This window comes from Cucumis melo, chromosome 7 (assembly GCF_025177605.1).
Source record: "Cucumis melo cultivar AY chromosome 7, USDA_Cmelo_AY_1.0, whole genome shotgun sequence".
In the NCBI taxonomy this organism is placed as follows: domain Eukaryota; kingdom Viridiplantae; phylum Streptophyta; class Magnoliopsida; order Cucurbitales; family Cucurbitaceae; genus Cucumis; species Cucumis melo.
The window spans coordinates 13872116-13944204 of NC_066863.1; the positions used below are offsets into that span (position 1 = coordinate 13872116).

Genomic DNA, 72089 nt, shown 5'->3' on the forward strand with positions numbered 1-72089 from the left:
TTCCTTCACCCATTCTCGAGTTAGTTTGTATCTCCATTTTGCATCCACTTAACCCCTCTTTACAGAATCTCTAGCGTATATAAGTAGTTATAGTTTAGCTTACATTTATTTATTTATTATTCATTATTCTTTTATACCGCCTAATTGATGAGTAAATCAAAGAATTAACATTTGGGGGCCATTTGGGGGAAGGAAAGGAATATGAGGAGAAATGAATAAGGAGAGGAGGATTATGCAAAGGAAAGGATTATTTATAATGAGGGATTGTTTATAATCCTTGTTTGGGGAAAGGATTAAGTAGAAGGATTATGAGGGATTATTTATAATCCTTGTTTGGGGGAAGGATTAAGTGGAATGATTATGGGGTATTATTTTTAATCTTTATCATTGTTTGGGAGAAGGATTATATGGGAAAGATTATGACCAATTTTTTTCCATTACTTTTGTTTATTCTTAAATGAATCAAAATTTCTAATTTCCATTTTTATTTACAAATTGAATTTATGTTTGTTCATCATGCGACGTGAAATTTTTTTTAAACGTGTAATTGTTAGCGTAATGCATGTGCAATTACCATAATTCGCTAACGCATCATTTTGAACCGTATATTGATATGCGTTATGCAACAATTCCATAAACAATGATTTACACACCATCGAAGAATGTTAAATAAAGTGAAATAAATCTGTAACGTGAATTACAACAAAGAAAATGGCAAAGGCAATAAATCTAAATCCATGGTTCGAGAAAAAAAATAAAGCATTATAAAAGTTCTCTACGAGAAAGATATCAGCATAGTCACAAGACACCGCTAAAGAGGATCCTGCAGTAAGTGGCCTTCATCGGATCAGACATCTTGATGAAGCTTCTCATGAGCGACACCTTCTGATTCACTAGCATGATGCACTTACTCATCTCTGCCATAGTAAGGCTCGAGATGGCCTCCATATGCTTAATCATTGTGCCGCCATCGCGTCCTCCTGGCTAATAGCTTTCTCTGGCCATTCTGCAATGGTTCTCAGCTGATCAGTCACAGCGTCCATACATTCGCGAATTAGGTCGTACGTCTCAAACTGCTGCATGGAGTGCTTCCTTTTCTATCCGCTAAAGCCCGTCCTAACATCGCTCGATCGGCCAAATCAACCGCCCATCATGTCCTCAGGCGACATGTTCATCCTCGGGCTCCACATAGTAGGGAATTTCATGTCCATGCCATCCTCTGGGACACTATCATTGTCAATCGGCATGTTCGAAGCGATGTTTGCAAAGGTCTCCGCACAGGCCTCCGTGGCTCGATCTTTCTTGAAAACGTAAAAAAAGCAACAAAGCAATTAGTATTCCATAAAAACCAGTTAGTCATATAATTATGTTCATACTCTTACCCAGACCCAAAGATCGAACACGTCCCTCTCGACGATGATGCACTGACGTCATCGTTCCAGCCGAAGCCACTATTTGTTGGGCCTCTCATCTCGATAATGGCCTGAAATGTCTTCTTCAACAACGTTATTCGGCTTTCGATGACGGTCATCATCAGACTGCAACTGACGATTCTTTCCCCTAACATCCTCACCAGCTGTGTTAAATAACCAGGGCTGAAGGTCCCATTATCCGACCTCCACCCCCTCCCCTTGTGTTAACCAAGTCCACGAGGCAGTCTACTTGGCACGCCTCCTCCACATGTGTCTAGGAATGCTTTGGGCTCCTAGAAGAACTTTCCATTCTTATACAAAAAAGGAATCACTACACGTACTGTACGATACATTCAATGAGTAAATATATTTGAACAACACAAGACACCAAATATGTTATCCAATTAACCAATAAGGTAATTAAACATATAGACATACATCTTTCTAAACCAAATATCAGTACATAAAATATTAGGACGACAAATTCAAATGAAGAGTTGCATGATACAAAATGGTATACGAACGAGATAATAACAGAAATTACACAGTACTACTAATTACGCAACTGCCATTCGGTGAACATTGACGAAGCAAGCGCATCACGTCATTTAGTCCATTCGTTTGAGGCCTCAAATGTATGTGATGTCGTCCCCACTAGTAGTTGCGTGTATCGAGTCATCATCGTCTTCGTCATCCAATTCCTTGACGTAAGTCATCTCCTATTTATTAATTTATGAAGGAGACAACAAGCCATGATAGTCCGATATTGGACTTGAATCGAGTAGTAGGACTTTCTAGTAGTATTGGTCAACGTCCCTTCAACAACCGAAGGCTCTTTCAATGACATTTCGTGTGCCAAAATGTTTCATGTTGAAGAACTCTTTCATTGTCTTATAAGCATTTTCGTGATAAAGATTAAACGAACAAGGTAGAAGAAAAAACTGAAATTCTATCCTAATTGAAATTAATTAACAAAAAACTTATGTTCGAAGCTCTGATTAATGCTTGAACCACCACTAGGGTGACCTACTATCCTCTGGACTCTGAACCGGGTTGTGGGACCTGTTGAATGAAGGAAATTGGGAGAGAGAAAAAAAAGATGGAAATTTGTTGGGTTTGATTTTTTAGAAAAAATAGCCCAATTTTGTTCTTTAGAAAATAAGCCAACCCTTTTTCTTAAGGCCCTAAAAGCCCAATTTATAGAGGCTTTTCATGCAAGGTTGCATGTGCATGCAAACACATGAGCCAACAACACATAACCCACTAACCATTAGTGAGCTTAATGTCTTTATAGTTTGCAAATACCTAGCCCACTATAGTTAGCAGGTTTTATCCAACAAAATGTTGGATTTTCCCACTAACTTTCGTCAAAGGGTAAAAATGTCATTTGGTCAAAGTCAAACTTTGACTTTTCAAACCAAAAAGTCAACATTTTTACTTTTTACAAATTTGTCCGTCTCGACTAATTTTGACCTTCCGAGCATGAATCCGTATTTATTTTCTCAAGATTCAAATCACATTTGAATATATTGCCGGTCAAAGTTTGACTTTTCAAAGTCAAAAGTCTACATTTTGACTTTTACAACTTTGACTATTTTCATCTTTTTCGAGCTTTCAGGTATGAATCCACATTCATATCTTTAATATTTTAATACCATTTAAGCATAAAGCTCTATTAGTAATCTAAAACTGACGGCTATATCACATATACTAGTCGGTTTCTCTCTCCTCTCCTAATTCAAACAAATCGACTCATTCCACCATACTGTTCTAAGTTTATTCCATATGAGCTAGCAAGGGAACCTAATGGACCTATAGATCATGGGCTCCAACGATCCGAGATTAACAGTCTAAATTCTTTTATATCGAGCTAATCAACATTCGTTAACTAACAGGTCATTCCACTAAAGTCCCGTAATTGCACTCCCCTTACTATAGATATATTTGTGTCCATTTGATATGACCATGATTAGTAAGTTAATCCTTCACAGGTTGTTCGTAAGCTTCGCTAGGTCGAAAAGTACTGTTTTACCCCTATGACTACACCTTTCTCCTTAAGTCACGTTGATCCACTATTGAATAATTGGTTTAAGGTCTAACCTATAAATCGAATCCCTCTCGGACCAATGAGAGGGTGGGGCCCCTTTGTTCAAGACTTGGATTCAGTCCTTAAGAGAACAACCTATCTACTAACCCTAAAACGGGTAGGAGTGAATTCCGTCGTGCACCTTATGTTCTCATCTATCCATCCGATCTTACCTCTGAAATGGGAGGCTTATTGGGCCAACACTAATGAGTTGCCCTCACCTATGCAGATCTAAGGATAATCTCATGAGAACAGGAGTTCACAGTTTGCTCAGAATTAAGATTAAGTTACCTAGGTCATCAATAATCGAGATAGTCAGTTTTGAACAGTAAACGGCGTTATGACGCAAAAGTGACTATTTCATGGTTTTGTCTTATGTAAACCTTTTACATAGGATGCCCCCACTTTCATTTCTCTACATGAACGATTCAGGATTACATCGTTTGTATTAACTACAAAGCGAGCTGCATCCATAGTATCTCTGAATAAGGCGCCCAACCTTTATTTATATACTATAGACTATTTAGGCTATTTACTTGAAGTTAATGCATATTTATGTCTCTATATAAAGTTCAAGTTTACTTAAAATAGCTTTAGGATCTTAGTTTATTGGATTTAAGATTATAGTATTCAATTTTTCAATAACGATTTTATTGAATAGAATATAATTTACAAACTACGAGTTTTAGGACATAAATTCCAACATTTTGGCACCACATCACTCCTGTAGATGGTAACGTTGGCCCCTGTAGGGCGATAGAAAACCCTCTGCTTTTGGGTAACTCGCGTTGCACAGGTAGTAATATACCCTGCGAGTATATTGTTCGATTTTGTTAGGGCGGTAAACGAATACATAAGAAACATATGACATACAATTTTACCTAGTTACAGTGGGAAAATATATCTCACCCTTTGGAACCTTTAGATCGTTAGATCGGGAAAGTGCATCTCTTAAAATACGTGAGTCAGCGACCGATCCATCCCAGTCGGCTAAAATGAAAACGAAGTTCCCCTTCGTATCGCATATGTCGAGGACATTTGTCGCCACTTTGCCCTTTCGTGTATGATACCTATCCACTGCTGACACGTTAACTTTGAAGTACGTGCTATCAAGTGCCCCAAGGCAATTCTGCAACAAATATGGAACACAGTTTCTTATTTTGCACAACTTTGAAATTGAAAAGTTAGTCAATGAAATGGTAAGTTCTTTACGCCTAACCTCGAAAGACTGTCACCTCATGTCTGTGCATCCGCTCATTATAGGTTGTGGTGTGGCCAATAAGTCATCATGCAGACGAAGAACGACCATCAACACCATGTTGAAATGTCGGGAGATTGTCTCTCCCGACCTAACAAACTCCCTTTAGATCTGTCGGTTCTTCACATCGTGCGTTAGCACATGAAGGAAGAGGACAACCATCTCCTCAACGTCCACGTGTTCAGTAGATTCTAAATTGGCCCTAGTTCATAGTAGATGGCACTGAATTGTGAAGCAGTGTCTGTCCATTTGTATACTTTTCCGACACACTAGGTCAGACGCGTGTATCATGCAAAAGTACGTTAGGTGCCTAATTCTATGTCTTGATCGATCGGGATGTGAGTTATGTGCTTATTATCATGCAACAATGCCTCCAATATCAGGAGCATCTGTCGTTGGGTTATTGTGAATGTAGATACAACAGTGACAATTTCGTGTTGGTCCATTTTTTACGTAAGTAATAGGAGAAACCTGCTAAGGGTAGAGGAAATTGTCAGAAATCGTGAACGAAAGCGACATGTGATAGTTTGTTCCACCTACTAGCGTTCGCCTTTTCTTAAATTGTAAATCATCTTATATACAATTCGTTCGTTAGCTTATTGTATTTAAAATGCATTTGTTGCAATTTAATGGTTTCTTTTCATATGTTAAAGAAAACTATCACTTAAAACGCATTTGTTTTGTATTTTTTTTTATTGAAAATAAGTGTTAATTCTTATTAATTGACCAATTAAATACTTTCTCATCATTTTTTTTAAGAACTCGCTTGCATCCACACTAATGTATGGATAACAATTCAAAAGTATAATTTTAAACTTAATTTCCTTTATTCATTTGAAAAATGTGATCAAACATATGTAAATCGGTTTTTTTTCATCTCATAATTTCAAATACATTGGCTATGTTACAAATATTTTTTATTTTTTGTGTATTGACTAAAAATTTGGTTATATTTTTACTTAGTTTTAGGTTAAAATATTACACAAGTTCACAATTACGTATTTTGTGAAACTTTGTTATCATCGTGCTTTGTGTTATGAAGTGGGCATTTACTATTGTTTACGAAGGTTTGTTGCTGTAAATAACAGAACGTGCCATGGAAGGTAAATTTTTGAAATTTGTGCAACATGCATTAACAGAAGCACATTCTTAAAACATCAATGAAAACCATAATGTAAATAAAAAAAAAAATATTTACTATCAAAGTCCCTTGTACATTACACAAGCATGACTACGTTTTATAATGTGTCGATGTACTTAAACATATGAAATAAAACAAAGAAACGACATAAATGCACGGTAACAACCTTTTTTATACGGGAGGCCGTAGGGACTGTAGAAAGTTAATTTCTGTCTCGTTACGTACTTCCACGCACTGCAATGAAAATAAGAAACATTCATAATAAATTGTTAATGCAGTTTATGTGTATGTGTGAAAATGTTAAAAGAATCAAAGGGAGGTCGCCGCATACCTTTGCTTGAAGACCTACCATCGCGTAACAATGAGAAATACGAATTTGCTATAATGTACATGCATGGAAAACTTATGTAGAAAAAATCGAAGAGAAACAGGGAAATTTATGTTTTTTTTTTTACCTCGAAGGAAAGAAGTTCGTTTCATATTAGGAAACTGAACTTCATACAGAATGTCATCAAATGTGGTGATATGAAAGGCATGACACACACAGAAATGAGGAAACCAATATACACAAACAACATAATAAACATATGGAACGACATACACAACAATCAGTAAACCAATACACAGAAAGAACATAATTTAATATGGAAGGACATACAAAATACTCAATAAGCAAAAGATATGGAATGACATAGAAAACAATCAGTAAACCAATACACACAAACAAGATAATAAACAAAGAATAAATATAAACATCCACAATAAACCGTGAGCCTGTGGATGAATGGAAGAAAATACCATCAAATTGGAAAAGTATAATAGAACATAGTACTAAAAAAATTTCACGAAACGGAATACCGATGCGTGCTACAACAACAAAATTATGCTCATAATGAAGTACAGAACCGAATCGAAGTACAAAAATAAGCAAAATAAATTTGTGTAAAACAGAGCACATGGGAAAACCGAAAGACATACAAAAATCGAAAACCCAATAGAAAACACATGGATATTGAGCTATGACAAATTTTTTTGCACATAATCATAAGGAAAATAAAATCAATTTCAACACGAACATGTAAACACAATAGACAGCTAACAACAACAAAGAAATATGTGAAAGATCGTACTCATCATCGACATTTAGAAAAAAGGGTCGGAATGTATACCTCAACCTTACCATTCTCGGATCAACTCAGACAACGATCGTGTAGCATCAACAACTCATCGAACGACCAAAATCGTAGCGTCAATAGCTAATTGAGCAGCAAAGTGTTACACAAACCCAAATCCCTTCAGATCCGAGTGGCAAATCGAAGAGAAAAGCCATGCTGGGATCGATTTAGTGAAGGAAAAGGGATAAATTAAAAAAAAAAGCAAAGAGTCGAAAACCATTCTCGGCCCAACAAATAGAATCGAATGAAAATAGGTTGATATGGGTGTTGACCAAATGGGAAAATGTGGAAAAGGAGTAGATCGGAACCTTACCGATTGAACTATGGAGAAGACGGACAAAAAGGAGTATGGATCGGTGAGATGAGGGGAGAATAAGGTGAATCGATAATGGAGGAAAAAGATGGAGAAAATGGCGGAAAGAGAAGGATTAAAGAGGGGAAAGAAAAGGATTAAAGGGAGAAAGAGAACGAATTAATTGAGAAATTAATGGGGAAAGAGAAGGAAAATTGGGTAAAATTGGGGAAATTTTTTTAACCCATCCCCCCCCCCCCTTTTTCACCAAACGGGGAAAGGATAAAATATTATCCTTTTCCCCCTTAGTCTTTCCTTGCCCCAAACGAGGCCTTGATATCAATTTGCTTTGTTAGACTCTGGATCATTCAGATAAACCTATTGTTTCACTTATATTTGAGCAAGCAGTAGGAAAACTTGTACACGATAAGGACTTAGATTTAATGTAAGGAATATAGACATTATGAGCATTTTGCACGTAAAGACCATGTTTGAGCACATAATGAAGAGATTCACAAAAAGCATTTTGTATGCAATGATCTTGAATCAATGACACATTATGAAGGATGAAATATAGTTTATCTCACTATGTTCGAAACCAACAAGCAAGTTTTTGGCGTCATTGTCAGAGAATTGGTTTTTCAAACTTAGGAATATGATTTTACTTTTATTTTGGACAAAAAGCTTAACTTTGGTGAATCATGTGTTCAACCGAAAAACGCGTGAAGAGTTAAGTGATTACAGTCCATTCGATTGTCTTTTCTCTTGAATAAACAAAGCTTGATGTCCGCATTTAGCTAAACAAAACATACAAAACACACATCCAGATTCTTCAATCTCAATAACACATTACATCATTCAGAAACTAATTAAATGTAGCAAAAATGAGTAGTAAAAGAGAAATTGAAGAGTGGTAAAAGAAATGCATTAATATTATAAATAGAACCTTAAGTCTTTTGGACATAGAGTTAATATTACAACTTAATACATAAGAAGTATAAAATGGAATACAAAGAATTGAATTGAGCCTCAGAATACGATTAATCATATTCTTTGTACCTGACTTTTTTTTGTTATAATAAGGGAAAATGACATTCCACGCCTCATTAATGTTTCTGACAAAGTTGCTTCGACATTCGCAGACGATCTTTTGTCATTTTCTGACATTTACGCCAACCAAATTTGTCTACTAGTGCTTTAGATAGCTTAGCTTGTTGTGATCGTTGCGTTATTGGTTACACACACTCCTCGCCTGATGTTCTATCGATGGGCTATATTTCTTTTTTGCCTAAAATTCTGCAATAAGACAAGTACAATGTGATAAAATAGTGATAAAGTTCTTTTGCAGTCTATGACACACAAGTTAATCAATTCTTCTACTTTTCCCCACATTTTCTTCCAATCTTATGCGATAAGGCTTTATTATTTTACATAAAAGCTATAATAACTTGTATTTCTTCAACTTATAAGTGATCAAGTTATCGTTGTTTTAACAAAAGTTAAAACAAAGTAAAAAATAAAGCAACTGTTTAAAAATTTATGTATTCTTTTATTCAATTGAAATAAGAACTCCAATGTTGCCACCTCTCACCAAAATAAGGAGCAAAACTTTAACAAAAATCTGAGAGTAAAAGTAAAAGTGGCGATAAAAGTTACAGTTGAGAAGAGGAACGGACCCACAGAGTGCTTATGATTTTTCACTCAACTCCAAATTCCGAATAAATAAACAAAAATCTCTTCGTAAAAAAGGAACCAAAATTCTTTGAAAATTTTAACCATTTCAAAAAATAAGATTTTCTGAGGAATGAACGAGGATATTTTGAGACTTAAGCTTGTCGTGTTTTGAACCTGAAAATATTTTCATAGTAGGGATTACGCGATGAGAATGAACCCTAATGGAAAATAAGGCTAACATGCATTATGAGAAGTTTAGTTGATGCGAAGAGGAAGGTAAGTCTTGGGTGTGGAATTGTACTTGAGGACAAGCATTGTTTTGCATTTTAGGGTGTGATAACTTGTATAAATACAAGTTATTATGACCTTTTAGGTAAAAAAAATGGAGTCAGAACGCATAATAAAGTGTCAAAAGGTGTAGCTTTGAATGCACATTTATAAAGATAAGAGAATACATCTGACATAAGTCTCCATGACTAATTTACTATACTTTTTAGTGTTTTTATCGTAGGATAATGAAGAAAAGAATAAATTTAGTGAATCTCACAAGTCAAACAGGTGCAAGGTCAAGTGATTAGAAGTTATCTGGCGATTAACATCACTAGGCAATATGCTACATCATCACGCGAAGGGATCCATTAGAAGAAAAGAATGGTAGTTGGAGTTGATGTGACTTGACAAGGCTGCTTTTGGTGCTGAAATGTGTAGAAGAATAGAAGTTTCTTGCCTAAAGTATCCTATATAGATCTCCACCATGAGAAAAAAAAAAGTCTGAATGACCAAAACCTAGAAAGCTCTAGGGAGGTTTGTCTTTCTAAGGGCTGACGGAAAGGAGTGACCTTTTCCCTTCTATAGAAGTTCTTTCTCTCTTCCACTCTTCTCCAGCCAACTTCTGAGTGAGAGCTTAGAGAGAGATTAGAGAGAGAAACCACCAACCATTCCCCTGACTTGTAAAAGAGCCAAGGAATGCTCATAAGGCCTCCTGTGGCTCGACTGCCTATTTTACTTTCCATTTTCATACTTTTAATGTAATGTTTTGACTTTTACATTTCCATGGTCAAAAGGCCTACGTCAATCAATACATTGCATCTTTTTATTATCGTCTTTTTGTCTCTTCTTCACTGTTTATCTTATTGAAGTGTTATAAGTAGTTTAAGTTCATGATAAGTTCTTGATAAGAAATCTTTACTTATAAGGTTTATCATGTTTAGTTGAGCTTGACTCCATCGCTTGGCCAACGTTTATTGCTAACTACTCGAGAGAGTAATTAGCAAGGACATGGCTAAACATGCACATAAAGGAGTTTGAAAACAAACTCCATTCTGACGATTGACCTCAATCATTTGTGTCCTGAAAGAAGAACAAGTGTGGTATCTTGACGCTGAGAGGTTGTCCACCTTAAAAGAGAAGTAATGTGACTCTTATAAATAAGAAAATCTAGATAGCTATCGCCTAATCTATCTTTATCATTTGTGTCCTGAATGGAGAACAAGTGTGACATTTAAGCATCGAGAGGTTTCTTACCTTAATTAAAAGATGGCTAAGTGATTCCTATCGCATCAAGGACTGCCACATGGCTTAATCACCTACAACGGGGAGATCTTCCTTCACATTTCTTTAATACAAGTCGGTTTCCTTTTCATCATCACATCATTCTATACCACTTTCTCAGAATCTCTAGTGTAAATAGTATATTTAATGCATACATACACATATACATACTTTATACTGTATAGATATTTATACGTCTAGAAAGAAGCAAAAATTGTAGCTAAGATTAATAGAAATTGCCTACGTTTGACCCTGACTTACTCAAAAAACCTACCACTTCGCTTACACTTGGGCAAGCGATAGGAAAGCTTGTACTTAACGCAAATTTAGTGGTTTCGAGTGGAAAGGATATGCACCTTTTGTTGCACGATGCTCGCCTGAAGAGACATAGAGAGCATATTGCCTTCGATGATCATGTCTTATCGCATACCATAGTCGCAGACATAGAACCTCAATTACACATTAACAAATTTATTATTAAGCCGATAGGAGGTGTGTAAACGATCGTGTACCTTATCATGTAGAATTACTCTAACGATCGTGTACCTTAGTGTGCATGATTATTCTTATCCCTTTGATTTTGCAAAGAGAGGTTTACGATAGAAATATTAAAATCTACATCTCTTGTTTATCATAAAACCCAAGACGAAATAATCTAACCAAGCAATATATAAGTGCATTTTAGGAATCTCACGGTGCGATCCAATGGAAGAGACCGTTGGATATGTTGTGTGAGGCCCTGATCCAAAAGGAAGTTTTGTTGAAGAAGAACTCCATCGAGATAAGCTATTTTGACTAAGTGTATAAAGAGGCATTCTATAAAGACGGATGCGATTGGAGAAAGGGTGATACAAAGAGAAGTATTTGAACCATTGCGTGAACTAGGTAACGCATTTAGATTGCTAGCAAAGAAAAAGTTTGCATTTAACGGTAAGAATTAGGTGATTAGGGATAACAATACGTGGAGAAGTACCATACCTAAGAGTATGGTTGAAGTGACTAGATGGTTCTCTAGGGAAAGTACATGTCTGTTACTTTTTGAGATGAAAGTCAGGTGATTTAAAGAAGTTTAGCTTTTCAAGGGGATAAGGTTGGCATCTTAAGTTTGGGTTGGTTGCATAGGTGTGACAAAACAGTAAGGTGACATATGTAAAGCGTGAAAGTAAGCCTTGGACGTAATAGGTCGTTATAAATAGGACCAAAAATCGAAAGAAAGACTGGAAAAATGCTAAAAGTTTTACTAAATTGTTGAGAGGAGATTTTGGAGTGTTGAGAAACCGGTTCAGGGAAACCACAAGGAAAGAAGAGGAAGTCGAAAGCCAAAGGGAGAAAGAGTTGAGGCTAAGTGTTGTTGTGAGTGTTCCTTAAAAATGAATGTTTATTCGTAAATGGTTTATCGAATGAATGATCTTTCTAAATGAATGCATGTTGTTTATCACAAAAATGTTGTAATTATGATCCTTACAAATAAAAGGAAATATCTTATGAATGTTAGCATGAAAAGCTTTCTTTTGAAATCCTTTTGTTGATGCTTGTTGTGTGATATCGGTATTATGTGTGATATGTTGAGCTAATGTCTTTCATTTGATGTTAGGTTTGTTTGTGTAACAAATAATGATGATTGATCTATCGCAAGACGCTGATGGAAATTCTAAGTTTAACGCAAGACACTTGTGGAAATGAATCCTAAGTCTAGGGGAGTAGAGGCTAGTAGAGTGAGTCCCTAGTCTGAGTGAGAATGAGTTGTGTTCTTGATATTAGATGTTGGTGAATGTGAATCCCAGGTCTAGGCGAGGAATAAAAATAAAAGATGCTGGTGAAGTGAATCCCAGGTATAGGCTATAAGACGCTGGTGAAAGCAAATACCTGGTCTAAGATGAGATTAAGATTGTTACGAGATGCTTGTAGAAATCTCGATTCAATCGTGAGATGGTGGAGAAATTGAATACCAAGTTAAGCGATAACTTGTAGAAATACAAGTTATTATAGCCTTTTGAATAGAATAATGAAGCCAAAACATGTAACTTCTGTTGTAAATTCATAAGTATTTGGAAATACCTTGTACATAAGACACCATATCTGTTTTACTATGTTTTTAGTGTCTTAACGCACGAATAGGAACAAAAGAAGGAACTAGTGAATCACAGAGAACCTTACACAAAAGCTGCGCAAGAAGAGCTCATCTGGTTAGTACAATTTCTAGGCGAGGATCTATGTCATCATGTGAGGAAGGTTCACTAGAAAACAAGAATGGTAGTTGGAGTTGATGTGACTTACAAAGCTGCAATCGGCGCTGACATGATCGAAAGAATAAAAGTTTTCCACTGAAAGCTGCCTACAAAAAGACTTTTTCCCTACCAAGTAAGGTGGTCGGTTTTGAGAGAAATCAGATGTCTGAATAGACCGACCATGGCTGGACTGAATGGGTCAAACATTAGAAAATGGTGGAAAGGAGTAACCTTTTTGTCGTTTACAAATGTTATTCTTCTTCTTCTCCAATCAATCTGTAAGTGAGAGCTTAGAGTTCGAGTAGAGATGATGTCATTTTCCATTTTTCGTAGCTTGTAATGTTCATTTCTATACATTCCATTTTTAAATTTCTTTGCAACGTATTCGTTCATATTATATAAAGGCTAAGGCCTACATTCTTTAATATATTGCATGCCTATACCTTTTCAATCCATCATTTCTTTACTGTTCATTTGTTGATGTGTTATCTTTAGTTTGATCTTGTGATAAGTTCTTGATAAGAAGTTTAGCTTATAAAGCTTATCGCGTTAGTTGAGCTGTCATCACTTGGCTAGTGTTTATCGCCAACTATCCGAGAGGGCAAGTAGCAAGGATATGGCTAACATGCCCAAAGAGGAGTTTGGAGACTAACTCCACCTTGGTGAGAAAACTTCCATAATTTGTATCCCAGAGAACAAGTGAGGGTATTTGGTACCGAGAGGTTGTCACCCTTAAAAGAGAAGCTCTATAAGTCTAGCTTGTAAGTGAAATCTTCTAGATATATCTTGCTTAACCAAGTTTAGTCTTTTGTATCCCGAGAGCAGAGTAAGTATGCATTTAAGACACCAAGAAGTGTTCGTCTTAATCATAAGCTAGTTGTTTAAGATACATCGCATCAAGGCTCCCGCATGGTTTAAACGCCTAGTAATGTGGAGACTTTGCATCACTCTTTCTTGCACAAGTTAGTTCACATTTTCAACTCGCCTCTATTCTTATTCTCCTTTTACACATTCTCTAGTGTAGATAATAGATATTGTTTAAACTTACACTTTTTCATACAGTATAGATGATTCTTTTATACCTCTTGAATGAAGAGTGAACCCTAGAACTAAGCTTTAATATCAATTCCATGTGTTCTACTTGTTTGTTTATGTGTTATATTTTTACAAGTATTATGCTCATAGATTTGTCATAAGGAGCTCTAATTGAGCGACTAATAGGCGACTAAATAGGGTTATGCGTTAAAAGGTGCACTCTTATTCATGCGTTGTTAATCGCTAGAGATATACGTTATCGTGCAAGTTTTCCTCTCTAATGTCCAAGTGTAAGCGAAAAGAGATTTTCTGGTAAGTTCTAGGTCAAACATAGGGAATTGAAGCTCCTATGTTATCCTATCGCACAGCTAAATCATGCGACATAAGCTATACAATATAAGTATGAACAATATACTAATTATCCTAACTATTTACATTATTGTGCTTGGCAGTGCAAGATGGGCATGGCGAGATGGATAAGTGGATATGAACTCATTATAGAAATGGCAAGGAAGGAAGAGTCTAATTATCTAAACGCAATAATTTGTGCTTTTACACTTTAAGGTGATATAAAACGTATATTAACTTAGAATTAGGGAGAGTAACCTCTCGATGCTTCTGCCATACTTGCTCACCTTTCAAGATGCAAATACATAAAGTTAAGCTATAATTTATACCTGATGATCTTAGTGTGCTAGTAGTAACTTATCCTCAATTAAGGCGAGCAACCGCTAGGTGCTATCACCACACACATTAGCCTCTCGATAATGTATGGAAAGGATGTGTTTGGTGATAAGACTGTATTGCTATAATCTTTATGCCACTCACTTAGCTATATGCTAGTTCTCACTTGTTAGGCGATTACAATCTATATCATTGTTCTTCTCTCAAATGTACAATGTTAAGATGTCTGCGTTTAACTCAACAAAGCTCATGTACATAGATTCTGATTCTCTAAGTATTAAAAACACAATCTCATTGCTAGCTATCTAATCAAACATATTAAACATGGAAAGATTAAGAAATATGGGAGAATGGAAGAAGAAATGCATTGCTTTAATAAAAATAACTTTTAGCCTCTCGACCATAGAGTACATCTTACAAAAAAAATACAATAAAAGTACAAACTAGAATACAAAAGAAGGTGTTATGCTGTAAAGTCTGATTTCTCATACTCTTTTGGCCATGATTTTTGCCTATTGATGAGGGGAAAGATGAAGGGGACAACTTTCTCTCTCTCTCTTATTCTAAGCTATCACTTAAAACTCAAGGAAAGGGAGAAGACGAACGAGTAAGAACTTGCTCTTTGGCCAAAATGTGCATATTTTGTTATGAAGTGAGACACTCTATTTATAGGTGAGACTTGATGTTGATAGGACATTCCATGCGTCGTTAATGTCTCTGGAAAGCTGCATCAGCACCGCGTTGACATCCTTTGTCTTTTTCTGACATTCTTGCCAACCAAATTTGTATGCTAGTGCATCGTGTCACCTAGCTTGTACTGTTTCTTGTCGCATAAGTTGAACGTCTCTTCTCGTGTAAATATTATATCGTCAAGCTTTACTTCTTTTTGCCTAAAATCCTACGTTTAAAGCACAAAAATATAGTAAAATAGGAATAATATTTTTTTGTATCATCCAATTCGCAAATTAATCAAATCACCTACTTTTTCCTCTGTTTTCTTCTATTTTCATGCGATAAGACTTCATTATTTTACCTAAAAGGCTATAATAACTTGTATGTCTACAAGTTATCATGTTCAATCCTGAATTACCTAGGAAACCTATTGTTTTGCTTATATTTGGGCAAGTAGTAGAAAAACTTGTAACCAACGAGGACTTAGCAATTACATGAGAACACGAGACATAGAGAGCATCTAGCATGCGATGACCATGCCTCATCATATAGAATAAGATTTAGTTTAGACACACACCACACACCACTAAACACTAAGTTCGAATTTCCACCAAGTTTTTGGCGCCGTTGTCGAGGAATTGATTTTTCAAACTTAGAAACATGATTTTACTTTGATTTTAGACGAAAAACTTGATTCTGATGAATCATTAGTTCAATCGAAGATTGCATGAAGAGGTCCATGGTACCAGAGCAATCTATGATTGAGTAGACTAGCCCTAGGGTTAAGTGCATCTTTTGGTAAGTGATAAAAGGAACATTTAATTGCAAATGAAGCTAAGAACCATAAAATACCTGAAATCTTGAATGTCCAATCTGTTTAAAATTTATTAAGGTGTCAAAAGAAGTGTCCATACAGTGAGTTAAGTAAGACCGTTTTCTTAGCTGACTACGTGATAAAGGGATTAAAAATGATCACTTGAGCATTATGATGAATAGTTGGGTGCAGAGACTAATTACGATGAACGATCATGATGCAAGGAGTCATACAACAAAGGATCAAAGTTCACGAGAAAACAATGTGAGTCGAACAGCTTTATGGAGCAATACGCGATGAGATCACAATATTCCTCACCTAGACCCTGAACACAAGGATGCTTTTGTAACGTATAAATTTTCCCCATCTCTTTTTCAATTTGCATCCAAAATTTTGTGTACAAAATTTTTTTATAGTATACTTGTAGTTATTTCGTGCTTGTAATTATTTCTTAGTTTTATACCTTTTTAGTTTAACAAGTTAGGAGACGCGATTTATATCGCCTAATCATTAGGCAAATCAAGTAGGATTTTGCATGATGAAACTACTTCGGAAGATAGAAGTCGTTGCAAAACGCATTAGGCGTTCTAGTCTTCTTGCAAAGTGTGATGAGCAAAGGGTTTTGTTAGTAATGATTAAAGGTTTTGAGGAATGTCGAACGTCACTTTTTGAATTTCAAATTTGAAAATAATGATTACACTAAGCATCGAGAACCCAAACGTCTTTGTCAGACCATCACTTTGCATTTTTCACGCATGACGTTAACCATGTGGGTAACCGAACCCTAACTGTAGTTAGGGTTGTCTTTAAAAACCCTTATAAAACCTTAAATCAAACTTTTTCACCATACGATTCTCTTGAGCTTACTTAGTTTTCGAAAGTGCTCTAAGCTTTCCGATTATCTACTCCGGTGAACTCAGTTAAGTTCTAACTTTCTCTTTTATCTTTACGTTTTATTTTATTTTCCTCCCCTTTTTATTCATATGTTTGGGAAACAAGCTCTCACTTCTAAGACAAGCCAGTTTGGTGAAGGGGCTAAGAAGATTCAATCTGGCGAACCTATATTGGAGCATAGAAAGGAAGAAAAGGCATCTAATACAATGGTCATCAACAGAGTCAAAATTCAGTGGTCTAAGGACAAGCTTGGTGATCTAATGGCAATGGTCTCTAAGGAGACTTCGAAAATGAAAAAGAACAAAAAGAACAAGAAGAAATAGAAAAGACAGAAAGAGAGCAAAAAGAGAGAGAGGAAGAGGAAAAGGTTAAAAGGGAAAGGTTGGAGCAAGAAGAGAAAGAAAAGAATAAGAAGTTGAGGAAGGAAGAAGAAGAGAATAAGAAAAGACAAGAAAAAAAAGAAAAGAAAAAGAAAGAAAGTGAGGATAAGTTGGAAAGAGAAAGATTAGAAAAGGATCAAGAAGAGAAAAAGAAAGAAGAAGAAAAGAAAAAAAGAGAAAAGGAAATTCGCAAGGAGGTGCGGGAGGAAAATATAAATGAATTAAGGGTGTCCTTGCTAATCATTGGATATGAGTTTGATAAAGTAGCGAAGAAAGCTCAAGAAAAGATAGTAAAGGTCAAAAGAGAGCTACTAAAGATTAAGGTTAAGGCACAAAGGATCAAGGCCTAAATCCTCAGCGAAGTTGATAAGATAGCTCTCTCTGCAAAAAGAGCAAAGGAAAAGAGAAGACCTTCGATGAATTTTACGAGGAGTTTTGTCACACCCCACCCCAAGAACGATACCAGCTGACCCTTAACTTAAACCCTTAAACAGTAAAAAAACAGCAGAAGCTAACCCATAAATTTTAAACAAAATTGGGGAAACTCTTTTCATTAAACAAACTTTATATAAATTTTACAGATAGAATGCAACTTTATTTAATAATCCAAAACCGTCCTTTAACAAAACCTAAAGTCTGATACCACTGAAGACCAACTGATCATAAGTACAAACATCAAAACACATATGATAATTAAGAAAATCCTTCAGTAGACGGATGACAGCAATTCATGCTTCGAGGACATAGTCTTCTACCTGGAAAGTGGGAAAAAATTTGAAGAGTGTGAGTTAAACAAGCTCACTGAGTGATAGTTTTTGTAAATAACTTTTCATAAACTTTTCAGAACAATGATTCATAAATCCTTTGAAACATTAAACGATAAACAATAACATGAAAGATTGAACTTTAAAGCATTTAGGAAACAGTAACATAAATCCTTATTTTTCCTACTCGAAACCCAAGTATCTACTCTTGGAAGGTAGAAATTTCTTGGTACCAACTCCAAACCTCAGAGATAGGCATCCCCAATCTCTGTTCCTGAGAGATACGCGTCCCTAGCTCCAATCCTGAAGATAAGTGTCCTTACCTCAATCCCTCGTCACCCTTAAATCCTACCCTGTTAAAGGATATTTTGAGACATATTGGTTTGAAGAAAACATTTATAAAACCATAATCTTAAACATCCTGAAAGAATCCTTTTTGCATAAAAAGCCTTTAAATGTCATAATACTTGATCAACATTTTTCAGTAAACTTTAAAGATTCCTCAATTAACAATATTTTGAATAAATACTTTAAACAATAGCATGCTTGAAAATCATTCATAAAATAACTTAGACGTTTAAGATAAATCATTCATGAACAATAGCTTAAGAACATGCTTGAAATCACTTTAATAAATCCATTTTTCACTTACTGAAACAAGCTCAAATCTTTGGTTTATAAATTTTTCTGATCTCTTCTTAACCTGAAATAATGGTAAAATAATCCATTTAACTTTCCTTAAACATGAAAAATAACAAAAGTGTACTTTGAAATTCCAAAAATGACCAAAAGTCTCCAAAAACATGTCTTGACACATGCTAGCGCAGGTGGTAGGTGGCAGGCCTTAACCGCGCATGCTGGATGTCACGAGCATGCTTCCCCAAGGAATTATTTGCTCATGGCCACATGCCCAAATACCCCCAAATTACTTTGTCTTGATGTCTTGTACGTAGTTTAATCTATTTCTTTTCTTTTTATGTTACCAAGCTAGGGTGCGACGTTTCAGCATTTTCATATGCAAGCTTGCCAAAGCTAAAAATGTTCAAAATGTACTATAGGGAAGTCATAGTAGTTCAATCCCCGACCAAGCCTTATCGCACTCTTTGCAAGCTTAGCTTTTCTTTGCAATTGATAGCTTTCAATGCTTTCATTTATGATGTTTTCAATGATTTCCTTTACGTTTTATAAAACAGTTTTTCCAAGAACGTGAAGGAAGGCTACATCATATCGTGAGTTTGTTTGTGACTTTTGGATTTTATGCGACTGACTTGTTGACGAAGAAAAATAAGTACCGCACAATCGAGTTTGAAAGGCTACGATTGTGACAAGTGGTATCAGAGCCCAATTGGATAATCAACCGTTAAGACAGAAACATGTCAATGACGAATCAATCGGACAAGGTCCAGAAAGACCGACTAGTAGAGTTGGAAGAACAGATGCTCTACCTAATGGAAGTTCCCGACTCCATCCACTTCTTGGAGTCTCGTCTCAAAGAAATTTCCAAGAAAGTTGATACTATCGATGCGGTGGCCGGCTGTATCAAAAGATTACCGATACAAGAGTTGTTGGCAAGAATCGACACTCTAAAAGTAAATGTTGGAATAACTGGTAACTACGAACGTGGGGATAGTTTTTCAGGATCTGTTACCCATATAGAAGAACGTGTCAATGAGCTAGATAGCTCTCAGAAGACACCCTTAGAGATGATAAATGGTATGTCGGAAGATTTTTAAGCTCGCTCGTTGTCGTTGAGAATGAAATCGCAGATGTGAATACAAGACTGAATCTTACAATACGAGCAAAGGCAAACAAGCTTCGGTCGAAGGGGCAATTCCCATTAGTAAAGTAAAGATTTTGGAACCCAAGTCCTTCTATGGGGAAAGAGATGTAAAGGCCTTAGAAAACTTCATATTTGATCTCGAGCAGTACTTTAAGGCCACAAACACAGTCATTCAGGAAGCTAAAGTGACATTGGCAACGATGCATCTGTTTGAGGATGCCAAATTGTGGTAGAGGTCTCGATACGTTGACATACAAGAAGGGTGTTGCACAATAGACACTTAGGACGCTTTAAAGAAAGAACTTCGCTCGTAATTCTTTCCCAAGAATGTGGAAATCCTGGCTCAGTGAAAACTGCATAAACTAAAATACATCAACAACATTCAAGAGTATATAAAACAGTTCACAGGACTGATTTTAGACATTCACAATATGTCGGAGAAAGACAAAGTTTTATATTTTGTTGAAGGGCTGAAACCGTGGGCAAAGACCAAATTATATGAACAAAGGATCCAAGACTTCACATCAGCGTATGCAGAAGCTGAATGGTTGTTTGATCTAACTAGTGACTCGGTTAGAGCTCCACCTACAAGCCACTCAACCTTTGGAGATCTTTCTGCTGTTAGTGCGGGAGGTGGAAGTACAATCGTAAGCTTGGGTCTGAGGAATAAGCACAATTATCCCTTCATTTCATGAGTTGGAGAGAAAATAGACCAATATAGGATCCCTGGAAAGGTGCTCCCCTTTATTTTCATACCCTCTTGACTTCTTCGGCTAGGGCTAGAGAAGAAAGCCTCAAAATCAGGAAGATCATAATCTCAGATTATGCCTCCAACTTGAGGATACTCTCGAGATGTGAGACGTCACCAAACTTCCTCACCAGGAAGGAACAAGAATAGTCGCTCAAGTTCTCCCAGAGCTGTCGAGGGAGACAAACGTCCTAGTGGAGACTGCAGACCTTACCCATCAAATACAAAGAACAAATGGCGAAGGTTCAATAATCAAGACTCACACAAGCGTCTCCTCAGTTGGTTAATATGTAAGGGGCCACATTTGGCAAGAGAATGCCCGAATTCATATGATAAATCGGGTCAAGCTGAAGATGAAGCAAACCAAATAGAAAAAGGTGAGAACCCTAGAATAAAGGCCTTAAAATATCTATCGTCTCTCCAGAAAAAGGTAAGGGAGACAAGTATACCGACAGAAAGGCGTTTATTGTATGTTGACTTTTGGATCAACTAGAAACCGACCAAGAGCACGATGGTTGATTCCAGTGCAACTCAAAATTTTATAACAGAGGCAGAAGCTAGACAACTAAGACTTCGTTAGGAGAAAGATTCAGAAAGAATGAAGTCGTAAATTTCGTTGCTCTACCTATCGTCGGATTAGTGAAACGGACGATGATGAAGTTGGGAGGATGGAAAGGCCCTATAGACTTTGTGGTTGTAAAGATGGACGACTTCGATGGAGGGAAAAGGTTTGGTGCTTTTAGGGTGCTCCATCCAGGCAAGGAGTGTCCCTTGTATTATATATCCCAGATCAAACGCTTGCTTTGTAAGTATGTAGTATAGAAGCATAGCTTATTCGAATGGCACCGTGATGTCAGGCCCATTGGAAGGATTTTATTCTTTACAAAGAATAGCCAGATATTGGCTTCTGTTGTCAATTGATGTGGGTAAAGTTGCAACCTCCCTCTTGGCATCTTTTCTCACTCTGCGTTGGCCACACGGTAGTCTTCAATATTTTCTTCACAATACCTTAAGTGGGCATGTTTATCAGTTTATGGCCAGGGTATAATTCTTCCTCATTGAGAAGTTTGGATATTTCATTGATGGTCTCCGCGTGGAAGGAAACTTTCTCCCCATCCATCGTTGCATATAATTATGTCAGGCGCCACATATAACATGTTGACAACGTTCGAACGAACCTTGGTATCCCCCTTGAAGAATTTTTCCTATCCAAATGTCTTGATGGGTTGCAAAGAAAGTCCAACAATGACCCCTTAAATGGAAACAAGCCCCACTCAATCTTAATAAGCTTTTCCAAGTCTTGGGCACTTGTTTCCCCGCCTTGTTAGACATCCTCAAGTTTAGATGTCCAAACCCTTTTCTTTGTCTTCTTGGATTGTGCTATAGCTCTCTGCCCTGGCACATCGAGCGATGGCCTTACCTTAAGAGGGCTCATGTTTTCTATTTCCTTAGTGAATTCTTCTATCGCAATCTCATGGATTTCCACTTCTTGTGTTGCGCGGCCTTGTTCTTTACTGCCACATTTTTTACCTGCTCGCTTAACCTTGTGAGCTCTGCCTTCCTTGCCTTCTTGGTGGTTTAGACTTCAACCAACTTTTCTTTCTTCCCATCTAGAGACTCAACGTTTTGCTTCTTTTGCTATAAAGTCTGGTGGAGACGATCATCTTCTTCTCTTTCTTTATCTTTCTCTCCTCCACCTCCTCTTTCCTCCTTTTCTCTTCCATCATCCGTGTCGTGGATGCACATTCCATCTTTCTTCTTTCCTCATCTTCTCACATTCTCCTTATTCTTTCTTCTTCCTTTTGTTTTTCCTTTTTCCCGTGATTGAGTTCTTGGATGAATCTTAAAACTCTCTTGAAGTCTTATTCGGCCACAACGATCTTAGGTGTTGCTTCCTCTCCTTTAACGCCAAGAATTACCTTCCCCACACCGTGCTTCACGTTTTTGTAACCCAACTAGGTAACTTCTCTGTCTTCCACATCATTAATTTCAGGCTTCAAATCAATTAGCCCTTTGTAGATTTCATCTTCTTGCCTCATCTATTCATTTGCAGATGCGATGGAATCTGTGGCCTTTTCTTTAGGTCTTTGGGTCTTTGAGCTTCTTTCAAATTTGGCCTAACGAAGTGAATTTGAGAGGAGGTTTCAAATGTTCTTGGCTTGATGGTTATCTTCCTCGTAAAGCCCTCAGGTCTCAGCTTCTGCGAAGAGGATTCGTGAAGCTTGTTGGTTTGGTCGGTGATAGGTTTCTTGGCGGGAAAGGGTTTGGATGTCTCCTCTTCCTTCTTCATGAACTTCGAGATGATAGGAGTTTCTGGGTTTTTCTTTTGTTTCCCACCATGTGATTGATTGACGGATGAAGTTTTCGATGAGTTTCGCGGTGAAAGGGATGAGTTTTCCAGTGTAGGCTTAGGATTTTGAAAGAAAACGAAATTCTTTGGAAGAGCACAAAGAACAAATAAAGGTTCTAATGATTTTTCTCTTCGTTATTTATAAGTGAAGGATGGTGGCAACGTCATCATTAGGCTTCAGGCTAATTTATATGATTTGACACTGAGGCAGTACGTCTCTTCGAAAGCAAAAATGACTGTTGCACTTAATGCAACGCTTCGATTTCCACTACGCGATGCTCAACTCCCTATACGATATTAAATTTTGGGCAGGAAAACTAGTATCTTATCGTTTAACTGTGTGCCACGTACCTTTTGCAACTCACTCTCTTGCTTGCATAAAATTTTCCCTTGTGTTCCTCACAGGCACAAAACACTAATCTATCCTAACTAAAAAGCAATAAAGAAAGTGATAAAGAAAGCAGTAAAGAAAGTGATAAAGGAAAATAATAATCAGCGAAAAAGAAATAAAAGAAATAACAAAGCGATAAAAAGGATGCATAAAAGGAGATATGTTTGTATAATGAATAGGCATACGATAAAGTACAAACATATCAACGCGTTTAAGGTAATGTTTATGAAGGCATTTCTATATTAAATCCATGGAGAATTTGGCGTGGTCTTCATCTTCATAGTATACCTTGAGTCTTTGACCTTTTACCTCAAATGCGTTCTTCTCGTCCAACGATGTAATCTTAATAGCACCATGTAGGAAGATCTCCTCCACAAACGGCCTAGACCATCGTAAATGAAGTTTACCCGAAAATAGATGTGAACATGAATTGAAGAGCAATACTTTCTATCCAATGTACAATTCGCGTTTACAAATGCAGCTGTCATCCCATGTCTTCGTCTTTTCCTTGTGAATTTTGGCATTCTTATAGGCTTGAGAGCACTACTCTTAAAGCTCATGTAATTGAAGCAACCTTGCTTCTCCTACGGCGTGATAGTTGAGATTTAACTTTTTACACGAAAACTAACGCTAAAGAGTTCAATTCCAAGATGGGTTATTGACGCATTTCGTCACGATGAGATAGGTTCCCTTTCCTCTGGCACCAGTCACAATTGACCACATAGTTCCTCGCATCTTGAAATAGAGTGAGCTAGAATTACCTACTCTGTAAGACTTTTGTAGCCATCTTTTTTTCGCCAAAGTGCCTTCCATAGGGTGCTTCATAGTACTTGGCGATTATTTCCTTTCTTTCATACTTAGGGACGCATCTTCTAATATTTGTTCTGGCCCAAATTTGTAAAGGAATGGCTCATCCCATCTATAGAATCTGCATTCATGAAACAACCTTTTCATTTATTTGTTGTTAAAGTCTTGCGACCATGTTTTGCAGACCAAGTAATTGACTATGTCTACATACCAAGGTTCTTTTACTTTAACGCGGAAGAGTTTCTCATCAGGAAAACAATCTTCAACCTATTTCTTCTTGAGTTGGAATGATTCATTGTTTAGACGCGATAAGTGATCTGCCACTTTGTTCTTGGTACCTTTACAGTCTGTAATTTCCATATCAAACTCTTAGAGTAATAAACCCATCTGATTAATCATGGCTTGGCGTCCTTTTTTGCCATGAGATATTTGATGCAGAATGATTAGTATACCGTAAATTTAGGGCCAACAATGTAACTCCTAAACTTTTCTGTCGTGAACATTACCATGAGCAACTCCTTCTCTGTGGTAGTATAGTTCTCTTGAGCTACATTGAGAGTTTTGCTGGCATAATATATCAAATGGATCACTTTATCCTTCTTTTAACCCAGTATAGCCTCTACCACTACATCACTTGCGTCAAACATTACCTCAAATGGTTTAGGCACTGAGGTCAATGTGTCTTTAAGGTCTGGGACATCTACTGGCATTTCTCATCGAAGTTGAAGGGTTGGTCGGCACATACCAGATTACTTAAAGGTTTGGCAATTTGGAAAAACCCTTTGATGAATCTTTTGTAAAATCTAGCATGTCCCAAAAAGCTCCTTGGCAACTTGACATTTGAAGACGATGGAAATTTAGTGACCATGTTGAACTTTACGGGGTCCACTTCTAATCCTGCGTTGGACATTTTGTGCCCAAGCACACCCTCTGTTACCTTGAAGTGACACTTCTCCCAGTTAAGTTTGAGTCATGTCTCTCCACATCTCTCTAACACTTTTTCCAAACTGCCCAGACATTCTTTAAAGGAGTCCCCAAAAAATGAGAAGTCATACATAAAAATCTCAATTGATTTCTTTAGAAAGTTTGAGAAGATAGTCATCATGTACCTTTGGAATGTCCCTGACACGTTGCATAAGCTGAAAGGCAAATGCGAATGTGCCACAAAGACATGTAAACATGGTTTTGTGTTGATCTTCAGGTACAATAGTGATCAGGTTGTAAATAGAATAACCATCCAAAAAGCAGTAGAATTTCTTCCCTGCAAGACTGTCCAACATTTGGTCAATGAAAGGTAGGGGAAGTGGTATTTCTTTGTAGTGACATTTAGCTTGTGGTAATCCATACAAATCCTCCACCCCGTGACTATTTACGTTAGGATTAGCTCATTGTTTTTCTTCACGATAGTCACACCCACTTTTCTTGGAACCCATTAGATTGGCTAACCCATTCAGCGTCTGTGATTGATGACCCCGCGTCAAGCCACTTGATAATCTCTTTCTTGATGACTTCCTTCATCGTGGGGTTCAATCGCCTCTAAAACTGAATAATGCCCTCGTGCCTCTTTTCCAGTCTGATTTTATGCTTGCAATAGGATGGGCTTATTCCTTGAATGTTTACCAAGGTCCATCCTATCATCTTTTTTTTTTTTAATGTTTTCACATATTCAATAACGCTTTCTCTTCTGCGACATTCAGTTGGATGGAGATGATGACGAGCAGAGTGTCATTCTCTCCAAAGTATGTATATTTTAAGTGGTTAGACAACAACTTAAGCTCTAGTTCTGGTGGTTCTTCAATTGATGGTTTAGTTTTCTTATCACCTTTGGTTAGCAGATCCAAATGTTCGAACTTTCTCGCATTAGACATGGCGTGTACTTCTTCCAAGATGTAGTTAGGGTCCTCTTCTTTAAAGAATTCTTTATGGCTGAATAGTTCGGCGAATACCTCATCCTCGCAATAATCTCATCCAAGGGATTCTATTGCCCTACAGTTTTCAGCATCTTAGGAGAATTTCATCGCATTGCCAATATTGAACTTAACTTCTTCATTATTAAATCGCATTTTCAGCTACTCTTAGGAGACATCTATGAGCGCACGACCTGTTTACAGAAATGGTTGGCTTAAAATGATAGGTACCTCCTGATCAGCTTTGTAATCCAGAATGACAAAGTCTGCAGGAAATAAGAACTTGTCCACCTTAACCAAAACATCTTCAATCTTGCCTTAAGGCTTCGCGATGGATCTGCCAGCGAATTAGAGCCTCATGTGTGTACATTGATCCTCCTCTATGTCTAATTTTTTAAAGATAAAAAAAAGGCATTAAGTTGATGCTTGCTCTCAGGTCGCGTAACACACTCCAAGATCCATCTAGCCTATAGAACATGGTACCGTGAAGCTTCCAAGGTCTGTCATCTTCTCTAGTACCCCATTATTGAAGACGTCTCTTGTTGCTTGCATTAAAGCTACTATTTCGAAATCATTCGTCCCTCTCTTCTTCGCTAAGATGTCTTTCAAGAACTTCACATAGGAAGGTATTTGCTTTAACACATCAACAAACGGAATATTAATGTGAAGTTGCTTCAACACGCCTAGAAATTTTTCAAATTTTTTTCATCGCCTTTATTCTTGAGACAACCAGAAAATAAAGGAAGCAGTACAGGGATTGAGCTTGTCGCCTAGTTAGACGCTTTGTCGTATTGTTCTTCTTGCCTAGTGCTCTTCATTTCCTTATTTTTCTGTACGTCATTATTCTGCAAGGAAGAAGCATTGTCAATTAAAGAGAAATTTAAGGGATTATAATTATTACTTGGGCTGCCAAACTTGTGAATAGAAGTAGAAGTGAAGTCTCTACATTTGGATTCTAGGTCGCGAATGGTTAAATTCCTTCCGCTTCTAAGTATCATAGCTTAACACTTCTCTTTCCTGGATTTTTCTACCTGGTTTGGCGTTTCAGTAATACTTGGGATGTGGTCTTTTAGAGAAATCGTTGGCTAGCTACCCCAATTGTAACTATAGATTTCCTATTGAGGTGGCTTAGCTTTGTAGAAGGGCATCATTCCTCTGCATGTATTCGCAGAGAAGGGATTTCATAGACGGAGAAGTGGATGGAGTGGTGGTGGTGGCTTATTGGTGTTAGGGTGTTGAGTGGTGTGGTTTATCATAATGCCTTTGGCGATGGTCAGATGCATCACCGTGGTAATTTCCTTGACCATCTTGTCGCCCTTGATTTCCTTGACCTAATCCTCCCCAACTTAAGTTAAGATAGTCTCTCCGACCAGAATTCTAGGTGTTAGAGTATTAGTCATGAAGGAATGAAAACCCTTTGCACAGTGGAACAATTACAGAGACCTTAACCCAATTGGAACCTAAAAATACCAATACATTGGTAATATTTAAATTAATTGTGGCTAAACATTTTTTCAAGGAAAAAATACATAAAAGAAGAAACAAGAAGAAACTTACGATCGTTGACGTCTCTGTATCTACAAAACTCCAAATTGGGGAACACCACAACTTGGAAACCTTCCTATTCTCTGGATTGAGATGGTATGTGGGAACCAAATTGGAAGAGGAAATTTTTTAGAGAGAATGGGAGGTATGAAGAAATTCATAGAACTCGCTTCTGTGTATCGTACCAGTAACTCCTTCTTCTTCAAACTAAGAAGAGGGAAGTTGAGAGAAAAGTGGGAACATGGAAAAACCACCAACATTCCCTATTAAGACCAGTTTGTCCTAGGTATTCCTTATGTGCACCAAAAATCAGTTTTGTCCTAGGTGTTCCTTTGAGTTCATCGAAGACTAGAGATGTTCCTACGGGATCACAGATTGCGCGTGTTTGGGAATGTATCAGTTTAGGGGTACCACTTTACAGGACTCTAATAGAAAGTTACCGTCTAAATAGAGTTGTCTATAGCATTTAGTTGCGATAACGTCATGGACTGTTGCAACTTGTTCATTTCAGTAACATGTCCTTGTAATGCAATTATTGTGTTTCTATCCATTCCCACGTTAGTTCTTCATCTGTTTTCTCTATTTTTTGTTGCGAGCCAAAGCCATCATCTCTCCATTCTTGGCTATTATTGGTCTTGTCATCCAACGTTGTCTTGATCTAGTTGTAGGAACTTATCAACATTCCTCTTACAAACACAGCATTGGCAGTTTGCTGTGTATCCTCACTTAGCCCAAAGTAGAATTGCTCTATCAGTACGTATTCAATTATGCCATGATGGGGGCATGCTTTCACCAAACGTTTGAATCTTTTCCACAACTCGTTTGAATTCTCTTTATCCCTATGTCTTCATCAGGTCCTGCCTTCTTCTTGCATTCTTAATGGGTGTGAAGAATTTCTTCATGAATTTCTCAATTAAATCATCCCACGTGGTCACCTCTCCTTATTCTAGAGAGTTGGCCCATCGCTTGGTATCATCTCTTAACATAAATGGGAAGAGATAAAATTGGAACTCGTCTCGCAAGATGCCTGACATGTGAAATAGAGTAGAAACTGCGGATATAATCGTGTGGGTCTTCACGTGGATGGCCGTCAAATTTTTCACATTCTGAATCATTTGGAGCATGACTGGTTTTATCTCAAATCTTGAGTTCTCGCATAATATGGGATAGGCGATGTCAGGGTTGAAATTATATAGATAAGATAAAGCATAAATAGGCGGGGTTGGGCTCCTAGGCAAGCTGGTTGGCAGGTGTTGGGGCAAATATTGACTCGTTTAAAGATAGCTTATTCTCAATCCATATCATACACATGTTTATTATATTTATATTTTTATGCAGAATATGAAAGTAGACTCCGATACGAACCCAACGTAACAAAACCCACCTAAAACGGAGTTCAAACGAAGTAGGATGATCAAATTAAATATTAGGGCAAATTGGTAAATATTCAAAAAAACCTAAAACGATCTTTTTATTTGTCTTTTGCGACCCTTATGGATCGTTTATTAAGAAACTTGGTTGTATGACTAAGGGGAGAGAGTGATATGTTTATGTTTAATAATGACCTTGGAAGGAGGGAGTGAGATGCTAAGTTTATGCTTAAATTTAGTAATGACTTGGGTGGGGGGGGCTAAGGGTACATTTATGCTTAAGTTTCAACTTGATGCAAACTAGAACATTGTTGGGTCTGTAAAGATTGCTCGAAACTTATATTTGCAACTATGCTTATGTAGTCGGTGTTTTTTCTTTTATCTTTTGTGTTCCTTATGGGTCTTTTATTAAAAACCTTGGTCGTATGAACTTTGGGTGCTTATGCTTTGACTATCCTGCAGTGGTAGCCATTGAAAATCTATTTTGTGCGATCCGCTTAGACATATGTTTTAGGAATCGTGTTGACATGTATTTAGGAACTTGATACTTTGTTGTGTTGACTATATTCTGCAGTTATGGTAGTCATTGAAAAGCTATTTTGTTCAATCCACTTAGACATATGTTATAGGAATCATGTTGTTTTGTAATTACTTTGGAGGAGGGGGGCTAAGGGTAAGTTTATGCTAAGTTTTAACTTGATGCAAACTAGAATATTGCTTCGTCTGTAAAGATTGAATCGAAACTTACATTTGTAACATTTATATACTATGCATTCCTTATGGGTCTTTTATTAAAATCTTGGTTGTATGAACTTTGGGCGCTTATTTTGAAAAGTTTATTGGTATGCTTATTAAGAGGTGATTTTTGTTTGGCATGCACTTAATATTTATGCTTATGCTTATGCATTTTCCGTAATGAATGTTGGCTAAGGTTCATTTTCTTCAAATTTGTAGATAGTTGAAGAATCTGTGGACCATGGTATTGATCAAGTTCTCATTTATGCGTCAGTTTGATTAAATTAGGTCACACATACATGTAATATTACAATAAATTTATCTTTTGGATTATTGTAAAATCTTTACCGATAATGTAAGTTATATTTTTTATTATCTAATATCTTTCCAAACATATGTGGGTAATGCTGAAATTTAGTATTTAATTTTTTTGAAAGAAGAAATATATGACAAAAAAATATGTGTTGCGAAAATGAAGAATAATGACACAACATGTGTCGACATAAGCCTTTATTAAATAGAAACATTGTCGTTAAAGCACATTTCTTGACAACAATTTTGTGTAACGAAACATTTACAACGACAATATATTAGTGTCGAGTTATATTGAAAGGTGACACACTTAAAACGTCATTATAAGAGTATTAATGACAATATATTGGTGTCAAGTGATAAATAACGGTGACACATTTAAATTATCAATGTAATAGTATTAATGACAATATATTTGTGTCGAGTAGATTACAGTAACACATTTAAAGTGTCAATGTAAGGATATTAATGACAATATATTAGTGTCAAGGTATAGATAACAGTGACATATTTAAAGCGTCAATATAAGGTTATGAATGACAATATATTCATGTCGAGTAATAGGTAACGGTGACAAATCTAAAGCGTCAATGTAAGAGTATTATTGATAATATATGAGTGTCAAGGTATAGATAATGATAACACATGATTTGCGTCAATGTAAGGGTATTGATGCAATATATTGATGTCAAGTGATAACGATGACAAATTTATTGCATCAAGGTAAAGGTATTAATGACACAATTTTGGTGTCATCTAATCATATTTAATGACATGTTTTCCAAAGTATCGTTAAATAGCCTTTCTTGACAGTGGCTTCAATGACGAAAAAATTATGTCGTTGAAAGTCTTTATGACGCAAAATTTGCGTCGTTAAAGCCCAAATTTGTAGTAGTGAATAAAATGCTCTATTCATGCTTTATGATCTTGAATAGGATGCCTCATACTTAATAAATAGTGTGTGTGGAGAATGCTCTATTCATGCCAAATGTTCCCACATGAAGCAAAAAATTAACATCATTCCCATAGTTTAAAGTTAACAAAAATGCAAGCATAAATATGATCACAGAAAGATGATTACAGAAAAGCATGTATATGAGATATCAAGAAGGAATTGAACTTTCCCATAAATATCATGATATTGGTCATGATGAGAACAACCAGAGGAATCAATGTTGGATTATTTTAAGATGTTAAAAATACATTGTTGTGCCTTATTCCAAGGACACTGTGAATCGAGTTCAAGTAATAGTTTAAATGGTTTAAAATATAGAAATAAGCTTATTCTAGGGACAATGTTAATGCAACCCATTTTGTATTTGGTTTAAGCAGAGTCATCCCAAGACACTCATGTAGAAACATGTGAGTGGGAGCATCCTATGCAATGAGATTGTATAATATCGGACCATGAAATAGTTACTTTTACATTATAACATTGTTAATCGATTAAAACTGCCTATTTCAAATATAGATAAACTAAGTAATTTGGCCTTAATTCTAAGCTAACTATGAATTGTTGTTTACACTGGATTATCCTTAGATCTGCATAGGTGAGAACAGCTCATTAGCACTGCCTAATAGACCAACCATTTCAAGGGTAAGACCTGGTGGATGGTTGGGGATGTAGGGTGTAAGAAGAAATTCACTCCTACTCGCTTGATTAGTAAATAAGTTGTTCCTTTAAGTGCTAACTCCAGGTCTTGACCAAAGGGGCCATACCCTCTCATTGGTCCAAGAGGGATTCAGTTTATATGTTGAAAACTAATTATTCTTTAGAGGATTTATTAAATCTTAAGGAACAAGATGTAATCTCAAGAGTAAAACAGTAAATTGATCCAGTCAAGATAATGAAGAACCTATGAACGGTTGACTTACTAATTATGGTTATATTAGGTGGACACAGATATATCTACAGTGAGGGAGAATACAGCTACAGGCTATAATGGATGGTTTTGATTAAAATGTTGATTAACTAGGTAATTTAGCTAGTTAATATTGGATTATTGGAGCTCATGTTCTATAGATCCATTAGGTCCCTTTACAAGCTCATTATGAATTTAAACTTAGAACATAGTAATCAGTAATTCAAATTGTTCAGATTAAGTTGAGAAAACGAATCGCTAATAATACTCGATATAATTAACGATTATCAACTAAGGGAGAAATGATGTTTAAATGAGATTTAAATATCAAAAATTTGAATGGGATTCAAATTGGGTCAATTGGATTGATCGACATTAAGTAAAATTCAATTAATTAAAATTGTTTAATTAGTTACTTAATTATTTAAAATTGAATAATTAATTAATTAAATTAAATGCATCAAAGGGAAAAATTGGAGTTTTAATTTTTTGTCAAAAGTCAAAAGTCAACATGTTGACTTTTGACTCTCGAAGTTGTCTTTGACCATATGGGTTAGTGAATAATTTTCGGGATTAGTGGAATTATTTCTTTTGTTGATGAATAAGCTATGTGCTTATGGTGTTGTTCATCAAGCTTTTCATCCAATTTCATCAAGATTGAGAGAGAATTTTAACCTTCAAAGATAAGCGTTAAAAAAAATCTCAATTTCCCTATGTTTTCTTAACATGCTCTATTCTTAAAATTCATGAAACCTATAGTGTTTTAGATTGATTCTCTTCTGATAGCATGTTAAAATTCATGTTAACTTCTAATAGCTCATCAACTGCCATTTATGGGTTTGCTTCTTCCAAATATCGAAAGGCTCTGATGACAATTGATGTAGCGAGTTGAAGGTATTAGGTCAAATCCACAACCAACGATGTGAAATCCATCCCTAAAAAGAAAGAATGTTTTCTAAACAATAATGTTCTATATTCAAAATATGCTAAAAAATTCCTGATAACAACCATAATTTGGCTATTTATAGCCTTACAAGAAAATTACATAATTAACTAATTAATTGTAACTAAACACTAATTAATCTAGATTACGAACACAAATAAATATTAATTAAAATATACTAATTATCTTACAATTCTCCTCTTCAATATCGTTTGTAACACTTACATCTCATTTAACAATTACAAAGTGAGTCGAATCCGTGGTGCTACCATCATGAGGTACCCAACTTCCATCCATTTATTGCATATCTTTTAGGTGATAACTTGAACATGAATCACTTGCATGTCAACCACCGCATAATGTTTGGGTGACATTATATAACTTTGAATCTTAGTTTATTGGATAGAATTAATGTTGTCTAAGTGCCATATAAAATACCTATGATTTTATTAGATAAATAATTTGTGTTAAAAAAAACTACAAACTAAGAGATATACAAAATTTAAAACACCAATTCCAACAATTACACACAGTGTGCGTTTTGAGTTTTTGTTTTTCCTTTTCAAAATTTAAATAGTCAGATCATTGACCTATTTATATTTAAAGTTAGTTCCAATGTTAAGTTACTAGAGATTTTGTTATCTCAAGAACTAAAATCGATAATTATTAAAATCGTAAGGAAGATTTTAAAACATAAAAACTAAATAGAAACTAAATCCAAAACTTAGATAGTCAATTTTTTTTTCTTATTTTAATATTATATTTGATTGGTATCCATCCATGTTCTAATTGGGTCCAACCTCCTCAATCTCACAACACTTTTGAAGTTAGAGTCAAAATCGATTTTTTTCCATAGGTTACAAACCCTAGCACATGGTCCAAATTTTAAAGTTCTGGGGGGAGGAAACCAAATTGAATCTTCCACAAGATAAACAAACACAGTAGCCCAAAAAAATTTCGCGGTTCCCTAAAAGCTTGGGCACAGTGCGGAAATGCATTTCAGTTCTATATCTTAAAAAGTGGCGGGAAATCATTCATCGTCCCAAGCATTTCTTTTCAAAATTCCTTTTCACTCTCAATTTTTTCCCGCCGGAACACATGAATCTCTACAACAAATAACTCTCCCCAATCCGGTAATGCCAGTCCTTCGCATCTCTAGCGTCTCCCCATTTGTTCAACTCAACACTTATACCAATTCCCTCCTTCTGCCGCCTGAATCAGAACCTGGGTTTTGAAGTTTTTGCTCTCAAATATAATGGGGAGCAAGAAGAGGGCTGCTGCCGATGATAACGAACACAGAGCTAAACGGACTAAGTCTCCTGGAGTTCGAGTCGTTGGTGGTCGGATCTATGATTCTGAGAACGGAAAAACTTGTCATCAAGTAATTATTGAACTCTGTGTTCCTTTACTCTTCAGTTTCTTTTAGCTGTTTTGAATGCCCATTCTTTCTTATGGTTTTTATTGAACGCTCCAGTGCCGACAAAAAACCATGGATTTTGCTGCATCCTGTATGAACATGAAAGGGGACAAGCTGTGTACCATAAAATTCTGTCACAAGTGCCTCCTAAACAGGTTGCAGTCTTAATTTGCCGTGTTTTATTCTCAGTTTTTACTTGCTGGGTTTAGCTTATTTTAAGTTTATTTGGTGTGTATGAAATTTACATTTGTATTGAATGGATTTCGTGGAAACTATATCAGATACGGAGAGAAAGCAGAAGAGGTGATGCTTAAGGAAGACTGGAGTTGTCCCAAGTGCAGGGGTCTTTGCAATTGCAGTGTTTGCATGTAAATTTGGAGCTCTTATCATTATTCTTCTCTTTATCCAATTTTTGTTCGAAGTTTCTAGATTGAAATTGATTGCATGAACTCGGATGATCTTGATCTGAGAGTATAGTGATTTTTCAGGAAGAAAAAAGGTCTTAAACCTACTGGTTTGCTAGTGCATGCAGCCAAAGCAACTGGGTTTTCTTCTGTCTCGGAGATGCTTCTTGTGCATGGTTCTGACTGCTTAGATCAATATAAGAATACGATCAGCAAAGTTGCTTCACCAAAAAAGCAGGCTTCTGATGACAAGGTTTGATTTTGTTTCTTTGGCTGGTATTTATCTTTCTTCATGTCGATATATAAATGCTATGGATGCATTTCTTAATGTTAATGGAGTTCTCGTTGGAGACATTCTAGGTTGACTTATGCAGTATTTTGAAAAGGACTCTCTACCTCATTTTCTTCTCCCTCTTTCTATCTTTTCTCTTCTATGAGTGCATGATGCCTTTTCCTGCCATGTTAGCTTGATGTTTTGTGAAACCATGACATTTCTATTGGAATTCCTTGAATTCGTTATGTGGTGCTACGAACAACCCAATACGGAGTGATCTTGTTGGGTTTAGAAAGTGCAAATAAAAACTTTCTAACCTAGTGGTACTGTATTGTGTTTTGAAAACCATTTTCTCTAATAATATTTGTTCTCTCCCTGCCCGTAGACGTAGCTAACACCTTGTTATGAACCATGCATATCTGTGTGTCAATCTTTATGTTCATCTATTGCTTAATTGTTGAGTACGTAACAGTTTCACTGTGGGATGTTTGGGGCAGAGGAATAATCGGGTCTTTTGTGGTAGCGAGAGGGACCATAGTGAGTTTTGGGCTTTGATTAGAATTCATGTTTTCCTTTAAACTTCAGTTTTGATGACTTTTGTAACTATTCTTTAGCAAACATTTTAATTAGTTGGAATCCCTTTTTATAGGTGGGGTGCTTTGTTTGGTTGAGTTTTTTTTTGTATGCCCTTGTGTTCTTTTATTATTTCTCAATGAAAGTTGTTTCTATAAAAAATAACAAAACCATAGCGTTCCACTTTGTTCATTTTTTTGCTGTATTGAGAAGAAATTTTTTGCTATCAATACTGTTTCCTATAGAAAGGACTCTAAGAACTTGCTTAGCTAGGCTATTCTTTGAAAGCTCTACTTTTGGTCCTTCAAAGAGGGATACTTGGTAGTCCTTTCCACTTGGATAAAATGTCTCGACCCTATGTTTCTTCACCTTTTAGCCCAAAACAAAGCTTGGCCTTCTGTTGATTCTGTTATTGTGAAAATTGATCAATGGAATGAAAGCTGACATGAAAGGACTAATGTACTTCTTTTATACGAAGGTTGGTTAAAGTTTAGGAGCATTCAAACTTTTAAGGTATCAGTGATTTCTGTGGTGGGATTATGAAGGCCATGACAAAAATGGTCTTCTTTGGTGGCTTATATGGAAACAATTATTAGAGTTAAAAGATTATTATTGTTGTTTTCGCTTTGTTGAGAGTGCTCCAGCAGGACGACTCTTCCTTCTATCATGTAACAACTTTTGAAAATCCTAAGATTTTACTTGAGATGCACATACAGTTATTTTTTAAAATTTTTTATAAACAAATTAATTCTTAACTTGGAAGCTGGAAGGAAGTTAGATCTTTGGTATGAGTTTGTTCTTTTTCTTTTAAAAAAGAAAAGAACTAGGTATACAAATTCCTTAAATACTGGTTGAGGTTTGCTTATGATGGTATAAGCTTAAGGCTTTATCTTAGTTATGTGGAAACAGAAAATAGAAAGGTAAAAGAACAAAAGTTCAAAAAGAGAGGAACGAGGACCGTTAACTCCCGATAATTGAATTTATTAACCTTGTTGAGGAATAAGACCTTTAGATATTTCTAGAAAAGGAAATATAACATTTTATTGATAAAATGAAAAGAGACTAATGCTCAATAATCTGAAAGCAATATGTAATCAACTTGAGGAAAAAGTTTTGGAATGGAATACCTTGACAATCAAGACCAAAAGTAAAGAAATTCGTTTCTAAACTAGTGATTTGAATCACTCCACTCCACAAGAGGTTTGATAACACCATTTGAATTACTCTATTATGCAAGTTCTAAAACAAAAGAAGGTGGAATATGAAAATTTATCTCTCAAAAAAGCTAAAAGAAATCTTAATTCATTAACCTTTCTCATTATGTTTATAATGGAGGAAAAGAGGGCTTTATATAGCCTTTTAAGACTCTGAACCAAAGTGGCCAAAAAAAGACCAAGAGATATAATCTCCAATGGCTTATTTATGGAGGAAAAAGGTGACCAGAACGAGTTACAATTCTCCACTACTCTCCTATAAAAACAAGGCTTAAATGATAAATAGAAACTTTAGAACTCAAGTACATAGTTGTACAACCTATAGATCAGATCTTGTTCAAGTAAGGTCGTGATAAACAAAAATTGAAATTTCAATTAAAACATTATAATAAAAAAGACGTGTTGTCCTCGTAACCATTTATGGAGTAGCTTGAATTAGAGTTTTATAAAGTTAAAGTATGAGCTCATTACATGCAAGTTAGACCGCAAATCATATAAGGAAGGACTCCAGCATCTTCTAGGACCTCCTTTGTTGAGTTCACCAGAGTTTGGTTATAAGTGATTAAAGCTTGTTGTAGCTTATTGACTCTCAATCTTGTAATTGGCCCTTGAGAATGACAATTGATGTTCCTTAGTTCACACCTTATCCTCCCCCTCTTGAGAACAACATCCTTGAATCGTAGTCATCCCCTACATAAAAAATACTCAAATTAGCAACATTAAAGGTCACACTAACACCATACTCACCCGGTAAATAAATTTGTTAAGCATTGTTATTGATGCGCTTAAGAACTTGGAACGATCAATCTCCACATGACAAAAGCTTGGATATTCTTTTAGTTGGAAATAGTTCCTTTCACCCAAAACACAATCTCTCAGTCTGCAGTCTAAAATCTTGCACACCTTATTTATTTTTGAAGCAGCTTTGAAATTTTCCTTCTCAAGTTGCCCTTTACTTGTGCAATTTATGACCAAACTCAACCTTAGCATTTGCATCAAAACTCACAAATTTGTTAGGGGGCATAGGTAATCAAGGCATGGGCATTCAAGGGGACGATGGAGGTAGCCTCTCTTATGTCTTTGCTTGAGGGCTTAGTTTTAGAGAGGGGAGAAGGGATGTTCATGTTTGAAGTCCTAACCCTAGTCTTGGTTTCTCGTGTAATTCCTTGTTCACCTTGTTGTTGGATCCCTTTCCTAGTAGAGAGTTCGTTTTTTACGTTGTTTGGAGGATTAAGGTCTTTACGAAGCTGAGGATCTTTATTTGGCAAGTCTTGCTTGGTTCGTGGGAGCACAAATAGGCTTGTTAGGAGGAAGACCTTATTTGTTGGGCCTTTTTGTTGTATTCTTTGTTGGAAGGTGGAGGAAGATTGTGATCATCTCTTTTGGGAGTGTTAGTATGCATGGATTATGTGGAGCTCTTTCTTATAGGAGTTCAATGATATAGTTTAGTTGGTTGAAGAAGTTTTGCACGACGATCAAGGAGTTCCTCCATTCAATTTTCAAGGAGAAAGGTCACCTTTTGTGGTTTGTTGGGGTTTGTGCTATTATTTGGGATATTTGAGGTGAGAGGAATGATTAGGTGTTTAGAGGTAGGGACCCGAATGAGGTATGGTCTTTAGCAAGATTTCATATGACCCTTTGGGCTTTGGTTTCGGATACCTTCTGTAATTTTTCCCTTAGTAACAATTTACTTAGTTGGAACCCCTTTTTTTAGGTGAGGCGTTTTTGTGGACTTGTTTTTTGGATGCCCTTGTATTCTTTTATTTTTTTTCAATGAAAGTCGTTACTTTTATAAAAAATCAAGCCAGGTTTCAAAAAGATTGCATTTACTAGTTATATGGACAACCTTATTATATGCTAATTTTATGAATGGTAAACAATCCTCCCAAGTCTTGAGATCTTATCAGTACAGGCCATCATTTAATTTTGTTTACTACATCTTTGTTTTCTCTAAATAGTATTTTTGTCTATGCAAATTTTTAAATGGTATGCGTAGGTTTATATTTAGCTATTTATTTCTCTATTTTATAGTTTGCTATTTATATAAATATATTTATATTTCAATGTTATTATTAAAATTGAAACTTATGATACATGATAAGTTTTGATGCACAATATACTAAAATTTCATTTCAATGTGTTATGTTGCACGAGTTAACAACCTTGGTTCTATTAACTACCTCGGTTTGACCATCTGTTCGAGGATGATAAGTAGTTGAGGACACAAGCTTAGTTCCCCTTTAATCCCACAACACCCAAAAGGTCGCTTAAAAATTTAACATCGCTAAGTATGGTTTTTGGATTGCCATGTAATCTCACAACCTCTTGAAAGAATAAGTCAACAATGTGTTTTGCATGGACGGATAGGTTGGGTTCTGCTCATCTTGTAGCCTTTTCTTGGTGTTCTTCATCCAAGTATTGTTCTAGTAATTCTATTTCCATTTGCTTTTGGTCAAACACATATTTTGTCTATTTAGGTTTTGTATTGTCTTGTCTGTTTTTTGATATCATATATCTTTTTGCATTATTCTTTTTTCATTGTATCAAAGAAAAGTCTTGCCTTTTATATATAAAAAAAGCAATTTGTTTTGCATCATCAATTTTGTGACAATGAATAAAATGAGCAATTTTACTTAATCTATCACCCACAAGAAAGACGTCTCTATCTTTTGAGTTCTAGGTAAGCCTAAAACAAAATTCATTGATATATCCATCCAAGGACCATTTAGAATGGGTAAATGAGGGTACAAACCATGAGGTTTGATGCTATGCCAAAATGAGGGTGTCGAAGTCTCCTTCGACACATCAAATAACATTTATAATATACCATTGAACTTTGAGTTAGTAGCAAGGTTGGGTTGAACCACTGACTAAGATAGAACTTCTCCTAAGATGTATATGTGTTTGGAAAGCAGTAAAAATTGGGTGGGGATGGGGTGAGGATGGGATTGGTCTTTGTTTTGACTAAAAACTAAATGCAAGAAATGTGAAGTGGAAAACGTTGAAGTTAGAGAAAAATATGAAATAACTCACTTCATTCATTCTATGCAATAGAGTTCAATATATATAGGCATACATGGGAACGCTAACTAAAGACGAGTAAATTACAATAGTGGACAAGCGACTAATAATCTCCTATATGTATGTGTGTGTGTATATATATATTATAACACTCCCCCTCAAGTTGGAGCATATATGTTAATTATGCTCAGCTTGATTACATTGGTACTATATTTGAACTCCATTCAAAGTTTTTGTAAAGATATCCTTTAATTATTCTCCAGTCTTCACATATCTAGTGTACACCTAACCTTTTATTTTTTCTCGAATAAAATGACAATCAATTTCAATGTATTTAGTACACTCATGAAATACTGGGTTAGATGTAATATGGAAAGTACTTGATTGTCACACCACAACTTAGTCGGAATTGTAGTATTAAAATTCAACTAAATCAAGAGTTGATGTAACCACATTATTTCACACACAGCTTGTACCGTTGCTTTGTATTCTGACTCACTTGATCGTGAAACTACGTTTTGCTTCTTACTCTTCCATGAGACCAAATTACCTCCAATAAAAACACAATACCCAAAAGTCAATCTTCTATCTTTTTTTGATTCTGCCCGATCAGCATCTGAGAAAACATTCGATGTTCATATAGCCATGATCTTTATATAAAATCCCAAGTGTAGGTGCAACCTTAAGGTAACAGAGAATTTGTTGTACTACATCCCAGTGTTCCATTGTGAGTGAGGTCATAAACTGACTCACAATTCTTACTAAATAAGCTATGTCTGGACATGTTACTGTAAGGTAATTTAACTTCTCAATCAATCTTCTATATCTCTTAGGGTCCTTAAATGGTTCTCCATCTTTCAACAGTTGTAGACCAGGTATCATCAGAGTACTGCATGACTTGGCTTCCAAGTTTCCTATCTTAGATATTAAATCAAGCTTATATTTTCTTTGACATGAAAATACCCTTCTTGCTTCTCATTACTTCAATGTCCAAAAAGTACTTCAACACTAAGATTTGAGAGACAATATACATGATGTATCACTGTCGGTTATAAAAATATCATCAACATATACAAAAAGTAGAATAACTCCACTAATAGATCTTCAGTAGAAAACCGAGTGATCTGTTTGCTTTTCTTCATTCCAAATTGCTCAAGTGCATTACTAAATTTTCCAAACCATGCATGTGGACTCTACTTCAACCAAAACAAGGATTTGCAAAGGCGACACACTTTATCATTCTCCCCCTGAGCAACAAACCCAGGTGGCTGTTCCATATAGACTTCCTCCAAAAGATAATTGTGTAGAAAGACATTTTTAATGTGAAGCTAATGTAAAGGCCAATCTTGATAGAAATGAATAACTTAACAAAAGGAAGCTTAGCAATAGGAGAGAATACAGCAAAATAGTCAACCCCGTACGTCTTAGCATAACCTTTAGCCACAAGGCATGCCTTTAAGCAGGCTATTGATCCATTAGGATTAACTTTAATTGGAAATACCCATTTGCACCCAATAGTCTTTTTTCTAAATCATAAGTGCCATTATCATCTAAGGCATTCACCTCTTCAATCATTGCACTATACCACCTAGAATGAGATAGCTTCATGAACGATCTTAGGTATCTAGACAGAGAAGAGATTTAACAAACGAACATGTAGGAAACGATAATTGGTCATAAGATACATAAGATGCCATAGGATAAGTGCAAGAACGTTTACCTTTACGAAGAGCAATGGCAAGGTCATCACCTGGTCCTGAGTTCGATAACAAAGAGTCTTTTGGGACAAAACATTCACCTTGAGGTTGCTGTCGGCTAGAGTAGATGTTAGGAATTGGTGGACGATTAGGGGCATATGTCGAAGGTAGAGCAGGGGAGGGAGTTGGAGATGTGAGAGTATAAAGAAAAAGATCATCCTTCTCCTTCCCTCGACTCATACTAGGCAAAGGGGTAGTGAAAGGCTTGTCCTCAAAGAAAGTAACATCTCGAGAGACAAAATATATATTCAAACTTGGACAATAACATTTGTATACTTTTTAAACACGAGAATAGCCTAAGAAAATGCACTTTAAAAATTTGGGGTCTAACTTTGTCAAATTAGGACGGACATCTCGAGTAAAACATGTACAACCATATATTTTAGGCTCAATAGGAAACAATGGTTTTGTTGGAAAGAGGACATGATAAGGAATATGACCTTGAAGAACAGACGAAGGCATGCTGTTTATAAGAAAACAAGCTGTGGAAATTGCATCAACCGAAAAATGCTTTGGAACATGCATTTGAAAGGATAATACTCGTGTAGTTTCAAGAAGATGCCTATTCTATCATTCTGCAACCCCATTTTGGGATGGAGTATGAGTATGGGATGATTGGTGAATGATTCCATGTGTACACATGTACGGATTTAGTGCTTTTGGAAATTACTCACTAACATTGTCACTTCTCAAGGCTCTAAGCCATACACCAAGTTGTGTTCGAATTTCAGCATGAAAATTGCTGAAATGAGAAAGTAACTCAGAATGATTTTTGGTAAAATATAACCTAGTCATGCGAGAGTGATCATGAACAAAGGTAACAAAATATCTTAATCCAGCTTTGGACACAATTAGACATGGACCCCAAATATAAGAATGAACTAACTCAAAGGGAGAATTTTCCCGTTTGTCAACTCTAGAACTGGAGCTAAGAAGATGAAATTTGGCAAACTGACATGAGTCACAATTCAATGAAGACAAGTTATAAGACTGATGACAAAGATTTCTTAAAAGTAAGAGGGATGGATGACCAAGAAGACGACAATGGGCATCAAAAGGAGAAAAAAATCCAGAACAAGCAACAGTCGTTGACGTCGATATTGGGTGATCAAAAGTGTAAAGTCCTCTAGATTCATGTCCTTTCCCAATAATCTTCTTTGTTACAAGATCTTGAAACAAGCAATAGCTAGGATAGAATGAGACACAACAATTAAGGTCAGTGGTGATTTGACTAATAGAGAGCAAGCTAAATGACACTTGAGGTAAGTGGAGGACAGATGACAGAGAAAGGGATGGGGTGACAATGCCTGATCCAATAATAGAAGATTTTGATTCGTCTGCTAGGGTAACATTGGTAATGGATTTAGATGACAAATTTGTAGAAATAATTTGGGATTGCCTGTCATATAAGCAGTAGGACCAAAGTCTATGATCCATTGAGTAGAGGAGGTAAAGAGACAATGATTCATGTTGATTGAATTAGCAATGGTTGTAGTAGGGGCATATTCTAATGATGAAGGAGATGTTTTCAACGATTTAATTGACAAATCATGAATAGATGGAGCTCTTAATTGAGCCAAATGAGAATTCACTACGGGATTGAAAACAAGATCTACGAAGCTTCTAACTAACAACATCCCAAATTAGGACAAAACAACAACAAATTCGAAGAACCAAAAGGGTACTTTTCCAAAGACCCCCACACTCGATTAGATTTCAGAGGAAGCAAATACACAAATCAACTGGAAAACATAGATGGAGATGAACCCAATTGATAGAGCACAAAACAGATCTGCCACGCGTCGATGCATGGATCTTGGGGCAGAGGAAGAGGTGGCGTGTGAGCCACACGTTGGTCGGATGGCTTCAAAAATTTGGGTTTGGTAGATTGGTGGTTAGGCTCCTTTTTTAGTTGGGGGCAGTGTCGAAAAAGAACCAACTTCCAGTGGTGCTTGACAAACAGTGACCGCGGTAGAGGTGGTGATTGTGCTTGATGGATGGTAAACAAATTGATAACGGCGACTGTGGGCAAAACTATAAACCCACCCCTCCACGAAACCTTAGATGTTACAAAAGGGTTCTAAATTCTCAAACCCTAATTTTCTCTTACGCTCTAAAACCATGTTGAAGTTAGAAGAAAATATGAAATAACTCACTTGATCCATTCTATACAATAGAGTTCAATAGATATAGGCATATATGGAAACCCTAACTAAAGACTTGTAAATTACAATAAAGGACAAACGACTAATAAGCTCCTATATATATATATATATATATATATATATATATATATATATATAACATGTGAATTGAATTAATAACTTATCTACTTATCAAACCTAGTAGACTATTCAATAATGTTGGATAGACTCCCTTGATAGAAAATCAACTCGGATATCGATTCCTAAATTAGCTAAATAGGTGCCTCGCAAAGCCTTCTACTTAGTTAACTGCATTAAGCATTCGGATTGATTATGACATTAGATTAAACCAGCCTTGTGTAAGCTAACATTTTCTATTCTTTAGGTTTTATTATCTTTCGTTATTGATGACCCTAATAATGCTAGAAGTTAAACCATACCTATAGCTCAACCTAGTTACTACTCAAATTATGCATGCTTTCAAGGAATCCCAACGTACATAGCATACATGAGCAAGCTATGCTTTGATACGACTAATCAGTCTCATTAATCGAACATACATTTAACATGGCTTACAACGAGTTGAAATGAGAAAGAATTAGAAACCATAGCAATCATCAAAATCTCATAAATCCATGGATAGATGCCCAACTTTTGGGGCCTAGCTAGTCATTGAAATGGGATACTCGATGCGATAATCTTCTTTACAATGTAAAATGGAAACAAATCTCATGGGTTTTGACCAAGAATGACCAAAACCAAGCTTAAACTCTGAAAATCAGCCCGATTCTCCTCTTTTCTCTTCGCACCAAACCCTAACTGAAAGAAGATGCATATATGAAAATTGAGGCATCACTGTGGTGCTATTTGGCTGCTTCGCCTTTATCTTTGTGCTGCGAGTTGGTGTAGTCATTAAGATGTCGGTCGCTTTGTGTCGTCTTGGACATGTTCCAACTCGGTGACTGGTGCAACAGTGCCAAGCGTTCCTTTGGGGCTTTTTGGTCTTTTCATCATCTCGTGAAGCTTGGATACTCGATATAGCTCTTGTTCCAAATTAACCTCGAATGGCCTATAATGCTTTGAAATGCATGAATTGCTTGAGATCCTACAAATATGAACATATAAATACATGAATCATTGTCAACGAATGAGATTAAAGTCACTAAGATAGCTTATTTATGGAGCTATCAAAGTTGAAGCCTAGACTTGAGATTTTTCATCATCCTAGCCACAAACCTGACATTGTGTAGCACTAATTTTTCTCCACATGTCTTCAGATTAATATTTTCAGTTCAAACTATTTTTGAAATTCTACCATTCCCATCCTCGCTAGACCATGGTGTTTTGATGTGTAAGATGTGAAAAGACTCCTAAATGAAGCTATGTGAACTGAAGCTGCACCATCTATTTTCCATTCAGATGAGTGGCTGCTACTTCATGAGTTACTCTTGAAACAAACACATGCATCATCAATTTCATCATCAAGATCAACTTAATTTATGTCCTGTTTTCTTTTCAGGTCCTTTTCTAATTTCCTACACTGACTTTTGAAGTGACCCTTTTTGTGACAGTAAAAACAGCCCATCTCTTTATTCCTATTATTCCACTTTTTCTTACTGCTACTCGACTCATCATTTTCAGAACTTATCTTGTCTTTACCGTTATTTACTACTACAGTTGAACCTACAGCAGATTCTTTACTAATGCTCTTTTTATGAATTCTTCAGCTATAGCTAAATCACATACTCCTGAAAACTTCGATGTGTTATCCTTAACTGATTAGACACTGTCGTTTTCATGGTTTCCCAACTATCAGGTAAAGACATTACTCCATCAGTAAATTCTATCTTAAGGGTAGTAAATAAGCGTAAAGACAAGATAAGTTCTGAAAATGATGAGTCAAGTAGCTGTAAGAAAAAGTGGAATAATAGGAATAGTAAGATAGAACTATAGAATTTACTGATTTTTTTGGAATAGCAAGATTGGGAATTTACTCATCCCCAATCTTTCCCTTCAGCTTGATTGTTCTAGGTGCCAATAGTCCCTACTAGAGTTCAGGGTGAATTGAAAAGTGCCCTACGTTTGGTGTCTGCCTTGTCATGACTTTGTTTTGTAGTAACAATGTGTGCAACTCTCAAATTTTACACTTGTAGCCTGTCGTGAATTTTTCATCACAATGGTAGCAAAACCCTTTCACTTTGCTCCTTTGATACGTAACATTGATTAAGATTTTTACATTACTACAATAGGTTCTTTTTTAGCCGCTGCACCATTGTTTATTAAGGCCATAGTTTTCCTCAAAATTGGGTCAAGCATCTGACCGATTGTCTTGGTTGTAATTGTTTTGTTTGCGGCCCACTAGTTAGAGTTTCCGTTGGGCCGAAAGTTTGTGGATCATGCAAGTCTTGAGCAACTTTAGAGTTAAATCTCTATCCTCAATTTATTGAGAGCTTGATTCATTATACTCTTCAAGCCTGTGGGCATGCTATAACACTTCTGCCCCCAATTATTGGGCCCAACTCATTGATGAAGGGATCTTCCAAATCAGTAACAAAGTTGATAACAATTTAAAATGTATCGAATGATCAGCCACCATGTCTTCTTGTTTCATGGCAAGGGTTTAGGCAGCCAATACAGTATAATAATTATATGCTTCAAAGGCCGTCAAAGTGTATTTGTTATCATTCACGAACTGTCAGTAACTTGCAAGAACACGTGTAACTGATTCTAATAAATGCCAAATAGCTAATTTGTAACATTATCGAAGGTTTCAGATGGACCACGTATTTGGTTAAGTAAAAGCAAGAACACAATAACACATGAAGATCGATATAGACATGTGTTCTTGGATTTGAATGACAGAAATGAAACATCAACAAGATGAATGATTTCCACCGCAAATTTTCATCATTGAAGGGAAAAGTTGTAGCATTTGATCAACAATGGCTAGAATAGTACATGAACAATAAGAAAGTCATTCTTGGTGTGAGATTCACAACCCTTGCGTTGTTTGTAATTTTAGGATTCTAAATTAATTATCTTTCAACTGTCACATGTCTTTTCTCAACAGTTTCTGGGTTGTTTTATCAGGTGTTTTTTAATACATTTTTCTATAGTTTTCCACCAAAGAAATATGCATGTGCGACAGGGTTTTAGATTCGAGGTTTGGTTCTGATGCCTGTATGTTCTTTCATTTACAAGATCATATCCCTTTTCAACAGGAGTCTGTCATGCTTACACCAAGGAAACAAGGGAAGGAAAATTCTTTAAATGGAAATAATGAATCAAACTTGAATTTGCAGAAACAAACACCAAATTTTGATAAAAAGAAGTTGAAGGAAATGAAGCGTGAAGAATTGAAAGAAATATGCAATGAAAATAAGGTTGATGGTGCTAAATTCTCGAAGAAGAGCAGTCCAACAAAATCCAGCTTAGGAGAAATTCCTAAGGAACAAACTGAAGCAAATGGGAGGAATGATTCTCTTCCCTCAAAGAAAAAGGGGTCCAGAAAGGGAACCTCTAAGGATGCTGCCTCCGATGTTTGCAGTCCCAAGGATGCTAGAGAAAAAAACAGTTTGTGTCATGAGAATGCCAAAGTATCAGATATTATGGAAGAGGAAGACAAGAGGTCCTCAAAGGATGTTCCTTACCATCTAATTAAAGCTGAAGACAAAAAAGAAGAAAAAGAGTTGAATTTTCACAAATATGCCAAGACATCAAAAGATGTGAAAAATAACAAAACAAAGGTGCATGACAAGCCACCAGCAAAGTCTCGGGAAAATAAGAAATGCTCTGTGAATATTCAGAACAAGGAATTTGGTGCCAGTGTTCCTTTCCCTCCAGGTTCAAGGTTAACAACTGTAGCAGATATCGAACTGACCACAGATGATGTTGGTCATGCACTGCAGTTTTTAGAATTCTGTGCAGCTTTTGGAAAGGTACGAGTGTTTTGGTTTTAATTAATTATTAATCTAAAATTTACTCAATCCTCCAACTGAGCCTTTGTTCAATTTTGAAATAAAATTTTACTGACTCAATCGTGCAGTCTCAGAGTTAGAATAATTAGAATAGTTTTTTGTCTTAAAATAAAATAAGGTATATCTTTTACTAAATGTTCAGATGTTAATCAAATGCCATTGTGCTCAAGTATTGGGGCTGTCAATTCGCTGATTCAGTTATTATATAAAACTTGAATTTGATTACTGTATGGTACCATGAATTGGAAACTAAATTAGCTATAAAAAGGGAAATTGTTAGTTTGTTATGAGATCTTAATGTGTTGAAGTACGATTTATTATTTGTGTTGTTTTCTGCAACATTTTATTATTACTATTAAATAAGAAACTCCGAGCAATGGTTGAAGAATCTTACTGGATAATTTCTCTGCATTGAGCCAGAGAGAAATTCTATTCCATGTTCAGATCGATAATTATGTGTTATACAAAATCCTGAAGATGTTCAAATACGATGTTAAGAAATGATCTCTTCTCGATAGTGCATGCAAGCTAGAAATGAATACAAGCTAATGAAAACAAGAATCCTAAAATTTCAAACAACGTAAGGGTTGAAATAAATACCTGTGTTCTCTTGAAAATAATATATCATAACACTTTCAGATTAGATTATTGACACTTGATTAATGGTCAATCTTAAGTCAAGAATTTAAACTCTCTTCTGAGAACACAGCACCTGCTAGTTTAACCTGAATATTACTCTATTTCTTATCCTCAAAACATAAGTTTCCTCTAGGTCATTTATCGATCATCCATGAGCATAAAAAATGAGCGATAAAATGTTTTTTTCTAGTATTTGTTTAATTCTGTGTACGAGTTCATAGTTTTGTGCACTGACCGTGTCTGTTGATTTTCTTTTCCTTTGGGATCCTTTTCATTCGTGGATAGGCTCTTAATTTAAAGAAAGGGCATGCTGAGTCTGTACTCAAAGACCTAATGCGGGAGAGAATTCAGAGAAGAAGGTGTCGAGTGCATGATTCACTCACTGTTCGATTTCATATTCAACTCTTGTCACTGATATTGAAGGATATGGATGAAGAGTATGGATATAAGCCGAGGCTTTTATTTTTATTATGTGATCAGATATATACTCTTCAGTCTTTAATCTTTAATGTCATGTATTCTTAGATCTGCAATCCCTAGTCCCACAAATGACAGAAGCTCATGGTTGCTGGCTCTGAAGAAATGCATTTCTGCATCCCCATTTAAGTTGAATGATCTGAAACCAGATTACTTTGATGGAGGTGACAATTGTTATGATGACTTAGGCTTCTCAAAAAAGCTCAGACTGTTGACTTACCTATGTGATGAGGCTCTCAATACTACGTAAGTAAAGCCACTCAGCATGCTATTTGAAATGGTTGAAGTGTTTTCCTTTCCTCACATTATTCTCTAGGTATTTTTTTTTTTTTGCTGATTGCCAAATTTCCTTTCTGTTTTCCTTCCAGAAAATTGAGAAGCTGGATTGAACAACAAAATAGTAATTTTGTGGAGGAACAAAAGGAAGTTAAAGAAAAACTTGCAGCATTGAAGGATAAGGTGGCTAGATTGGCAGTGCCGTCTATAAAGATTGTAAGTTGTGTAGCTTCAATTTTAAACTGATTTGTCATTGTTTCATAACAGGAGAAACAAGCTAAGCAAAAATTGCGAGATGAATTGGCCAAAGCTCTAATTGTAAAGAATGGCGTTCCCCTTTCAATTGCAGAGCATGATGCTATTATTTCACAAATAAAAAATGACGTAGCTGAAGCTCAAGCTGAGAGGCTTGTGGCTTTGGAATTGGCATCCAAGAGTATGCTCTGAAATTATTTTTCTCTTGCTGTTGTCATTATTTTCTTATTTAATTAATCTAAGTCTGTCGTTTCATTTAAATGAGAAATAAGGACAATCATTTGTCAACAATTATGATTTGACTTAACATGTGTTGCTTGGGTTTAAAAGTGGACTTTCGTGGTATCTTGGTGAGTCCCTCAGATCATATATAAAGTGTATTCAAATACTTGTATGATCAAGTAAACAGTCACCAACTTCAAGTTGTATAATTGATACCAGAATTCTGTTTAGTTGAAATTGAGGTCGTGAATTCTTCTGGCAGAGATAGTAAATGAAATAGTTGAAACAAGATCTGATTTTAATTTTGGGAAATTGAAATTTAAACGTTTTTTTTTAGATTTACACAATAGTTAAAAAAGGATTTCAGTTGATAGTGGACTAAAACAAAATTGAAGCTTGGTACACAGTCTAATATTCTTGAGCGTCGAATTGGTTAACCATTGGGCTGAGCTGAAATTTGACATCGCATGTTTCGGTTAGGTGGGTGAGGTAAAACCATGCTGATGTTGTGGTTTTTAATCTTCGTTCTTTTTTTCTGCCCTTTAAACATTTTGTATTACCATTATTATTATTTTGAGGGTGCATGAATCTTATCTCTTTCTGAAGAAAGTATACAGAGATTGTTAAATGATTTTTGGTCATTCATCTTTTAATCTGGCGGAATTCAACAGATTAGTGTTTTTATAGGGAGAGAAAGATCTTATGCTACAAGGACAGCTCCTGTCATGTTGGATGTTAATGGTCGTGTATTTTGGAAATTAAGAGGCTTTGCTTGTCAAGGGAATATTCTGCTGCAAGGTTAATTTTGAATATGTCGTGATTTCAGCAGGATGCCTGGATTTTCACTTTTGATATTTTCTTTTTTGTTTAAAAAAAATATCATTTTAATTGTTAGATATGGAAAGCTGGGGATCAGTCAATCCAAGCGAAAAGTGGTTGATGTATAAAGACGAGCAGAAACAAGAGATAGAAAAATACATTTCTTCTTTAAGGTGAGTATTACTTTCCAATTTATATTTGTTATGACACCTTTGCAGTATAGAACTTGCTTGGTAATGTTCCTATAAGCGTTTGGTAACTATCCTTGTTTTTTATTCTTCAAATATGTTTTCCAAAATTGTGTGGAATCTCTTGTTCTATTTCCAGCTTTTTCCAAAATATAAATCAAATTAAATTGCATAATAAATATGCAAATAAATATAATATGTAAGTTTTTGATATTTTATTTTGAAAAATTCTTTTCATTTAAATTCTTTTCCATTTTTAATTTTAGAGAATATAAAAACAAAAATTGGTTACATATTTCTGTTTTTTTTCCTTCAATTAAAAAGAAAAATAAGAACTAGTTTCGAAATGCACTTAAGTTTCCTTACATTAGGAAAGAGGAAACAATAAACAATAAGTAAGAAACAAAAAAGAGCAATATGATGTAGCCTAAGTGCTAAGTAGCTTTAAGAAGTAAGCTTCGTACATCAAGATTGTGAATCTTTTATTAGAATGATAATATTGTTTCATACGTGAGGAAAAGTCTCCTATTTATAGAATTTTATTACGACTGGGGTAAAAAGGAAGATTAAACTAGAGGGGCTCTTAAGTTCTTAATTTCAATTTAAAATTGTTCTACACATGCTAACAGAAAAATTAACCGTTCTAACTTACATTTGTATCAAAACCAATCAGAACATGATACCAAAGATTTTTCACGTGTGCCAGTTGCTTTTTTGATTTAAGCTGTTGGCTTTGACGATCCTTTCGAGTTCTGAAATGTAGTCATCATCTCATCTATAGTTTTGCATATTATATTATTTCACTTTTCCTTATATGAGATGGTAGACCTTGATGGTAATGGTAAAAATACTAAATTACAATTTTTCCTGCAGAACGCAAGTCGTAATAGTTGATATAATACTTTAAAGATAGGAAATACTACGAGTTGAACCTACAACATGTTTTGGCCATGCTCTCCTTTCAGCTCAATATTGATGCTTAATAAATAGCATTTTAACGTTTCTAGAAGTTTCTTGGAGATTATGCACAAATATCTCAAATATACTGTTACAATACTTTCTTCTTTATTAATTCTACACTTCATGACTGTTGAGATTATGCTGTTCTGGATTTCTGATGTTTATTTCCCTTGCCATTTGCTGCAACAAATATGCTTTTCCGTGCCTATCGAGCTACCTAGTATAGTAATATTAGTATTTAACTCCAAAATCTTTTAGGTTTTGCTGCTCCAGATGTTTTGTTTTGTTTTGTTTTTAATTGTGCCCTTGAATCAATTCAGGTTTAAGAGGCGTAAGTTAGAGGAAATAGTTCAGACACTTCCAGGTGGGGGTAGTGAGACAGCTTCAGCATGTTGACGTTTGCCATCTCTGAGCCAAAAGAGTAGTAGTCATGTCATTAAGCTTTAGTTTTGTGGAGCAAATTGCCAAAACAAATGATTTAAAAGATCTATTTTCCAATGTGCTTCTCTTCTGGATGGGAAACCCATATCCCTTTATTTTGTAACATCTCAAGAGAAGCATAATTCACTGCTATTTTAGCAGAGAGGAAAAAAAAGGGAAAAAGAAAAAGGATAGCCTCAGCTGATTGTAGCTGTGTTTTTCTACACTTGAAAATGCTTCATAGCAATTCAGTTTTTCCAAACCATGATTTGTTATTGGTTTTGGAGATATTTGAAGAGGGAATCCTTTGTAGGACGACTGATATCCAATGCATTGTTTTGAACTTTGATATGTAATTTCACAAATGTTTTTAGAATTTATTACAGTAGACTCTTCAGCTCTTTCCTCAAATGAGTCATTTTGGTTCGAACTGTAGTTTGGTTCTTTATATATTGGAGAACTGAGGATGATCGCTTATAACAAAGAAGACATAAACAGGTTACTATTAGGATTTATAGCTACCACGTTTCTAAGGGAGGAGATTGACAATTTTTCTCCTATTATATACCCTTGTTTTATATGTTTAGTACACATTCAAGCCAACTACATGTTTGTAATATGATGTGCAACCAAATAAGAGATTTGGTGCAATGAAATCAAAGATACAGGCTGTTGTGGGAACTACAATTGGAATATTGAAATTGGGAGCAACGTCTTATCCCTGTAAAATCACAAATCACAGATTTGATTAAACATACAAATTAGATCAATCATGCTATTAAATTAAGGTACTATTTCTTGTCCATCTTATTGATACATTTGTAAAATCATGAATTTGATAGAGATATTGGAGGCAATATTTTTTGCCAAAATCTGATGATATATTTGATATATCTTTTTCACGGAAAATTGTTGATATTTTGTTGGTATATAATGCGGATATTTTGTTGATTTTATCAAAGTAAATACCGCTAAATAATCGTGTAATTTGGAAGACATGTCAGAATCTATCTATGTCGGTTATTTTCTCTTCTTTCAATATGCTGCCTTTTCCAATTTCCAATAATCCTCAATTTTTAATCCAGAACTAATTTCTAAAATTTAAAAATAAACCCGCAACAAAATAAGATTAATTTTAAAAAATATAATATACACGAAAAATATTTACGGGTCGTGTAACAAAATAAAAAAGTTCATGAAGTTTGTCATTTTTTTAAATATCCAGGTTTGTCTTTCCATTTTATCGTCTTTCTTCTCTTTTTTCTGCTATTTTTTTTCTTTCCATCACCTTTATGCTCTTCCTCATCTTCTTTTATTCCAAATTGTTATTTTGTTCAAGATCGTATATTAAATATAAAAGATCTTGAAAAAATGTCGTTTAGATTTGGTTAGCTAAATCTAAATGATTATATACAAAAAAAAATAAACGATCGTGTACCAATTTTTTTTTGAAAAAAATCGTTTAGTCAAACCAAAATAATTGTGTAACTAAATCTAAATGGTCGTCTACCAAATAATTTTGAAAAAACTTGTTTAGATTTGGAATTATGCTTCTCTTGAGATGTTACAAAATAAAGTGATCATGTAACCAAATTAAACAATTGTGTATAGAGAATCTTGAAAAAAAATCGTTTTGAAGATATTTAGGCTAACCAAACCAAATCTAATCGGTCGTGTACCAAATATATTATGCGTGTTATTGATAGTATGGTTGACGGGGTATTTTCCATTGTGGGCATGTGGGCATTTTTCCGTTTTCGGAATTATTTTATAAAGTATAAATATTTTGCCAATTTGCTATATTTTTGGAAAGACCCCATAAATAAAATAATATTACTTTTTAACATCATTCAAACCTTTTCCATTCAATTTTTACATCATTGCATTTCAAAATTTAGTTACCATGAGTTTATCTTCTTTTCCATTCAAGTTTTTAACCTCACTTAACAAATTTTCATTGAATTTTCACAATGTTGCTAGTGTGTCGATAGAGTTAGGTATCAATGTTAGATATGCCTTACGTAAAGAGGTAATGTCACGCTCCCTCCCAGATCACATGCTTAGACCCGAAAGGTGGCGTGATGTCAACTAAAACCATCCACCTTTGAAACAATTTCAGCTGACCCATAACTTGAAAACATAAAACATTTGTAAGCAGAAGTCCTTAAATCTGGAAATAACTTAAAATCGTAGTTTGACCCATTTGAAAATGACTTCTGTAAATACTATATCAAATGTATGAGACATGGAAGTATAAATTTTCATAAGAATGTAATAATACTTTTAATAAATTCATTTCCTTTCATGAATGAGAATTGATTTGGTGTGGCTACAGTACGTTCAACACACAGAGACTCACAATCTGTACTTGGAAAGAAGGAAAACATTTTGAAAGAGTAAGTCAAAAGACTTTGTGAGGAATAGTTTTATAAACAAGCTTTTATAAATAGTTTGACATAAAATTGTAGCTTAAATAACATTTACCAGTAAACAATATATCATTTCATAACATGATACTTGAAACATTTAACTTTTGCGTAGCTTTTGGAAGACATGATCCATAGCCACAGGCAGTATCAAACTTCTTCGTTCTAAGACAAAACAATCGATAGGAAACAACTTTCACTTTAATCCTCCTCCTTCAAGGCATAAAAATATATCCTTCCTGATGGCTCATAAACTATAGGCTCATCAAACCTACTATTAGTATGGAGTTAACCACATGTGTACAATAGATCTATGGAATATTCGGACTAGGATAAAACATATTGAAAACAATTGAAACATTTTTTTGTTCTCATAGTTCACCAATAAATCACTCAACATAGCATAGGTTGAGAAATCAGTTCAACAATCATTTATCATAAAACATGTCTTTGAATAATAACTTGGAAATCATGCTTTATAAATAAATTTTAAATCAATGTGTCACTCATTGTACTTGAACTAATACTTAGTTGGAAAATTCCTTCGGAGTCTCCTTGAACTAAAAATATTACATTCATTCCTTAATTAACCCTTTGGTCAAGAAAATATCCAAAAAAATTCTTAAACTTCCCAAAAAAGCAAAATAGCCTAAAATAACCTTCTAACACCTAATGGCATTTAAGGGTATTCAGGCATACGATCATAGATAAACAACACCTTGGACAAGTATGCCCTTACATTCTCCCCCACTTAAACGGTTGACGTCCTCGTCAATTGGCGAAGTTGGACCTCTTCGATCTTCTGCGTCCACACTTCAAGGTCTTCGACATGTTCTCCGCTTGTTACCTCCACGAGGGGCTTCTTCCACTTCACCAGAAATTTATGTATCTCCCTCGTGGGCCTTCTACCTTCCTTGACTTCTCTATCTTCCTCCTGTTCTAGGTTGACAGATAATCGTACGACGTTGTTGCACCGTTGATTAGAAACTTGGTCATCCACTCAAACTCAAGAGGGCATCGCTTTTGATCTACCCTTTCCTCCATCGGCCTTGAAGCTTCTTCTAGGCACACTCGAGCGATGTCAGCCATCTGTTCCCATTCCTCTTCAACTATGTGAACTTGAGGGTCGTCTTTTACATAAGGGCCATCAGCGAGCGGCGACAATACCGAATGCCTATTACCCTTAATCTCAAACTGAATTCTTCTGATCAACGAATATGTCTGAGTGTTGTGACCGAACTGGGCTACATTCAGCAGCTGAGCCCAATTCCCTTGTCTGCCATCAACAAAATAATGCATATATTCTTCGAACATACAGTTGAATTGCTCGACCTCAACTTTGAGAGGCTTGATCGCATTGGCGACCCTAAGACTTGGCCCCTCAATTGTGGCTTGCTTCAGACCATCGAAGGCGGCTTGACACTCGAGGTTCCCACCCCACTGAATGTCTTCTTCTTCCAACAACTCAGTTAGCGAGCGGCTCTTTTTAAGAATTCCTTCATTAACTGCCCGTTACTATTGGCCAACCCGAGGCATGAGTGTAACTCTATGATTGATTTTGGTTTTCTCTCGTCACACTTTGCGACAATCTTCCTCTTTCCCACCTCAATCTGGTGAAACTCCACCACATGACACAACACATTTATCTGTCTCTGTACAGAACGACACTTTCCTACCTTGGCATCAATAAGACTAAATGGCACCATGGGATGCTCTAACTCCTGTGACACAAGTTATCACGAGTCCCTTTGCCTCCACCGCTCTTACTCAACAATACCTCGATCGGATGTCTGACTTCGAGAAATATTTCACCTCACATGGGCGGTTAAACAGGTTGGTGGGTATGGGAAGTTGATATTTGCGGCTAACTGTGAGTTTATTCTGGATACGGGAAGTCAATACATCGTCGTAGGCTTCTGTCCTTCTTCTTTAAGGAAAGGACTGGGGCTCCCCATGAAGCTTGTACAGATCTACTAAATCCTGTACCCGACAATTTTTTCGACTGTTTTCGGAGTATAGCTAACTCCGGTGGCATCGTGCGATTAGCATTCTTCGCAGGTGCTTTTGCCTCTAGTGACAATTCTATCCCATGGTCGGTCATCCTTCGCATCGACAAGGACTTGGGCCAACTTTTAGGCATTACACCATGGTACTTCTCAGGGACACACAAAGTGCCTTTGGGGACTGTCTCCTCCATTTTTTCCAACGCCCTAAGCGGGATCTCCACAGATGGTGGTTCCTCTTGGATGGGATTCTTATCTAGTTGCATGGCCGATATCATTTTAAATCCATTAGGTTGACGAATATCTGCTTGCACTACTATGGGGAAAGATCCGGTAATCACTAGACATTTGGCTGAGGGCATTGGTATGACTTGATGTTCAAGGAGGAACTCCATTCCCAACACTACATTGAAGTCGTCCATCTTTACAACCACAAAATCTACAGGGCCTTTCCATCCTCTCAACTTTATCGTCGTTCGTTTCACTAGTCTGACGATAGGTAGGGCAACGGAATTCGCAGCCTTCATTCTTCCTGAATCCTTCTCCCAACGGAGCCTTAGACGTCTGGCTTCTGCCTCTGTTATAAAGTTGTGGGTTGCACCAGAATCAATCATAGTGCTCTTAGTTTGTTTTTGGTTGATCCAGGTGTCAACATACAATAAGCCTCTTTCCATTGGGACGTTTCTCTCCCCTGACTTTTTCTAGAGAGACGATAGATACTTTATGGCCCCTATTCTAGGCTTCTCACCCTCTTCTATCTGGTTGACTTTGCCTTCGGCTTGATTTAACTTATCGTCTGAATCCAGGATTAATGAGGCCTGAAAAGCATGGAAGTCGACTTTATTCGAATATTCTCTTGCTAGATGTGGCCCTTCACATATGAAACAAATAAGGGGACGCTTGGGTGGGCTTCAATTATTCGACCTTTGCCATATGTTCTCTGTGTTTGATTGGTAAGGTTTGCAGTCTTTACAAGAACATTTGTCTCCCCCGACAGGTTTAGGAGAACTCGGATGACTATTCCTATTCCTTCCAGGTGAGGAACTTTCGTAACGTCTCACATCTTGAGAGTCACTGATCATATCAAACAACCGTTTAGCTGTTGCATATGTTGACGTGAGGTTTTGGACCCTTTGTTCATATAACTTGGTACGAGCCCACAGTTTTAGCTCTTCGACAAAACAAAAAACTTTTTCTTTCTCCGACATATCGTGAATGTCTAACATCAAGCCCGTAAACTGTTTCACGTACTCCTGAATACTACCAGTGTGTTTCAGCTCATGCAACTTTCGTCGAGCCAAAATCTCAACATTTTCAAGGAAGAATTATGAGCGGAGTTCTTTCTTTAAGGCATCCCAAGTATCTATCGTACAACATTGCCAGTGTAACTTTGACTTCCTCAGTAACTGTGTTCGTGGCCCTGAAGTGTTGTTCGAGGTCAAAAATATAGTTCTTCAGGGCCCTTGCATCTCTTGTCCTACAGAATGGCTTTGCATCTCTTGCACTGTGAGATTCAGTCTCGCGTTCACATCTACGATTTCATTTCTGATGACATCGAGGGTGACTCGAAAATCCTCCGACATGACGTTTATCATCTCTAAGAGTGTCTTCTGGGAGCTATCTAGCTCATTGACACGTTCTTCCATGTGGGCAACAAGGCTCGAAGAACTGTCCCCATATTCGTAGTTAACAATTCTTCCAACGTTTCCTTCTAGAGTGTCAACTCTTGCCAACAACTCTTGTATTGGTAATCCTTCGACACGACCAGCTACCGCATCGATTGTGTCAGTTTTCTCAGCAATCTCTTCGAGACGGGACTCCAAGAAGCAGATGGAGTCGGGAACTTCAGCTAGGTAGAGCATCTGCTCCTCCGGCCCTACCAGTCGGTCCTCTAGGTCTTGTCTGGTGGATTCGCCGATGACATATTTCAGTCTTATTATCAACTAGCCGATTTGGCTCTGATACCACTTGCACAATCATAACCTTCCAAACACGATTGTGCGACACTTGTTTTGCTCAGCAACAAGTCAGTCGTTCAATATTCGAAATTCGTGGACAAAATCACGGTATGATGCAGCCTCCTTCCACGTTCTCGAGAAAATGTTTTTATAAAATGGGAGAGAGAAAGTAAATTGTTGAAAACATCATAAAAGAAAGCATTGAAGACTGTCAATTGTAAGAAAAATAGCTTACATTGCAAAGAGTGCGACAAGGCTTGGGCGGGGGTTGGACTACTCAGGTACCCCCTATAGTACATATTGAGATTTTTGGCCTTGGCAGGCTTGCATATGAAAAAGCCGAAATGTCACACTATGGCTCGACGGCACAAAAACGAAATAAATAAACTAAACTACTTATAAGACGTAAAGACAAAGCGATTTAGGGGTATTCAGGCATACGGCCATAGGTAAACAACACCTTGGACAAGTATGCCCATGGCACCGCACGCGTCCTAATTGCAACCCAACTGCACCTTACTGTGTGCCTTGCATGCATTGTGCAGTGCGTGCCTATCCCTGCATGCTAACTTCTATGTGCATGATCATGCGTGTAGCCTGAACATATCCCTGCCATAGCCATGTTGTGTGCCTCAAAGCAAGCCCAAATAACCTTTATGAATAGCAGTCCAAATATATAATCTAGACAATTTCTAAACTTTTGAGAGTGGCTTCAGGTAAATAGCAAGAATGGATCGTGAGAATTCCTTGTGTAAAGTTGCCTATTTATAGTAGAGCCTTATTTGGAAATGAAATGCATCTCCTACTTACTTAAGCCACCTTTTAATCTTCTTAATCCACCATGCTTCTAATCGACCTCCACCTTGACTACAAAATTGCATGTAACTGATCCAGGTGTCCTTAATTAATGGAAATGAAATCATGATTGCCCTTAATTAACCATGTAGCTTGCCAAAGCATCTAGCTAACCTCTATGGCTTCCTCGCACTCCATCCTTAAATGCCTAGCCTTACCAATTGCCTTGTTTCTCTCTTACTAACCTCCATAACTAGAAGCCTTCTTGCAAATAAGATCTTCCTCACATAGCATTGGCCGCCCATTTTAACTCACTTACCTCTTAATGCCTTCTCGCCTAGCACATGACTAACTCCTTTCACAAAATCAAACCTTGCTAACCTCTTAATGGACCATCTCGCCTAGGCATCCTTTGTCTACTAAGCATCCTCTAAATTCCAAGACTTATCCTTTAAAAGTTATTCTCATGATTTGGCTGCCTAATACATGATCCAAACACCTAGCTTTGGAGGTTCTTAATCCATTCTTGGTAACCCAATGAATGTCATTTAAAGGTTATTTAGTATCATCTTGGCCACCCACCTAACTTTTAAATGCCTAATTCTTCTTCCTTTGGACACTTAACCAATTTTTTAACTTCCCTTCCTTAGCTTAAACACTTAATAATTTTCCCAAGAATTTTCTTTTATTTTTTTTTAAATCTTAACAAGTTCTAAAGATCTAAGAATTTTGGGGTTTCACAGGTAATACGTAGTAGTTCAAGCGATGGTGACTCTGTTTAAATGACACGTGAGTACCTATTTATCTAGAAATAATTAGGAAAGTAGCTTTACAAAAAACAATGCACTTCCCTGAGATCGACCTGAGCTTACTAATGTTGTTATACCATTATAGTAATAGGAATAGAATTTAGTATTAAAATTTTCTTTTGGCTGTCGAAATGATGTTTAACGATGCCCATTTTTGGACAAATCAAAGATGTTTTATGATTTTATTTAAAATGAAAATTGGGCAATATGAGATGCTTAGCGTAATTGAGGACTGCAGTGTTGTTTTACAAAAAAAAAGGTTGCTTCAAATGCTAAAAGATCCATGGAGTTTTATCATACCATGCACTATTGGTTGTTTAAATGTGATCTTGGTGCCTTATTAATTTGATGCCTCTTTTTATTTATAGGAAACTTGGCATAGATGTAGTGCAACCCACTACAATCTCTTTGTAGTTAGCTAATAGATCCTAGGAGGAGCCTATATGCTTATTCGTTAAGCTATCCAGAAGTCAATGCAGTGGTTATTGTTGTAAGTACTGCGATATAATTTGTTTAACTTTCATTTTTTATGGAGTATCTTTTCTAGGCACACTGCATCGCAGACGTAGGTGGTGAATCACCAAATTAGTTTACCAATTTTTTAATTCTTTTATGCTTTACTTGTTGTTTGGTTTTTAAATTTTTTCAGTCACTATTTGTGCTCTTCATGTGCCATTCGTGATTGTTTGATGAATCACTCATATGTTTTTCAATTGGTATTAGAGCGAGTCACCTTGACAGTAGGTGCATCGATCATGAACGAGATTGAAGAAGGTGGCTTCACCACTCATCTTCCAATTCTTTACGGAACAATTTACTCCTACTAGAAAACATAGATGTCTACCTGTAAGGGATTTTGGAAATAGGGGTCATTATTGATCAAAAGATGCAAGAATTGATATAACTGCACAAAAAGAATTATCAATACAAGAGTCATGCAATAATATGAAAAGAGAATATCAATTAAAGAATTTCAATCAATTGGGTAGTGAAAATTCTTCTACCTCAAATTCTTCAAAGAATCACCCAATCTTACAATAAAAAAGAATTATTACAAAAAAATAGTAGAGTAATGCAAGAAATGGGTCGAACCTACAAGGACTTCTTGAATAGATTTACACAATTCTAGATTAAAAAGAAAAGAAAAGAAAAGATTGAAGAATAAAAAAATTATAATGGAACATGGGAATGGGGGGGAGGGGGGGGGGGAGGGAGGTTGATGGTAATCGAACGAGAAAGTAAAGAAAAACAATTAAATGTTTTTAAAGTCTTTTTGGAATTAAAACTAGCACAACAAAGAAATGTTAATTCTCTCAATGGGTAAAAATGAGAATTGAGTGGTCTTGTAATTTTCTTATCATTGAACAATAAATGCATTGCTAATTAAATTAACCCTCAAGAACCAATTTTCCTACAATAATGAAGGAAAAAATACATCAAAATTCATTCTAATTTCAAAGACTATGCTTTCATCTTAGCGGTTTCCACATGTTCATTTAAAAATTGCAGAAAAATCCCAAGGATCATGTGGAGACTTTTTAAAGCAAGGAAAGCCTTTGTCTAAAAAAAGATTATTTGGACAAAATTCAAATTAAAAATTGAAGACAAAATCAATAGGATAAACATGCCAAAGACTTAATCAACAATGTTCAAACAATCATGCTTGGCACATCAAAAATTAAAGTTTAATGCTAGAATTATTGGATGATAAAGCTAACAAGAAAAGAACTATTTATCAAAAGAAAGAAAGGAAGTTACCCAAAGATCAATTTAAAAAGCAATTATATGTATTCTCATAGAAAACTACAAAGAACACCTATTTTCCAAGAAAGTTACCTTAGTTGCCCATAGACTTCAACGTAGCCCGAAAGAATTGAACAAGAAAGATAGCTATTTGTTGAAGTATAGTTTGTCTAAAAGAATATCTTTTAAATTAAAAGAGAAGATATATTTAAGAGAAGATAATAAATGAATATTTGATTATCCTATATTTATGGAATCCCTCTATTTATCTCCAAGATATAAAATAAGTTCCTCTTCTTTAGGGATCTTATATTTTAGAAGATACAAGTTGGGTTATATATGTTCTCTGAAGAGGATTGAAACGTGTGGAAAAGAAAAAAAAAAGGCTTGGGTGCCGATTACGAAGACTGATCTTCCGATTGATGATTGAAGCGGCTGCAGCTGAAAACAAAAGGTAGTTTATAACTTCTGGAGCAACATGACTATCTAAAGTAGAGTCTTGAGGATGAGTAATATACATAATGAGACTATGGTTAGTTTGATTAATGACTGAGTCACGCATATATTCAGGGGGAGCCTGATCATTTGACGCTGTCGATGGGAGTCTTCTTTATTCCAGGGAGAGCCTGGAGTCTGATGTTAATTCACAAGTGATATAGTTATAGTATTGAGATGTATACTTAAGCTATATTGATGTTTTGATGTTTATGGTGACTATTAATAAAATTACTCATCTGAGCTGCGCGCAGCTTTCCAGACGTAGGCAATATTGGCCGAACTAGGTTACCAAAGTCTCATGTGTTATTCTCTTCTGCTGTCTCACTAGTTATTATGTATATTATTAGCTGCAGTCATAACTGAAGGGTTCTTGATTATCTTTTACTGTTTTCCACCATTCTTGGAAGAAATTTGAGAGAATTTTTGTTAATTTGTAGAGAGGATTTACAATGAAATTGAGAGTAATTTGAGTGAAAAAGGAAAAAATTAGTGCTAAATAAATAAGCCATTTGGGTCGATTGGGGGATGACACATAAAGTTCGGAGTGCCGCGACGTTAGTTTTCTGCATATTTAGGAAATTGCAACTAGTCTTGTTTTGACCCGTTTTCAATCGTTTTAGCTTTGAATTAAGTGATTCTTTTTGCGTTGGACTCATTATCTCATCTAGATTATGATTTCCTATAAAATGGGAGATTTAAAGAATAAAGAAGGAAATAATAGGAGTGTTAAACTGTAAAAAATAAGTCAAATATAGTCATCACAAACACCTCAAACTTTACTCTTGCTCGTCCCAAGCAAGCAAAAGAAGATATGCTAACAGTCAATCATGCATCATACAAGGAAATCATGCATTGCTAATGAAAACTAAGATTAAATATTCATGCATAGGCTTGTGATGCTCTCAAAAGTTTCAAAGATTAAAACTCAAGTCTTAACAATTTATCTATGCCTAGGCTTGAAATGAATCAAATATTCTAAGGAGTAAGACTGTCAATTGAGGACCATTTTAAAAGATTTTTATTCAAGCGAAATCATGTATTGATGATTGCAAGACCTTGTTACTTTGATTTACTAAGCATGCTTAGAAAGAGTTAAAAGTACCCTAAATTTGTTTCCCTTCTACGTTGGTACGGTAAGTATTTCCCTTTATAGATACGACCAAATCATCGTGCTAACTAGAGAATCTAGATTGATCACGGGAAAAGTCTAAACCTTCGACCTAATCATACAAAAACTCTTTTTTTTTAATTGAGTTTCTCTTTCTCTCTCTCTCTTTTTTTTTTTTTTGCTCAAGTCTCACCTTTTGATTTTAACGCAAGCATTTGCTTAGCTTTGTCACTTTTTTGTTTTTTGAATTTTTTTTTCTTTCACTATGGTAGCGAGCTTTTTTTTTGTTCAATTTGAGCTTTTCCTATTCTAAGATCGATTTAGTAGACTCGATGGATCGATTGACCTTTTAGGGTGACGACAAATGAGTTTAAGCACAATTTCTCTTTTCTAAAGGATCATAGGTTCATTAGAGAAGAATTCATAAATGCATGTGATAACGAGAGAATTTTTAAAAATGACCTCAAAATTGTGGATGCTCTTTTTCCTATTTAAAATTAAGCAAGTTAAGCTAAGGCAAGTGTATCATAGATTATCCTACTAAACCTCCAAATAGAAACAAAGAACATCCATACATTTTCTTTCTTTTTCATGCAATTAAACATTAATTTCATTCATGCTATAATTCATGCATTCCATCAATATCAAAATCCACAGACCCAAGCTTAAATGCTCAAGGGCTATCTAGACATGCAAGAATCAAGTAGAAACGAAAGGCTAAATTCATCATATGAAGCTTTTCTTTTTTTAAATGGACAAAAAGTTCTAATACCAAAAAATTATGCAAAATTGTACAAGCACGTCTGTAAATGAGCTAAGCCCAACCACCCCCAATTTTAAATGCATTCTTTATCCTCAATGCATAAAATCAAAATTAAAAAGTATGAGATCAATAAATAAGGAAACAAGAAAAAATCCCCTAGATTTTGTGGGAGTACTTGTTCGGTTCAGATCCGCTTGCCAAGTAGAAGCTCAAATTTTCTTCATTTTTTTAAGTATTTATCTTGTAATTCAAAAGATATTCAAAATACTCTCAATTTATTTGAAAACAAAAAACTAAACTACAAAGCTAAAAGGAACTTATAAAGTAAAAATTAAAGTAAAAAACTAGAAAGTGGTAAATTTGATGTCTGGTTGCGCCTTCAGGAAGCGCAAATTTTTATGGTTGGATATAACATACACACTCCAAGGCTATGAAACTTTTCCTAGAGTGTAATATTCATAATCTCATACATATCACTGGGGACTGAAGTCTTTTTGAGGAATTTCTTGATGGGCATTTTCAGTTTTATGTTTGGGCAAGTCTTATCGAAGGCTCATGAGTCATCTAATGCTAAACAATGGAAACTTTCAACTCATGAAAAGAAATGTTTTTTATTTTTAAGTTTTATTTTGCTGATTATTTTGAGTTTGATATTTCAAGTTTGGTTAATTTATAAGAACATAGAATTTTCCTTTCTATATTTAATTAAAAAATATTACTCTGAGAATGTTCCTTGACATGTGCTAAAAATGTTTACACTTGGAAAATAAGCACGTATTATGAGAATGAATTATGCTATACCTCATGCTATGTAAGTTATCTTTTATGTCTAAGACACTCTTTTAGACCTTTTTGACATGACTTGTTACGCTGTAGTCTGCCTACCTAGCAGTCAAACTATTCAATAGAAAATAGATATATTTATTTATTGGCTCACTTAAGGCTTTTTAAATTGGTGGAACTGTTCTTGCAGAATTGACGTGGTTTATTCTGGTGAATCGTGTGCAGATACATGAATTGAAACAGAGGTATGATTAGGCTTCATGAATAAAATCATGTGACAGTGGTAAAAAATGGTAGAACAAAACGTACTTCTCTATGCGTGTGTCTCTGCTAGACTTATAAGTCAAGCACATGTCCAATAAAAAAATGTATCAACAAGAAGCATTTTGCTGGGAAGCAAGGGTTTCAACCATATCGTGCTTTTTAAGAACTTAGATGCAGATTTCAATTTGTAGTATACTCAGATGTTTTTTGGTCCTGCACTTTTGGCAATCTTAGATTATTGATTCCATGATATCACTCTTTATTTTGGAAAGCAACTTGAATGATAACTACTACAAATTGGGGTTTTAACGACGCAAGTTTTGCGTCATAAAGACTTTCAATGACATAATTTTTGCGTCATTGAAGCCACTGTCAAGAAAGGCTATTTAACGACACTTTAGAAAACGTGTCATTAAATATGCTTAGATGACACCAAAATTGTGTCATTAATACCTTTACCTTGATGCAATAAATATGTCATCGTTATCTATAACTTGACACCAATATATTGTCATCAATACCCTTACGTTGACGCAAATCATGTGTCATCGTTATCTATACCTTGACACTAATATATTGTCAATAATACTCTTACATTGACGCTTTAAATTTGTCACCGTTACCTATTACTCGACACGAATATATTGTTATTAATAACCTTATATTGACGCTTTAAATATGTCACCGTTATCTATACTTCGACACAAATATATTGTCATTAATACCCTTTACATTGACACTTTAAATGTGTCACCGTAATCTGTCACTCGACACCAATATATTGTCATTAATACTCTTATAAGGACGCTTTAAGTGTGTCACCTTTCAATATAACTCTACACTAATATATTGTCGTTCTAAATGTTTCGTTACACAAAATTGTTGTCAAGAAATGCGCTTTGACGACACTGTTTCTATTTAATAAAGGCTTATATGTCAACACATGTTTGGTGTCGTTATTCTTGATGGTTTTTTAGTGTCAAGTAAACGTATACTTGACGGTGTTTTAGTGTCAAGTTAATGCATACTTGATGGTTTTTTAGTGTCAAGTAATATGGCGATACTTGACAATCGATTACTTGACGCTTTTAAAAACGTCAAGTAAAGGTTTACTTGACACTGTATTAACTGACACTGTATTAACGTCAAGTAATCCAATTTCTGTAGTAGTGGACACTTTTGAAAATGTGTCATTAAATATGTTTAGATGACACAAAAATTGTGTCATTAAGACCTTTACCTTGATGCAATAAATATGTCACTGTTATCTATAACTCGACACCAATATGTTGTCATCAATATCCTTATATTGACGCAAATCATGTGTCACCGTTATCTATATCTTGACACTAATATATTGTCATTAATACGCTTAGATTGACACTTTAAATGTGTCACCGTTATCTATTACTCGACACGAATTTAATGTCATTAATAACCTTATATTGACGCTTTAAATGTATAATCGTTATCTATACCTTGACACGAATATATTGTCATTAATACCCTTACATTGACGCTTTAAATGTGTCACCGTAACCTATCACTCAACACGAATATATTGTCATTAATACTATTACATTGACAATTTAAATGTGTTACCGTTATCTATCACTCGATAGAAATATATTGTTAATAATACTCTTATAACGACGCTTTAAGTGTGTCATCTTTCAATATAACTCGACACTAATATATTGTCATTGTAAATGTTTCATTACACAATTTTTGTCAAGAAATGTGCTTTGACGACACTGTTTCTATTTAATAAAGGCTTATATGTCGACACATATTTGGTGTCGTTATTCTTCATTTTCGCAACACATATTTTTCTGTCATATATTTCTTCTTTCAAAAAAAATTAAATACTAAATTTCAACATTACCCACATATGTTTGGAAAGATATTTATATTGATAATAAAAAATATAAATTACATTGTCGGTAAAGGTTTTACAATAATCCAAAAGATAAATTAACTGTAATGTTACATGTATGTGTGACCGAATCTAATCAAATTGACGCATAAATGAACTTGATTAATACCATAATCCATAGATTCTTCAACTATCTGCAATGAAAAAAATGAACCTTAGCCAACATTCATTACGGAAAATGCATAAGCATAAACATAAACATTAAGTACATGCGAAACAGAAATCACCTTCTTAATAAGCAGACTAATAAACTTTTCAAAATAAGCACTCAAAGTTCATACAACCAAGGTTTTTAATAAAAGACCCATAAGGAACGCAAAAGATAAAAAAAAACATCACTACATAAGCATAAGCATAAGCATAGTATATATAAATGTTGCAAATGTAAGTTTCAATTCAATCTTTAGTTTCCAAGCAATGTTCTAGTTTGCATCAAGTTGAAACTTAGCATAAATTTACTCTTAGGCCCCCCCTTCTCCAAAGCCATTACAAAACAACATGATTCCTATAACATATGTCTAAGAGGATCGAACAAAATAACTTTTCAATGACTACCATAACTGCAGGATAGTCAACATAAAAAAGTATCAAGTTCCTAAGTACAATTTAAAAGACTTGAGCTTGTAGTTTCTTTATCTTATTCAACCTCCAAACTGCATAATCTCTACTTCCAATCTTCTTAAACCCTCCTTCAACACAGTCTAAATTTGATGATCAAAGAGATGAAAATTGGAAGAAGAAAATTTGGGTGGTGGAGAAGAATCAAGGGAAAAAATGCATCGAAAGCTTCAATTCCTCATCTCTCTCTTCCTCTTTTATTATCTTTTATTTACATAATTCCATTTCTTTTCTTTAACTACTTAACAAATATATAAATATAATTTAAGTTATTTCCATTTTCCTTTTCCTTTTCTTTTATATAAGAAATTTCCAAAATGATTAATACAACTTGAACTTAAAGCTTTACCATTTTTCTTCAACAACTTAAATTCAATTTCCTATAATATATGACAATAGCAAAGAATCCAAGAAAAATCTTAACTTTACAAAGTTCATTATTGAGAATTTAAATACTATAATATTAAAGCCAATAAACTATGGTCCCGAGGCTATTTTGAATAAACTTGAACTTTATGTAGAGACATAAACGTGGATCAAGTTCGAGTATGTAGCCTAAATAGTCTATAGTATATGAATAAGTTTGGACACCTTATTCTGGGGACACTATAGATGCAACCCGCTTTCTTGTTAGTACAAACGATATGATCCTGAATCGATCATATAGAGACATGGAAGTGGGATCATCCTATGTAAAGAGTTTACATAAGACTAAAACCTTGAAATAGACACTTTTAAGTTATAACACCATTGACTTCATAGAACTAACTATTTCGTTTAGAGATATCCTTTGTAACTTAATCTTAATCCTGAGCTAACTATGAACTTCTGTTCACATGAGATTATCTTTAAATCTACATAGGTGAAGGCAACTCGTTAGCGCTGGTCCAATAAGCCTCCTATTTTAGGAGTAAGACAAGGTGGATAGTTGGAGACATAGGGTGCAACACGAAATTCACTCTTACTCGTTCTACGGTTGTAGATAAGTTATTTCCTTAATTACTGAATCTAAGTCTTGAACAAGGGGCCCCACCCACTCGTTAGCTCGAGAGGGATTCAATTTATAGGTTGGATCTTAAACCAATTGTTCAATAGTGGATCAATAGAACTTAAGAAGCAAGATGTAGTATTGGGGGTAAAACAGTAATTAGACCCAGTCGAGGTTACGAACAACATATGAAGGATTAACTTACTTATAATAGTTATATCACATGGACACAAATATAACTATAGTGAGGGTAGTGCAACTACGTAAATTTAGTGGAATGACTTGTTAGTCAAATGAATGTTTATTAGCTTGGTCTAAAAGAGTTTAGCTAGTTAATCTTGGATCGTTGGAGCCCTGATCTATAAGTCCATTAGGTTCCCCTACTAGCTCATATAGAATTAACTTAGAACATTTTGATGGAATAATTTGAATTGTTCAAATTAAGTAAAGAGAGAGAAACCGACAAATATATGTAGTCGTTGATTAAAAGTTTAAGATAGAGCTTTATGTTTAAATGTGATTTTAGTATTAAAAATATGAATACTGATTCATATTCGAAAGCTCAAAATGGATGAAAATGGTCAAATTTGAGAAAAGTCAAAATGTTGACTTTTTTACTTGGAAAAGTCAAACTCTGATCGGCTTTATATTCAAATGAGATTTGAATTTTTAAAAAATGAATGAAGATTCATACTCAGGTGGTTGAAATTAGTCAAGACGAACAAAATGGTAAAAAGTCAAAATGTTGACTTTTTATTTAAAAAAGTCAAAGTTTGACTTGATTTAAATTTCAAATTATCATATTGCCCTTAGACTAAGTTGTTGGGATTTGATAAACTGTTTGCATGTGATTTGCAAGTGACTTCATGCATATAAGACACCTTGTTGGTGGAAGGACAAGTGTTGAGAATAAGAAGTTCATTATATGCAATCTTGCATTTAGTGCATGTAGTTTGCTTCAAAAAAGGTATCTTACTAATATGTAAAGAGACTTCTTCTTGAAATTTTGGTGATTTTGGTTTTGCAATTTGGAATTTCAAAATAAACCAAACTTCATAATCTCAAACAAAACTTCTTCCTCCAAATTCCATCTCTCCCTCCATTTCCTATACCATTCATGTCTGACAACCCGATTTTAAGTTTGGAGAATAGTACGTCAAAATTAATGGTAGTCCCGACTTCAAGTTTGTGAGGAGATTACGAGGATAGAAAAGCTTTCAAAGGTGAATTTTTCTATTTAACCCTTTTTTCTATAAATCAAGGATAATTATGTATGTTAATTACTAAAATGTTTATTTGCAATTAGAGTAAAATTCGATCCGTATTCCGCTATGTATGTTCCCATTTTCCATCACATGATGCATCATTTTCAAAATTTACAATAGTAATGCAAGAGGAAGGATTTTATTGTTACTATCTTGTAATGAGGTTGTTAATAGGATGCCACTAAACTTACACTTCAAAAACGTGCCATCAACCAAAATGATATGTTTACAATATTTCGACCCCCTCAATTGATGCATCAAAAGCCATAAAGCAAAACTTGAAATGATCATTATCTTCAAGCTCTAAAGTAGTGCATGTACTTATAAAAAATACAAAACATTTCTATAAACACATACAAAAGTAAATAGCTAGACTGTGATAAATGTTAACTTTCGTCTATCTAAGATAGACTGTGATATTTGTCTATCCTCATATATCTGAAAATGAATGTAAATTTGAGTATAGAAAGCTGATCATATCTAGTTAGATTCAACTAATTTATCAAAGAAGCTTGGAATCAATGTGTATGATTCAACTACATCACCTTTTAATATCTTTACTATGTATTCTTTTGTCCTCCAACCTTTTTGATAACTTATATTAACTTCGAGATTTATACGAGCCTTATGGATAATCCCTTTTGGAATAGAACGGTTAGTAGGCATAAACCTAAAATCATCTAAAGCAACTGACAATTATTGATGAAGAAGCTTGAATGTGACAACTTTGGATAGTATTCAGTGAATAGTCATGGTTAGAAATGTATTTTCGTAGCATCCATAACTCGCTCTTCTTATAGCGAAATGCCCTAACATACCATTTAATTTGCATCCTGCTTGCAAGCATCTGAATTCAAGTGACCTCAAGTTTGATATCGAAGTTCTGAGCTAAAAGTTGTTCTTAATTGCTATTATGTAAAAATACTTTGAAAGCACTTTTTTTACTTTTAAGTAAATTTTTTTCCTTCAAATCACCATGTTAAGAAATCTCTCTTATAGCTTCATCATTTGAAACAGAAAAAGAAGAACCTATATTTAACAACATCTCAACATTGTCTCGTACATTACTAACAGTAGAATAGGACTTCCAAAGAATTAACACTTACATGACCAACTAATTGATGTCTACTAGTTGCATCTTTACCAAAAGCTAGATACCAAGCAACATCATTATCTTTTTTTATTGGCACCACAGTTTGAACAATTTTTTGTACCAAAATCCAATAAAACAAATAATTCTACCAACCCATCCAATTGAAATCTCTTCATACATTAAACCAACTAAACTATTGAAGCTGATTCGAACATCTACCAAAATTCCAGCAACTAAGTAATTCTCATAGACATTGTATCCATTCCATTAACCTGCATAAAAAACTATTATAGAGTAGATATTTTAATCTATAAAAAGACAATATGATTGTGTAAGAAAGTAAATTAAGTATTCAATAGTGATAGAAAAAAGTAGATAGACATAGATATCTATAACGGAATAAAAGAATAAAATGTAAAAAATGATAATAATAAACACAATGCAAGGATAGATGATCGTTCAATGAAATAATATACATTAAACGAATGTGTTCACCATGGTAAATGATATGTTGGAACTTATGTCCTAAAACTCGTAGTTTGTAGTTTAAATTATATTCTATTCAATAAAGTGATTATTGAGGACTTATTAGTGAAAATAGAATATTATAATCTTTAATCCAATAAATTAAGGTCTCGAGGCTATCTAGTGTACACTTGAATTTTATGTAGATACATAAACGTGGATCAAGTTCGAGTATATAGCCCAATGTATAAATGAGGTTAGACTCTTATTCTGGGAACACTATGGATGGGGCCTGTTTTGTAGTTAGTACAAACGAAGTGATCCTAAATCGTTCATGTAGAGACATGGAAGTAGGGGCATCCTGTGTAAAGAGTTTACAAAAGACTAGAACCATGAAATAGTCACTTTTAAGTTATAGCACTGTTGACTATATAAAACTGTGTATTTCGAATATTGATGATCTAGGTAACTCAATTTTAATCTTGAGTTAACTACAAACTTCTGTTCAAACGAAATTATCCTTAGATCTGCATAGGTGAGGGCAGCTCATCAGCGCTAGGCCAATAAGCCTTCTATTTTAGGGGTAAGATCGGGTGGATAGCTAAGATTATAGGGTGCAAGACGAAATTCACTCCTACCCACTTTAAGGTTAGTAGATAGGTTGTTCCCTTAAGAACTGAATCCAAGTCTTGAACAAGGGACCCTACCCTCTCATTGGCCTGAGAGG

At 35.4% G+C, this 72089-nt stretch overlaps 1 protein-coding gene across 2 annotated transcripts; it reads left to right on the forward strand.

Annotated features, from left to right (window-relative positions):
- Window positions 1-33617: 33617 nt before the first annotated feature.
- On the forward strand, window positions 33618-52258 carry LOC103495727 (uncharacterized). Of its 2 annotated transcripts, none has more exons than XM_008457364.2 (12): window positions 33618-34191; window positions 34285-34382; window positions 34509-34595; window positions 34716-34884; window positions 46836-47552; window positions 48516-48667; window positions 48756-48953; window positions 49076-49166; window positions 49251-49419; window positions 50148-50258; window positions 50356-50452; window positions 51748-52258. In XM_008457364.2, exons 1-12 carry the CDS (start codon window positions 34066-34068, stop codon window positions 51821-51823), a joined length of 2091 nt encoding a protein of 696 aa, XP_008455586.2. In that variant the 5' UTR covers window positions 33618-34065; the 3' UTR covers window positions 51824-52258. The 2 variants fall into 2 exon arrangements, with proteins under 2 accessions (XP_008455586.2, XP_008455587.2); XM_008457365.3 differs by having other exon boundaries at window positions 33627-34191; window positions 46917-47552.
- Window positions 52259-72089: the final 19831 nt, after the last annotated feature.

Coding starts and splice junctions, on each gene's coding strand:
- LOC103495727 (XM_008457364.2), top strand. CDS start 34,066: ATGGGGAGCAAGAAGAGGGCTGCTGCCGATGATAACGAACACAGAGCT. Junction 34,596..34,715: donor TGCAATTGCAGTGTTTGCAT/GTAAATTTGGAG, acceptor GTGATTTTTCAG/GAAGAAAAAAGGTCTTAAAC. Junction 48,954..49,075: donor GATGAGGCTCTCAATACTAC/GTAAGTAAAGCC, acceptor TTTTCCTTCCAG/AAAATTGAGAAGCTGGATTG.